Raw genomic sequence first — 72,089 nt, 5'->3', positions numbered from 1 at the left:
TTGAATATCCATCCAGAAGTCTTCGATTCTAAAGAAAACCCATCCAGTAGTCTTCAATTCTAAAGAAGACCCATACAGAGATATTGTATTTTCTAGTAGACCCATGTAGAGGTCTTCTATATTCTAAAATAGCCACCCAGAAATCTGCTATTCTCTAAAAGACCCATCCAAAGCTCTTTAATGTTCTCTAGAATATCCACCAGAGGTCTCTTATTCTATAGAGAACACTTCCAGTGATCTGCTAATCTAATGAAGACACATCACGATATGTTCTATTCACTAGAAAACCCATCCAAAGGCTCTCTATTGTCTAGAAGAGCTTCTCAAGAAGATCCATTTAAAGCTTTTCTATTATCTAGATGAGTCACCTAGAGATCTTTTATATACTAGAGGACTTATCCACAGGTCTGCCATTATATAGAGTACACATACCGAAGTCTTCTACTCTCTTGAAGATCCCTCTCATCTTTTTATCTTAAGGATCCATCCAGATGACCTCTGTTCTGTAGAAGGCCCATACAAAGGTCATCTTTTCTAAAAAAACATATCCACTGGATTTCTATTCACTACAAGACACATCCATTGGTCTTCCGTTTTCTAGAAGATCCACCCAGAGGTCTAAATAATACCCATCCAGAAGTCTACATTTCTATTCTCAAGAAGATCCATTTAAAGCTTTTCTATTATCTAGATGAGTCACGTAGAGGTCTATTATATACCAGAGGACTTATCCAGAGGTTTACCATTCTCCAGAGTACGCATCTCGAGGTCTTCTACACTCTTGAAGATCTCTCTAGAAGTCTTCTATTCTGAAGGACTATCCAAGGGTCAATCTTAGAAAATCTATCCAGAGGTACTATATTCTAGGTAAGAACTTATTCCATGAAAGACCATCCAAAGGTCTGTAGTTCTGTAGAACACCCATTTAGAGTTTTTTTCGCACAGAAGACCCTTTAGCTGCTCTTCTATTTTATCAAAAATCCGGATTTCTACAACCATTCCGAGGGTCAATAGAAGACCCTTCTTCGTAAACAGTAATCAGTCATCGCTGATTTAAATCAGTGTATATTCTTCCAGTTCGACCCACTCACTTGCCTAACCTTCTCGGTCCCAGAGGACGTCAGATTAAATTTGACGCCACCACTGATCATCTCACATTTCGACCCTTTCCTTTGATGCATGATTTTCTCAGTTCATTCCGATGATGCTGATATCATCAATGTGTACATTCAGCTCGCCAATGCTGTTGGGGAAAGTTATCTCCCATTGCCTCAAGAGCATAATACAATTGTCCTTGGCAATTTCAATGTTCATCACGGGATGTCGTACTTCCAGCCACCGCACGATCCACGCGATGTTCAGTTTTGCAAAAATGATAGAAGAATCTGAATTCGCTTTCGTCAGAGAGGAATTTTCCACTAGATTTACAGCGAGATCGAGCTCTCTGGACACTTTCATCGTCAGTCACGAAACTTATTGACTATTCTTTACGTCACTTGCCGTCACAGTCGTTTGCCACAAAGAGTGAGAATATACTCAGTGAAATAATCCTCAAGGCGGCAAAGTGCTACATTCCAGAGGGATAAATTCCTATCATGAGACTTTATTATCTATCCAGGACATCACGTTTGGCACAACAGCTCGACCAAATACATGCCTAGACCCAGCTGACGAATGAATTGAGCAATTGAGCGCAGCAATAGAGACTCGTTCGTCAATAAGCTCTGTCAGTCAGCTGTCATTTCATTCTACCGTTCACCGGCTCTGCATCGTACGCTTGTAAGTTCGTTCATTTGTATACAAACAAATGCGCCCAGCAAACCAAATGTAGGATGTCCGACACATCTGAACAATTTCGGAAGCAAAATAGTTCAGATTTCGTTCCGATTTCTATACGACTTTTCTTAGAGGAATTCGTTCAGATTTCCTTCCGATTTCGAAGATAATGTCGATAGTAAATTTCCATTCGAATATTCCAATGTTTTTCTTCCGTACGAAATCAGTACGAATTCGTCGGAAACAAATTTCTCTTCGCACAACAACCACCTTTTGTATGTATCTTACAACAAGGGGTTGGTTCCATGTTAGTTTGTTGTGGAAAAACAAAGTGGTTAGTTATAAAATTCGTATAAACAATTTTTAAATATTTCAAATATAAATGCGACATATAATAATTCAACATAGTGCTGATGGACTCAACATATTCATACACAAAGTTTACGTTGTTCTACTATAACTACAGAATTATAACAACAGTGAAAATCATTAGAAACGTTTAAACCCAGCAAACCAAATGTCGGATGTCCGACACATCTGAACAATTTCGGAAGCAAAATCATTCAGATTTCGCTCCGATTACTATACGATTTTTCTTAGGGGAATTCGTTCAGATATCGTTCCGATTTCGGAGAGAATGTCAGAAATAAATTTCCCTTCGAATATGGCTGGTTATAAAATGACTGGTTATTAAATTCGCATATAAAATGTTTAAATATTTTAAATATAAATGCAACATATAATAATTCAAGCCAGTGCTGATAGACTCAACATATTCGTACAAAAAGTTTACATTGTTCTACTAAAACTACGAAATAATAACAGCAGTAAAAATCATTAGAACGTTTGAATATACACCTATTTCAAATAGATTCTTCAAGAACCACGGATGTGCCTCCACATTCTATTTTGCATAAAAGACCCATATTACTCGTGTATCTCTGTAGTTTATGGCACGCGTTTTTGCAAATATTATAATCGCGAGTAAAGGATTCCATATTTGTAAAAATGTTCAAAGAAAATCGCGGCATAGTACGCGGATTTGTCAAAATATATTTTTGCAGATTTTCCTATTTTCAAGGTATCTATATCCGCGGTTTTAGTGGATGGATTCAAACGCGGAAGGGCTCATTAGATCCGTCGCGTATAAAAACTAAATTCACGCGGGGTTCAAAATTGAATGACACTTGTAAGTTTTACACTCAAAAAATAGGTTTTTTAAAAAAAATCACGCATCAAATTTTGACCTTTCGACTCCAGTTAATAGGATGCTTTATGGAGCAAACTCATGAGGTATACATTAAACGATGTAAAATCACGAGTTCTCGTTGCTCGTCCGGATTATTAATGAAATTCAAAAAACCCTGAAATTCCGGCTTCAAAATGTCAGCATAAATTTTAGGTGGTGGTGGATGGTCGACATTTTGGGATCTCTCCTAAAACACTTCATTTTAAACAATTTCAGTCATACTACATAGAATATTTTAACAGTTCGCGAATTCTGAATGGGTGAAACTCGGATTCATCGATTGTAGAACATTTTTGATTTTTACCATATAATTTATATGGTGGCAAATAATTATTTCAATGCGTTACATACGGAAAAAAAAACTTAATATACCCTCCATACTGTGGTGGAGGGTATAAAAACGAGGCGTCAGAGAAAATTTTTTTCTTCGATATTCATACGACATTATTCCAAAATTGTTCAGAAATCTTTACGAAGATTCGGAAGGTACCTCCGATTTTCATACGACCTTATTCCGAAATCGTTCAGAAATCTGTACGAAAATCCGAAAGAAAAAATTCTTCTTCCGAATTTCCCAAGGATTTTCTTCCGATTTCGTTCCGAACTCTGACCGAAATCGATCCGACATGTCGTTCCGAAATTATGTCAACCACTTCATACAACTTTCGTTAAGATATCGTTACGATTGCGGATCCGACATCGGACGTAGCGTTTGTTCCGATTTCGTTACGATGTCGGTACGATTGGTTTGCTGGGAAATTACAATCTTCCAATAAGAAACATAAAAAAGAAAAACTAATCAATAAAAGAGAGGAGTCAAATTTTCCCTCTTTATTGATACGACATTATTCCGAAATTGTTCAAAAATCTGTACGAAAATTCGGAAGAAGAAATTCGCATTCCGAATTTTCCAAGGATTTTCTTCCGATTTCGTTCCGAATTCGTTAAGATATTGCCACGATTTCGGATCCGACATCGGAGTCCGAATTTTGTTCCGGTTTCGTTACGATGTCGGTACGATTGGTTTGCTGCATATTCTCTGTTCCTTTACGAGCAAAAATATTCAAGTTTTAACACTCTTAATCGAAAAGCATTCCCTTACTTCAGATACCATACGATTCATATGAGAAAAGTTCACAACTTTTCATATACCGAAGGGAAGAAATAATAGAAGAATATTTTAAAGAACTCCAGGACGAAAATAGGTGTAGTGTGATTAAGTAGCGAGTGTGTTTGAATTTTTAAAACTTTAAATGTTTAAAGTAAAAGTAAGGAAAGTAAAAATAAATGACAATATGAAAAAACAAAATGTAAACAGAACTCATTAACTATACAAAGGCAGTTAACTCAGACGACGGCGTCAACTACACATCTCTGCACAGGTGTTCCAAGTGGCTACAACATCTCGGCCTCTGCAGAATTAATTCTAAGCAATATTGAATCACCTTAAAAAGCTTATCTGCTTCCAATAACAATAAAAATATCCCTGCTAAGGCCTTCAATGACGTTCTCCATTCGAACTCAAAAATTGGGCAGCACGGTTGTCTAGATTTAATTAATTAGTTTAAATTACTGGAAATGTATATTTAATGAACCGTACTATAATTTAAAACCACCATTTTGCAACTCCCAACTATCCTTGCGAGCTGTACACATAAACAATCCGATTAACCTTTTGTTTTTAACAGAAAAGAAAAAATAACAAATTGTTTTCAATTTTCAAATAACTTAGATGGTAATGCCCTTGTCGAACAGGCATTTGTAATGTGTTTCACATATTTGCTTTGTTTTGTTTTTCTTCTTCGGTATTGCCTTCACAATTGATTTTCCCGCCGCTAGCTAGCTCACTGCTGCCTGGTAAAACACTTATAAATATACACAGTAAATTTTTTCTTGTATTTCTCCCACATATGTATCTATTTGCCTTTCAAAAGAAAACTAACTTTGGTTTTAGTTTTCATTTTTTTCTCCATCTTCTCCTAAAAAGAGGTGGTACCTCCCTCTTCGTGCCTACAAAACCAAAAATAGGTAAATTTGTAAGCATGTTTGGCCCTGATTGCGATGAAAAACTTGAAAACCCAGAAAATTCTTTAGAATAACTTCTACAGTTGTTACCAACAAATACCCCTAGAATGTTGTTTGGTTCTGTTTCTATTCTACTCCCCGTCATACTCCCCAACCACTTCGTTCTTATTGGCAAAAATTGCATTTGCAGCAAAGCTAAGCAAAGTTCGCACATGAGCCAAAAGCGAAGCGGCGCCAAAACAAATTTTAAATAAACTTGAATTGAGGCAAAACAAAACACGAACACACAACCGGCAACAACAAAACAACGATACAAATATAATTTTAAAAGAGAGATAGGAAGAGACCAACAAAAAATTCAGACTTGTTTGGCGACCTTTTTACTTTTAAGTTTATTTGGGCCACTTAATCAAAAACAAGTCACAAAAAAACAAAATGAACAAAAAAATTACAAAAGAGAGGCCCACAATGTTGTCACAACACAAAGAAGAAGAAGAAGAGAAAAATCATACCACTAAAATCGGACTATGAGTACTCAGTGTTGAAGAATCCCATGCGAATGTGACCGTATTGTCTGACTACACTCAAAAGATATCTTATTTACGCCCTCCCTGCCTTGAGTCTCATGAATCAACGACCCATTTTTTCGAGAGCATACAGACATTTGCACTAGGCCAAACGGAAACAAGTGTGGGAAATAGGATGGTGTTGTAAAATATTTGTAAATCCAAATTTAATTCGGTAACAATTAAGAATAGCGCCAGACACAAGTCAACGTCTAAAACACTAGCCTGCGTTTCAGACTCTAGCCAGCGTCTCAAACAATAGTCATAGCTTCAGATACTAATCAACGTCTCAAACACTAGACAGAATTTTAGAAACAACTAGTCAGCGACTCAGACACTAGTCAGCGTTTAAACTCTGGCCAACATCTCAGACTCTAGCCTGCCAGAGACACTTGAAAGCGTTTCAGGCACTAGACAAAGTCTCAGACTCTAGCCAGCATCTCAGACACTAGCCAGCTTCTGAGATAGTAGAAAGCGTTCAAAACACTAGCCAGGGTCTCAGACACAAGCCCTTAGGTGACTAGCTTTTAAGACGCACACTGCAGTCTGAGACTCTGACTAATATCCGAGACGTTGACTGTTTTCTGAGAGATTGGCTGGCATCCGAAATCCAAACCTACTGGTGCATAAGACTTTCACTGGTGTCTGAGACTCTGAATAATGTTTGAGACGCTGAATGATGTCCGAGACATTGTATGATGTTTGAGATACTGAATGATGTCTGAGGCACTTAATGGTGTCTGAGATTTTGACTGGTGTCTGAGACTTTGACTAGACTCTTCATAATGTTCCAAACCATGGACGATGTCTGCGACGTTGAATTGCTAGTATTTCAGACACTGACCAATGAATGACTTTGAATAATATCCGAGACCCTGACTGATGTCTACTACTACTGTCTGAGGCTCTGACTCCAGACTGATGTCTGAAACGGTGTTTGAGACATTGACTGGTGTCTGAGACTCTGACTAATGTCCGAATCTCAGAATGATGTCTGAGACTCTGACTGGTGCCTGAGACTCTGAATAATGTCCGAGACTTGACTGATGTCAGAGCGCTGAATAGGATCTGAGACTCTGATTAGTGTCTGAGACTGTGGCCAAGTGTCTCAGATACTAGCCACAGTCTCAGGCATTAGTTTGCGGCTCTGACACCCATCACAGTCCCAGACATTAGCCAGCGTCTCAGACACTATCAAACGTCTCATACTTTAATCAGAGTCTCGGAACCTACTCAGAATGTCAGACATTAACCAGCGTCTCTACTAAGCGTCTTGGACTACAGCCTGCGTTTCTAACATTTGTCAGCGTCTCAGACATTAGCCAGCTTCTGAGATAGTAAAAAGCGTGCAATGCACTAGCCAGCGTCCCAGACATTAGCCAGCGTCTCAGACACTATCAAACGTCTCATACTTTAATCAGAGTCTCGGAACATACTCAGAATGTCAGACATTAACCAGCGTCTCTACTAAGCGCCTTGGACTACAGCCTGCGTTTCTAAAATTTGTCAGCGTCTCAAACATTAGCCAGCTTCTGAGATAGTAAAAAGCGTGCAATGCACTAGCCAGCGTCTCAGAGAAGTATCTAGCTTTTAAGACGCACACTGCTGAGATTGTGACTAATATCCGAGACGCTGTCTTGTGTTTGCGACTCTGACTAATATCCTAGCCGCTGCCTGGTCTCTGAGAGATTGACTGGTTTCTGAGAGATTGACTGGTATCTGAGACTGTGACTAATGTCCGAAATCCTAACCTACTGGTGCCTAAGACTCTTGCTGGTATCTGGGACTCTGAACAATGTCCCAGACGCTGCATGGTGTCTGAGATACTGAATGATGTTTGAGGCATTTACTGGTGTCTGAGACTCTGACTGAATTCTGCATAATGTCCGAGACCATGGCAGATTTTTGCGACGCTTAATTGCTAGTATATCAGACGCTAACTAATGTACGAAATTGAATAATGTCGGAGACCTTGTCTGATGTCTGAGACGCTGAATGGTGGCTTTAAATGCTGTCTAAGGCTCTGACTAACCTTTAAAATCTAGACTGACGTCTGAAACGGTGTTTGAGACATTGGCTGGTGTCTGAGACTCTGACTAGATTTTTAATAATATCCCAGACCCTGACTGATTCCTGAGACGCTGAATGGCGTGTGAAACATTGGCTACTGTCTGAGACTCTGAATAATGTCCGAATCTCAAAGTGATGTCTGAGATTCTGACTGGTGTCTGAGACTCTGAATAATGTCCGAGACTTGACTGCTGTCTGAGCGCTGAATAAGCTCAGACTATTGCCTGAAACTGGGGCCAATGTCTGAGACTCTGACTAATGTCCGAAACCCAGATTGACATCTGACACGCCGAATGGTGTCCGAGACATTGACTGACACTGTAATTTGTGTCTGAGACTGTAACTGATGTCTGAGACTATGACAAATGTCCGAAACTCAGACTGGAAGGTGTCTGAGACACTGACTGATGTCTGAGGCACTGACTGGTGTCTAAGACTCTGAATAATGTCAGAGACCCTGAATGGTGTCTGAGACATTGTATGATGTCTGAGATACTGAATGATGCCTGAGGCACTTACTGGTGTCTGAGATTCTGACTGGTTTCTGAGACTCTGACTGGACTCTGCCTAATGTCCGAGACCATGACCGATGTCTGCGACTCTAAATTGCTAGTACTTCATACGCTGACTAATGAATGACTCTGAATAATATCCAAGACCATGACTAATGGCTACTACTACTGTCTGAGGCTCTGACTAACGTTTGAAATTCAGACTGATGTCTGAAACGGTGTTTGAGACATTGACTGGTGTCTGAGACTCTGACTAATGTCCGAGACTTGACTGATGTCTGGGAGCTGAATATGGTCTGATTGACACTGTAATTTGTGTCTGAGACGGTAACTGATGTCTGAGAATATGACAAATGTCCGAAACCCCGACTGGATTGTGTCTAAGTGGTGTCCAAGACTCTAAATAATGTCCGAAACTCTAATTGATGTCTGATACGTTGAATGGTGTCTGTGACACTGACTAGTGCCTGAGGCACTAAATAATATCCGAGACTATGACTGATGTCTGAGACGCTGACCGGTATATGAAACGCTGACTCGGGTTTTTCAAGATGCTTACTATTCAGCAATTCCGTTTGTACCCTTAACTCAATCATGTATGACAAAATTACCCTCCCACAACTGTCGAAGACTTTGGCAACAAGTGTTCGTTTACAAATAACATTACATAACATTGTTGTTGGTGTATTTGTAGTACTTAAAAATGAATAAAATTTATGCAAATTTAAAGCATAAATAATTTAATTGCTGTATAAATAAATATGGAGTTCAACACCAACAGTTACAACTACAACTAGCAGCAATTTGCATAAATAAATGTAAAACTTAAACAAGGGTATAAATCACAAGTAAGGGGACCTTCTACTGCGGATATTAGGGTGAGAATAAACAATTAAATAGTTTGTCCTCTACATGAACAATGGCGAAACACGGCAACAACTAGACAGGATATAGACAGCTTTTGGTGTTTATGGCGGCTAACCTGGTAAAGAATAAGTTTTGTATTTGAAGTTATGCCACCCTAATTTTTTGTAAAATATATTTCCATTATAATAAGCCTACTAAATGTTTGTATATTATTGAATCATATACTGATTACAATGTAAATTGTAAAACTTTTCTTTTTCAATTAAATTTAAAAGATCTTTTACAAAACATTATGTTTTTTTGCCAGTCCAGTGAACAAGTATTGTTGTTGATACCCAATCCGGCATTAGACATTTTTACCATGTCTTGTTAGCCCTTTTCAATTCACATTTCCCCTGGCCCTGGCTGTTTACTTGAAATAATTGAGTGATTTGTTTGTTGTTGATGTTTAGAGAAGAGTTCATTAACATCAACAACATGTAACCTGAACTTTTGCTTACCACAAATTCGAATTAGAAATTTGCTAATGATTTCGGTTTAGCTACATACCTACACCAAACTAAACCTACATGTCTGTGGGTTTTGTTTATGCCGCAGGATTTTAATTCAATTGTGTGTTTATGCATATGTATATATTTTCATATTTAAATAAATTTAAGCTACTAGTTTATATTTAAATTAGTATATAGGAAGTTTTTCCTTTGGAGCTTTTTTGTTCATAATTGCGAACTGTTTTCGGGGGAGGGGTGAATCTTCTGATAATTGTTTTCGATTATGAAGTTGATTAAGAATAAAGGTTAGTAATTACTTATGTTAAATTTTATTCGCACTATAAATGAAATAGTTTAATGTTTAGTGGGATTAAGATTAATTTTTTTACAGTGAAATGTAATTGGTTTTGGGAAGATACCAAGCAACGGTCCTGACCGGTTTCAACATGACAAAGCCCAGGATTTATCTTGGTCCCTCTTTCATCTCAAGTGGACACTGACCTCCCCGTGGTGTCACCTGGGGAACTGCCTTTAACACCCGTCAAAGGTAGTGAGTTAACATGTGCCGCGCGTTCTCCCATAAGAACGTTAAAAACTTGGGTTTGGGCATCGGGTTAGTAACCCTCCCCTAGAAAAAAACAGCATACTATGAAAAAACGAAAGAAAAGAAAAACAACCCCCCCTAAAGTTGACGAACCCCGCAAATGTTTTAAGGACCATGATCTGCGAGTCCGCATCTGGAATGTTCGCACTCTTTATAGAGAAGGTGCAGTCTTCGCATTGGCAGACGTACTTGAAAAGTACAAGGCCGATATTACTGCCATACAGGAAATACGATGGATTGGGAAAGGCGTCACAACAACACCTAAAGGTGACGCACTGTATTATAGCTGCCATGACGTAAAGCATGAGTTTGGTTGCGGATTTGTAGTTAATCGGAGACTAAAACATCTGGTATCCAGCTTCACTCCAGTGAATGAAAGACTTGCTGCAATTCGAATAAAAGCTAAATTCTTCAACATCAGCTTTATTTGCGCTCATGCTCCCACTGAAGAAAAGGACGAACAGACCAAATATATATTTTACGAGCGCTTAGAAGAAACATATGACAGTTGCCCTGCCCATGACATTAAAATCATTCTAGGCGATGTTAATGCCAAAATTGGAAAGGAGAATATCTTTGGCCCAACAGTCGGGAAATTTAGCCTCCACAGTGAAACATCTGACAATGGTATGAGGCTGATAGACTTTGCAGCTGCGAAAAACATGGTAGTTAGCAGTACCAGATTTAATCATCTCGATATTCATAATTGATCATGTTGTGATAGATGGAAGACATTCATCGAGCGTGTTGAATGTACGATCGTTCCGAGGCGCAAACATTGATTCGGACCACTACCTTGTTGCAGCAAAGGTACGCACCCGCTTAAACGTAGCAAACAAAGTACAAACAGACACAACACGAAAGTTAGACATCGGTAAGCTGCAAACACAACAGATAGCCACAGCATATTCCACTCAACTAGCCCAATTGCTTAATCAAAACACTCCTCATCCCGATAACATATCAGCGCAATGGCAAAGCATTGCCCACTCTATGCAAACAGCCGCAAAATCCATACTTGGATACCAGAGGCCTCCACCAAGGAATCCATGGTATGATCAGGAGTGTCGTGCTGCCACCGAAAAGAAAAATGCGGCATATACGGCTACTTTACAATCCGTAGCAACGCGTAGCGCACGAGAGAGCTATAGGGAGAAAAGGAGAGAGGAGAAACGTCTTTTCCGCAGGAAAAAGAGAGAGATGGAAAAGCGCTAGTGTGAAAAAATCGACATGTACAGGAGCCAGAATGAAGTCCGAAAATTCTACCAAAGAGTCAAGCATCAAACTGATGGCTTTAATACAGGCACATCCTCCTGTAGAGACCAGCAAGGTAATTTGGTAACTGATACAGATAGTGTACTCAGGATATGGAAAGAACATTTTTCAAAACTGTTGGTATCCAATAGCAGCGAAGACGACGAAGATACCACAGTCCCAATCCCAGAAGATGATATGGAAGGTATACCGCCCAGCAAAAATGAGGTAAAGACAGCAATAAATCGGCTGAATATAAGGCAGCAGGAGCCGATGGCTTACCAGCCGAGCTGTTCAAAACCGGAGGCGACACGCTGATAAGATGTATTCTGCTAAAGTGGGTCTGGCGGTAAACGGTGAGAAGACCAAGTTGATGGTGTCGACGCGCAATGCGCCCATTGAGCTCGGGCCGATTGTGGAAGTTGGTTCCTATAATATTGAGGTAGTAAAAGACTTCGTCTACCTCGGCACCTCCGTAAACACAACAAACGACATCAGTTGTGAAATAAAAAGAAGAATTGTATTGGCCAACAGATGCTACTTTGGTTTAAGTAAGCAGTTTAAAAACAAAGCCACATCTCGTCAAACAAAAATAACGCTCTACAAAACACTGATACTACCCATGCTGATGTATAGCTCCGAAGCCTGGGTACTTGCGCAAGCAGACATGGCAGTGCTTGGTGTGTTTGAGAGAAAAATTCTTCGAAAGATCTACTGACCATGAACCACGAGCTGTATCTGCTGTACAACGACATCAATATTGTTAAACGTATCGAGATGCAGCGATTGCGTTGGCTAGGCCATATCATAAGAATGAGCGATGATGACCCCAATAAAAAGTTGTATAAACATGGACAGCTTGGCGTTGCACGCAGAATTGGCAGGCCAAGGAATAGACGGCGCAAACAAGTGGATGATGAGATGAAAAGGCGCGGTATTCCAGAAAGCAAAGCAACAAATAGAGAGAATTGGAGATCTTTTCTTAGTTCGGCCTATAGAACAAATGTTCTGTAATGGGCCAGCTAAGTAAGAAAGTAAGTATATATAATTCGATAACACCTTTCATGAACAACTTTAGAACTAGTTAACAGTTCGCTTTGATGAAATGAAATAATATGTTTTATAATTTTAAAACAAAAAAAAAATAGAAAATTATGATAATTGTAGGATATTTTTGATGAGCTTACTTAAGTAGTTGGATTTGAGCGTAAATTGCGCTTTTTGGCTGTCAGCAGGTTAGCTCGCTTCCTTTTGGTGGTCTGTAGTTTCAAGTAAAATCCTTGATTCTTCACGACATCTGCCGCTCGAATTAACAATGGTACACAGTATTTACTATTTATTCATAGGTAGTTTCGATCCCGGAAATCAACTCAATATTTACCACACATGGTAAATATCTCAACCATCCTCTTCCAGCCTATTGAATGTTTACAGTATTCTGGCTTCTGCGACTAACCTTCACAATACAAATTTCTATTAAACAAATTAACTAAGTTGGTGTGTTTACATACACACCACATTTTAAGAATGTACCCTGCAGGCAAAAACGATCGCGGAAGTGGCTTAGGCGTGTCGCCCAGAGCGATGAAAACGGTCGCGGCGATAGTGTCATGGAAGTCACCCTGAAGTGACCTCCGTTATGAAGAAATGAACTACGCCGGCGTGACGTTTTGGAAGTCACTCCAAGGACACTTATTGGAGATCATTTCCGCTATAGTTCTTGGAATTAAAAAAAATCTTTATTTTTTCTATTTATATTTTTATTTTTATTTTAATTTTTTATTTCAATTTTTTAAGTGCGCTCTTTTAGAGAATTTATTCTTTTTAATTTCCGCCGACATTAATTTTGTCATTTTAAAAGTGTTATGTTGTTTTGTTGTCTGACTTGGGATTCGAACCCGGACCTTCAGAGTGCAAAGCGAGTATGCTTAACACTGCACCAGCGTCTCATATAATCATCACATAGAAAAATGTTCCATATTTGTTCAAATGTGTTGAATTGGAAGTCACTCCGAAGTGTCGGCATACGCGATAAAAGGTAATCATAATAAAGCTATAGAAATTGTTTGTGTAATTCACCAACGATCTTCCTTGGCGTGTCTCCGGAGTGGCGTCTTAGGCGAGGGAGTGAGAAACTCACTTCCAAATGCTGGCAGTGTAAATTAACATCATAGCAAAAAACAACAATTAGCAATGAAGGCAACAACAGCGCAAAAAACAACAAAGAACATCCGAACATACCTCATACGCCCGTTGCATTTTTAATTAAATAATCATTTTAATTTATACCTGAGTTATTGTTGCAAATAAATCAAATAAATTTACCTATACCAATACAAACACAAACATTTATACAAACAAACACACACAACGAGGAAAACAAACAGATTACTTAAAAGGCCTTGTAGGCGAAGGGCCATTCCTAATACCAATCAATGGTTGTCTCTATGAAAACCCTCATCAACCTTATGAAGACCTATGCTCTTCTCAATGCAACACCAATGACTTTCAGTGTCTCAGACTGTAGGCAGCCTTTAAGAATCTAGTCAAAGTCGCAATCAGCGTCTCAGACACTAGTCAGCGTGGCAGATACCTGTCAAACAGCGTCGCAAACATGTATCTTTGTATGACATTACTTTCAGTGTCTCGAACACTAGTCGGTGTCTTAGGCACAGTGTTCGAAAAAAACATTATGGTACCGTACCATAGTGTTCTGTACCTTATCACTGATGAATAGGTACACTTCGATAACGTACCGCTCCGGAATACAAACACTAACAAATATTTTAGTGCTACTGTATCGGAGCACAATGATAATCGTTGTGTACCGCATGCCGGAGCACTAAAAATCGTAGTGTTCCGACTGCGGAGCACTAAAAAACGTAGTGTTCCGAATACTCCACAGTTGAACACTACGAGTTTTAGTGCTCCATTGTATTATGATTAAAAAACATAATACAGTATAGGCTCGATAATCCGGACACCACATGTTTCGGCGGTGTCCGGATTATCGAATTGTCCGGATTACCGAGTAAAAACAAAAACATATAATTTTTACGTTTAAATCATTAATAATGGACTTATTCTAGGTAATAACCTGGTAAAAAAATCATATTAAGAAAATATTATGGGTTGAAACCACTTTAAGACCGGAAACAGATTCCCTGACTACCAAATTTAGGTCTTATATTCCTCCAGCGTAATTTAGGTGAATTTTGCTGATAATCTAAAGCTTCTTCGTGCACGTTGAGGGATACGTCTTGGGCATTTCAGGTGACTATATATTGATTTCCCTTGTCCATGGGACATGGGCCGCTTATGAATCGCGATAGAACTTTCAGAATTAAAATGCATTCATCTCATTATGGGGAATATTTAGCGATTTCTATGAATATTACCAAATGACTTCATCTCGTTGAAGAAATTAAAACAGAAACATTGTTTTATATACATATTATAGCTTACGAATAAGACAAAATGTAATTAAAATCTATTAGTTGCATAACTGCGAGAATGCAGTACAACACTCCTTAGTTACCGTTGATTTTGTATGTCAAGAAAAGAAAATAAAAGGGCCATACTTTTTACATACTTTGTTTTAAATTTATTGAAATTCCTATATAAGCACTCTACTCGTTTCCTCGTTTAGCTATAAATCCCAATGAAAACTAACCAATTAATCACAACGCTTAAATGATTTAAACATTTCTAGGTAAAATATCCTTGGAATGAATACTTTATATGCCTCAAGGGACTTTCTCACTAATAGGCGGGCTTGAACTAATTCCTTTAGAGGAAAGGAAAACTCAACATCGATTTTTCAGGGAAGCAGGCTACCCAACCCTAGATTTTAAATACTGTTGCTTATCATGGCCAGTCATCAATGGTTGAACGATAGAAAAATTATTTGACAAATTCTGATAGCTAACTCCATATTGACTGCCTGAGTTGACAGTTGATTTCTAGTAAGTCGAGATTTGGACTGAAAACTTTGAAAAACATATATTTTCTTACTTATAGACCAATTGCTATTATTAAGAACGAAAACATCAATGAAATAAATAAGAATATAATGCTCAAGATAGGAAAAAATATTAATGTCCGGATTATCGAGGTAAGTCAAATATGTGATGTCCGGATTACCGAGTCTACAATGTAAAAAATTTTAGTGTCCGGATTACCGCGTTGTCCGGATTAACGAGTGTCCGGATTATCGAGACTATACTGTTTATTTAATTTTCCTCACAAACAAATGATAAAAATAAACTCGTTGGTGGTACATTACCTTAGAGCTGCGAAAGTTGGTACCCTACAGTTTTCATTGATCCGCAGTCAGAATACTAAAATTTTTGAGTGCTCCATTGTACAACAACCTTATCAACGTTTTTTTCATATTTTCAACTTAAATTCCCAACGTTATTAATATAAATACATACATGAATTTAAGAGGTTTATTTCTGGTTTTATACCCTACACCACAATGTGGAAAGGGTATTATAAGTTTGTTTTTCCGAAAATTCATGTAACACCGTGAAATAACCGTCGTAGACCCCCCATGTGGTATACCAAAATTCATACCTCGACGAGATAAAGCGATTTTGAGATGTTTGTCCGTCCGTCTATTAAATGTTGTACGCACGCTACAGGCCGCAATTATGGACCAATCTTAACAAAATTTTGTATGGAGGTCGTGTTCAGACCATAGTTTTTGGCGATGATCGTGAAATATTTAGGGGAAAATGGACAAAAAACAAAATTTTTGTCCAATTTTGTAGCGTCTCTGTAGGTCGCAATGGTAGTATGATCGACGGGAAATTTTTAATGAAGTTTGAATTTATGACATAGACGAAGCATGCTATTCAACATGATAATCATATAGTATTTAGCGAGTTAAATGGACCAAGACCTTTATGTGAAAATTGGTAAACATTTTAGTATAATGACTGTATCGTTATTCCCGAAAGTCACATTTCGCCCACGTGAGCTATTTGTGGAAGACGGTCTCTCGCCCTTTCAATAGATGCCAGATATGTTGATGTACGTGGTCAGATACAGCCTAGTATATACAGGGATCCCACAGTTTTAATTGTGTTCAGTGTAACCATAACAACGCTAGTGTTTTGTTTCAAACCGTTTTGGGTAAAATCCCAACAACAACAAAAAAGAAAATCACCGGCGGAGCACAACTGGAGCCAACGAAAGCTAAAATCAGGCAATTTTTAAAGAAATAAAAAACACTTTTATTTCCGCACTTGCGATTTCAAAGCAAACACTTTTTTATTTAAATTAAAACAAACGAAAAATTTCGATTTCGATTTAATTTACAAATGTTACAATTTTATTTCGATTTAGATACTCGGACGTATGTTCCGTTCAACAACAAGACAACGAGTGATTATTTAATCCAAAAAATGCTTAAATTCGCTAAATCTAAACTAGCGAGTGCGCCATTTCAGCAACCATATGAAAAAATGTCCCAAGCTTCGCACAGAGTGGCCAGATCCATCCATGATGTGATGGTTTCACATAACTAACAGGGAGTCCCAAACTTTGACCCTTCACGAACGTGAACATCCCGGCCACCTTTCAGTCTTTCGGAGTCAGAAAGTCCCGAAAAGAACTTGAAAACCATGGAAAGATAAAGAGAAAGAAAAAAAACGAAATAAAAAACATTAGTGTGTTGCTAAAACACAGTGCATAGTATGCACATTGATTTCAATTTTAATTCAGTTTTGAAACCATAAATTCAATTCAAAAAAATAATGATAAATTCAATCATCAACATATATAAAATAAATCCATTCCAATAATTCAATATTCAATTCAAAAAAATCCAAGTAAGGAGAGGCTACAAAAAAGAATTATATAAAAACGTGTCATGGTTAAAGCAAAAATCCATGCTGCCTTACGAAAATTCAGGGAATGTAAGTCCCGGAGATAACGTATCCGAATATCGTAAACTGGGCCAGGGGTTTTCCAAAAGTACCTCCGCTAACCCCATTTCGGATAATTTTAGCATACAAATCTCCACCCAACGTTATATGTACTGGTGCCGATATATGGAAGTATTCGTCAGCCAGCTGTAGACCTGGGAACTCCTCTACAATCCGAATATCTACAGATTTCTTCGGAGTTACCACTGTATGGTTACGACGAACTTCTGCATATGTCTCCACTGTTGTCGACATCCCATGATTGCCTCTGAGCTGAAGTAAGCATCTGGTCTTGTCTCCAACTCGAACCACCTTCTGGCCCATTCGTTTGACCAAAGACTCAGCGACAATTGAGCTCTCGCTACTGGGATCAATTAGGGCTCGTTCGTGAATATATCGATCGCCACAGATAATTTTCACCACGGCTGTCGCTTTCAATAATACAGTCTCCTGAAGGCTATATGTTGGGATCACTTCCGTAGATGTTTCCTTCTTCCAGTGAGATTTCCCTTTTCGACCCTTGTACGGCACCATTTCATTAGAAGACTCCTTTGAGGATGCATGTTGGGACGAACGAGGTCCCTTATGCTTAGAAGCGTGGGACGAACTGGGTCCCTTTTGCTTTGAAGTTTGGGACGAACTGGGTCCCTTTTTAAATGCATTTTTGGACGAACTAGGTCCGTTATGCGATGATTCTGGCTTATCTGAAGAATTAGACGAACGAGGTCCTTTCTTCGGTTGAGATTTGGACGAACTAGGTCCTTTCTCATCAGAGCCTTTCCTCACTAACTCTTTAGACGAACGAGGTCCAGGTTTGTGAAGTAATGTGTGGTGCGTATCTCCGCATTTTTTGCACTCCCCTTTACTCGTGCATGTGCGCCAGGTGTGGTCGTGTCCCAGACAACCCGCACAATGTTGGTAAATGGACACCATCTTCATCCTCTCAGCGTATTCCATGCTCAAAAATTTTTTACAAAACCGAAGCGGATGATCGTTGAGACAAACGCGACAAACAATACGTTTCTTGCTCACACGATTTTCGGCATTGTACCTTTTAGTTTTAACCATGATTCTAAAACAAACAAAATATCTTTAGTTAGAGGGTAGCACGACCAATTTAACCACTGGTCTGACAATTAGACCGCGTTCGGTCTTGACCTCTGCAACCCGCACCAGCTGATCGGCGCCTGGCAATACGCTAGTGACACGACCTAATCTCCATTCATTAGGTGGAATGTTATCTTCTTTGATAACCACCATGTCATTAACTTTAACATTTTCGTCTGGATTTTTCCATTTGTTCCGTTTTGTGAGCTCCTTTAAATATTCATTCTTCCAACGTATACATAAGCGTTGATTCAAAGCTTTAACCCTTTGCCAACGATTTATAATTGACTCCGGTGCCTCGTAGATTTCGGGTTCCGGCGGCGACAAAATAGGCCCACCCACCAAGAAATGTCCCGGAGTTAGGACGTCAAGGGAAGAAATGTCATCTGATAAAGGACAAAGAGGTCTTGAATTCAAACATGCCTCTACCCGAGCCAAAAGCGTGGAAAACTCTTCGAAAGTATACTTCAGATTTGCTGCTATTCTTCTGAAGTGGTGCTTAAACGATTTCACACCAGCCTCCCATAAGCCACCCATATGTGGTGCGCCGGCTGGATTAAAATTCCAATTTAGTCCTCTGGTGGAATAAGTCTTCAGAAGTTCAGGACCAACTGAATGAATAAATGTTAAAAATTCCGTTCTCAAAGCCTTTGATGCACCAGTGAAATTCGTTCCGTTGTCCGAATACATTTCCTTTGGACAACCACGACGAGAAACAAAGCGGGAAAAAGCAGCCAAAAAAGTAGTTGACGATAAGTCACTTACCGCTTCCAAATGTATGGCACGTGTGGCAAAACACACAAAAAGGCATACATACCCTTTGGTAATCAAACACGCTCGACCTGTATAATTCTTGATATCATAGGGGCCCGCAAAATCAACCCCAGTTCGAGTAAAAGGTCTGTCCAATATAGTTCTAGAAAGCGGCAATGAGGCCATCAATTGACTTCGAGTCTGTTTGGCCATTATGGTACAAATTCGGCACCGACCGGCACCATCGAATTAAATTCTTTGCTCTGGGTATCCAAAATTCTGTTCTTAGAACCCGCAGCATCAGTTGATTACTGCCATGCAAAGTCACATGATGAATGAAATTAATAAGCAGCCGTGACATTTTACAATTATAGGGCAAAATGAGTGGATGCCTTTCGCTAAGAGCTAACTCTGTAGCATTTGACAGCCGGCCACCAACGCGCATTAAACCCTTCGAGTCAATAAATGGATGTAGACTAAGCAAATTACTTTTCGAAGAAAGTTCTTTGCCATTCAATAAGCAATGATACTCATCAATGTAGTAAACCTTTTGAGCAATAATTACTAAACGTTCCTTTGTCCTTTGAAGCTCTTCGGAACCAATCAATTTATTGGAAAAACTTTTTTGTCCCTTGAGACGGTCAACGAAGCGGAACACATATGACATAAGACGCAAAGCTTTCGCATACGATGAAAATTCGCCCAAGACATCATCATAATCTTTGATAAAAGTGGAGAATACTTTAACTTTTCTCCCTTCTTCCTGCGTATCAAAATCAACAATGTCCCTTTCCCACTGACTACTCGAATCTTTAAGCCATGAGGGTCCAGACCACCAGAGCGGCTCATCAACAAGATTTTGAGGTCGAATACCTCTACTGATCAGGTCTGCAGGATTAAATTCTGATCTAACATGCCTCCAATTGTGTTTTCCAACCTTATCAACACTTTCGACACTCTATTAGCAACAAAGGTGTTCCACGAACTTGGTGGTTTTTGTAGCCACGCGAGGACGATCATGGAATCAGACCAACAATAAAATTTTGTTAATTCTCTTTCGAGTTGAGCTGTTAGGCCTTTAGAGATACATTGAAAAATTAGGAGTCTACCGAAGTCCCACGCATCCAACCATTACACTACGTTTCACGGGTGGTAAATCCGATCTTCAGGTGTATTAGGATGTTGTTTTTGTGGCAGACGAAGGTAAAGCTTGGTAACTGGTATATATATCGAACTTCATTAGATAAATGTATATGCGAAATTATGTCAGTTAATTGAAACTCCAAACTTTTCCTATAGTCCTGCTTTGGTAATCCCATTTTTCAATGTTCACAAATACTATGGTAAGTTTTATTCCTACATCATTAGTAATTGCTCTTCTATATCAGAAGATTTTATTTTTTGATCATCAATTATTGTCTACTAAAGTTTTGACAAGTTGATGGTGGCTTAGAACGCCAAGACGCCGGCAACCTTGACACTCAGTTGTCGGAGACCCAGGTTCGAATCACAGCCTGGCTCATGCTGAAATTATTTTTTTTTTTTTTTTATTTTTTTTATTTTTGCCTTATTAAGGCGAAGGCCATTTATAGTGATATTTAATTAATTCTTCTCATCAATACACAAATCGGTTCTTATAGATCCCATTAAATCTGACAGTAGAAGAGTTCCGCATAACTCCAATCTGGGCAACGAAACAACTTTCAAAGGAGCCACTCTTGACTTTGCCAACAACAAATGAGTTTGCACTGAACCATCATCAGATGCTACCCGTACATAAACGCAAGCCCCATAAGCTTTCTCAGAAGCATCTGAGAACCCATGAATTTCAACTTGGGCGCTCGGCCGAAAACCAACCCATCTAGGGATTTTAATATTATTTAGTGAAACATAGTCGGCAACGAATTGTTCCCACTTATGACATATTTTCTCGGGCACTATGTCATCCCATCCAATCCCTTCACTCCAAATCTCTTGCATTAACATTTTAGCAACGACGATCACAGGGCCTAACCAACCTGCGGGATCAAACAAACTGGCAATGATGGACAAAACTTCCCTTTTCGTAAAATTCGACTGCATTTGGATGGGCTTGACCGAAAAATAGAAAAAAATCATTCTTGGCATTCCATCTAATGCCTAAGGTTTTGGCGTTACTTTCATCCTCAATCTCAAGAAACTTTTCCGACAGAAGATGATCTGGTGGTAACCCTTGCAAAATTTTTTCTTCGTTAGAGGTCCACTTCCTCATAGAAAAACCAGCCGAAGACAGAGCGCAAACCAATTGATCCCTAGCTTCTATTGCTAATGCTAATTCATGAGCGCCTGCTAGGGCATCATCCACGTACATCATTCTGCGCAAAATTTTGGCCGCTAAAGGCAAGTCCTTTTCAACATCTGACGCCAACTGGAGCAAAGTCCTAATGGCCAAAAAAGGTGCACAATTTACACCAAACGTGACTGTCTTCAATTCAAAACTTTTTAAGGAAGCTTTAGGGTCCTTACGAAACACCAATCTTTGGAACCTTGTGTGATCCTCATTCAACCAAATCTGGCGATACATTTTTTCAACATCACCATTGAAAACATAACGCCAATGAATTATCAACAACATCAAGTCGTTTTGCAAAATCGGACCAGGATATAGAGTATCATTCAAACTCAAACCTGTAGTGGACTTACTGGAGGCATTAAAAACCACTCTAACCTTGGTTGAAGAACTTTCAGGTTTAATGACAGCGTGATGGGGCAGATAAAAACAACTGAAGTCTTCCTCATCTTGTACCACTTCTGTCATATGACCCAATGTCTCATATTCCTCCAATACTGAATCATATACCGACTTAAATTCAGGTTTCTTAGACAAGGATGCTTCATTTCGCAAAAATTGTCTACAAGCTCTAGTTCTTGACAGGCCTAGACCCTTTCCATCCTCATACTGAGGCTTAAAAGGCAACGAAACCACATAACGACCATCAGATAATCTTTTCTTGGTCTTTTGATAAACTTCCTCACAATATACTTCTTCATGACTGTATTCTGAAATTTTCGGTGGCTCCTCTAACTTGTGGATAAATATCTCCACCTAGCAAAATGTCAACTTGGTCACTCTTAGCAAATTTGGGATCAGCTAAAGGCGCAATGCCCAACGAATAAATATCTGGAATGTCCAAAGTGTAACTAGGCAACTTTCCAGTTAATCTTGGCAAAACCAAACTAGAAACTTGGACTTCAAAACTATCGCTATGAGGCGATTTCAACCAAAACGTACATTGTTTCTCAGTAGATCCCGCTAAAGCATCATTGAGGCCTGATATTCGTGCGTTAACTTTCTTAATTGGAAGGTTAAGTCGTCGCTGAAGCTTCTCAGAAATAAATGTTGCCTGAGATCCCGAATCAATCAAAGCTCTGGCAGCAAAAATTACACCATTGACGTCAATTTGAACAATGGCTGTTCCCAATAAAACCTGTTTTCGAGTAGCAACAAAACAATTTTGAAATCTGGACTCAGTATTAGGTCCTGTCTGTGCGGCCTGTCGGCTAGTACTAGGCTGATCACCAGAATCGATAATCACATCAGAACCACTCTTTTTAGAGTCTCTATGCAAAAGAGTGTGGTGCTTTAAACTACATTTTGAACAACTCATCCTTTTTGTGCATTGGTTCAACTTATGGTTGCTACTGAAACAGTTTATGCAGAGATTATTCCTCTTTACAGCAACAAATCTTTGCTCTTGCGTCATTTTCAAAAACTTCGGACACGATTTCAACCAATGATCTTGTGAACAAACAAAACAGACATTTTTGTTTATATTTGCCTGGTATGACTTTACTTTCTTGCTTGAACGAGAAGCATCATGATCCCTTTTTCCTCCAGTAGACTTAAAATCCTGGGAATGCGTTAAGTCATACACTGTCTCTAATGATTGAAATCTGGCTGTCAAAAACTCATCAAGATCAGACCACTTAGAAACTTCTGTTTTCTTACTCACCGTCTGCTCCCAAAGCGATAAAGTATTTGTGGGTAGTTTGGTCGAACATAAAAACACAAAAATTGGATCCCAACTATCTATGTTAATTTGATGCAACTTCAGGGCCGTGATACAATTGTTAACATCCCTTTGGAGTCGCTTAATCTCTCCAGCGGATTCATTTTTGACAGACCCTAGATTAAAAAGAATCTTCAATTGGCTGTTCACTAAGATTCGCTTGTTCTCATATCTATCTTTTAGATTGGACCATGCGTTTGCAAACCCATCGTTTGTCAGAGGTGATTTTTTAACAATCTCCAAAGCCTCACCTTGAGTACTTTGGCGTAAATAAAATAATTTTTCCACCGGCGTAATAGATTTACACTCAATATATACCGCGGTGAACATGTCTCTAAAAGACGGCCACGACAAATAATCACCATGAAAAATTTCCGTCGTGCACGGAGGCAAACGCAAACGATGATCGGCAACATTATTCTCTGAGAACCGCTTTCTTTGGCTTGGGCTAGTCATTGTGGACGACAAAGTCGAATTGTCCATAAAGGTTTGGGATAATTCACCCATTTGCGCAGAACAACTCATATAAGCTTCTCTACACTGCCTATAGAGAATGGCTACTTCGTCCTTGGACCCACTACACTCAATACATACATGTTCATATGTAGAATTAATTCTAGCCCATAGCCTTTTCAATTCAGCCTTACGAGGCTCAACATCAAACAACGTGACACTACTCTTTGTAGCATTAAAATCTGTCTCAAATTCTAACAGCAACCCCGCAAGTGCTTTAAATTTCAATAAAACTTTCGACTCTGCCATAATTTCCAAAAAAAATCACAAACTTTCAATATAAATTTAAGAAACTGCCTTTGAATTTTATAAAAACCACAACAACTTCACTTAATTTTGTGCAGAAAATAAATCACTCGCCGCAAAATATCTTAACGGTGTCAACAAACCGCTTAAAACAGGAAATAACCACAAAAAATATCCTTTTTTTAAATAATCTAACACCAATAATCTGTTATTGTTAAGTGAAGGACGACTCACCTTGTTATTACAAGTCTCCTTGTACCATAAACTGCACCTGTCACTGGCAATAAGCGATGAGCAACAACAAACAACCCATAAAATTTTTAAGAGAAACACAAAAAATATCGCTATTGCAATTAAAAGAAAATAAAGGACGAACGAAATTGTCCTTTATAGTTAGGTAGCAGTCACGCACTTTTTATAATGTCGATAAAATATTTGGCCACAATTTATTAGAAACAGATATTGACAAATGTCCGTCCGTCTGTTTCGATTCCAAATATTCGTTTATTTCTTAACAACAACACTGGCGATCACTGGCACAATTATTTATATATGTATGTATTCATAAATTATTTTTATATTTTTTCCTTAATTTAGCCTTTTCACTTTTTAAGAAATATTTTAATTTATTAAAATAATAAAAATGATCTTGCAAATAAAAAAGGAAAATGAAAAAACCAAAACAAACAACTAAATAACTAACAAGAACACTGTTAGTTGTTAGTGTTTTCTGCCAATACGGCGATCAGCTGTGACGGCGTTGCCAGATCAACACCTTTTGGTCAAAAACTGGGGTAATTAAATATTTTTTGGGAATTTTCCAAATAATTTTTATTTGCAAAAAATGTTAATTTTATGCACAAATTAGATAAATTATATCCAAAAATTAACAGTATTACCTGATTTTCGCCAATATCCACAAAAGGAAAAAAAATGATCCTCGTACTCACGATCCGGCTCGAAGGACTATGTTTTGTTTCAAACCGTTTTGGGTAAAATCCCAACAACAACAAAAAAGAAAATCACCGGCGGAGCACAACTGGAGCCAACGAAAGCTAAAATCAGGCAATTTTTAAAGAAATAAAAAACACTTTTATTTCCGCACTTGCGATTTCAAAGCAAACACTTTTTTATTTAAATTAAAACAAGCGAAAAATTTCGATTTCGATTTAATTCACAAATGTTACAATTTTATTTCGATTTAGATACTCGGACGTATGTTCCGTTCAACAACAAGACAACGAGTGATTATTTAATCCAAAAAATGCTTAAATTCGCTAAATCTAAACTAGCGAGTGCGCCATTTCAGCAACCATATGAAAAAATGTCCCAAGCTTCGCACAGAGTGACCAGATCCATCCATGACGTGATGGCTTCACATAACTAACAGGGAGTCCCAAACTTTGACCCTTCACGAACGTGAACAGCTAGAGTTCGCAGTTATAGTTCAATACTTACAAAACGTTCCACAACGTAAGAATATAGTCAAGGAAGACGTCAATTATATTGGAAAATGATCATATAGTTTTAAGCTGGTGAAATTGGCCATAATTTTTATGGGAAAATTTTTCAAATTACATTTTTATACCCTCAGCATTTATGCTAACGAGGGTATATACACTTTCATACGGGCAAAATGTGCCTCATCGAAATAATGGTTTTAGACCCCAAGTACACGCAGTGAAAAAATATTTTTCGCTTTTGTTGGAACAAAAATATCTGTTTTGGTTCCAAAAATGTATTTGTTTTGTTCAAACATTGTAATCCAAATCCAAAAATACCATCTTTTGTTCCAAACATAGAAAACAAAAACAACTTTGGAATTTCCGCAATATTGTAAAAATCGTTAACAATACCGATTGTAGGAACTATCATAATCTAATTTTGTTTAAAAAAAGTATTGTCAACCCAGAAAACCAGCCCAGAAATTTTTTAATTTGAGTGTATATACTTCTCATATACACTTTTCACATAACTTGGATATAAATGTCGCGTATAATATTGCAATCACTGATGAACACAATACATGGTTTGCTGCATTGGCTGACAACAAAGACAAACAAAAAGCCACAAGCACCCACCACAACATAAGGAATAATGAAATACCATTACAAACTCCGGTATAACACCAAACCTCAAAGCACAATGAAGATAGAAGAATGAAACAAAACAGAAACAAATAAAAACAAGAGTCTCATTGTTGGTATACATACACACAAAACCAAAGATAAAGGCATCATGTCATACAAACACAACTCACCATAATTGTTTTTTCAACACGGCATCGAATAGCGAGAGAAGAGAAAAAATTGTCGAAGAAAAGAGAGAACTATTGTCCAGTTGACAAAAACTATTTTTGGATTTAACAAAACCCAATTGTTGGAATCACAATACTACATTTGGAATTTAACAATATCTTTACAATACATATTTTGCTCTTCGAATATTGTTGGATCAATCATATTTTTTTCTCTGCGTGTATGTTTGGACGAAATGCGTTTCAGACAAATTGGAGTCGATTGAGCAATGTCCGTCCGTCTGTCTGTCTGTTTGGAGCGCACGATAACTCTCGAACGGATGAACCGATTCGGTTCAAATTTTGGCTTTCGTAATATTTTGCTCAAACTTAGTCTAAGTTCGAAGATGGGCTATATCGGTCCACTTCTTCCGGTACCTCCCCCACAAAAGTTCGAAACTGTTCGGAAAATTTGTACGTACGATAACTCTTGAAGGGAGTAACCGATTTGGTCCATACTTTGCAAATCATGAAATGTCTACCAGGCTTAGATGAGGTTCTAATATGGACTCAATCGGTCCACTCCTTCGGTTACCTCCCACAAAAAATTTGGGATAAGTTCAGTTTAGGACCTGCTCTCAAATCGCTTTGATTTTTGTTTCAGCAACTTGTATTCACTGCCGCCATACGACGGTACAAGTTTCATCTGGAGCAAGTCCACACTTCCTGAGAAAATAGCCTGAAAAGTGTAAAAACCCGTGTGTAGTGGTTGGAGCCAAGATAAGTCTAGAACGGATCTGCCGATTCGGTTCAAAATTTGACCTTCGTAATATTTTGTTCAAACTTAGTTTAAGTTCGAATATAGGCCATATCGGCCCACTCCTTCAGGTACCTCCCCCACAAAAGTTCCAAAATGTTCGGAAAAATTGTGCCCACGATAACTCTAGAAGGGAGTAACCGAATTCGTCCATACTTTACACTTACAAATATATCAACCAGATATAGATCAGGTTCGAATATAGAATATATTTGTCTGCTCCTTCGGGTACCTCCCACACAAAGTTTCGGATATGTTGACTTTAAGACCAGCTCTCGAATCAATTTGATTTTTGTTGAAGAAACTTGCATTCGCTGCCTCAGTAACGCCTGTAAACGTTTTTTATGGGCAAGTCCATACTTCTTGAGAAAGCAGCCCGAAAGGTGTAAAAAACTCCTATAGCACCATATGTAATGGCTGGAGAGCACGATAACTCTCGATTTAGCCAAAAATTTGGCCTTCGTCATATTTTGTCCAAACTTAGTTTCAGTTCGAAGATGGGTAATGCCGGTCCACAACCTCCGGTACTTCCCTTCAATATTAACAAAATTTCAATCTCCAAGTCCTTGCCTCCTCGTATACTGGTCCAAAAGTTATACAATGACCAACTGAAATGACTAGTGGGCGCGATATCTTTCGAAAGTATATGACTCCCAAAATAACAAAGAAAGTTTAAGTTCACATAGGCTGAGGGTATATCTCTGTCGGCAAAGCCGACTGATACTTTTTTACTCGTTGGTCCGTATTATAATTTTTGAGAGATATGTTCCGGCAAATTACGAACCAAACATGAAACCCAATTATTGGCCTCTACTTTGATTACAAAGTAAGCAGGGCCTTGAAATTTTTGTGCTACCTTTGGTCAAAAGTAATGTAATATCTGAAAATAATGGTCGGTTTTTTATTGGTCCATTTGGGCTATTTTTAAGGGTATTTTGATATGTTTTTTAATGCGAATTTAAATTTTTTGAAAATACATGTTAGAGTAGCCAGAACGGATCGCCTGTCCATTATAAAATAAAGAAACTAACACCTAAACTTCCAGTAATGACGATGTATGTATGTGCTCTATCTCCGTTATTAATATACCATGTATATAAACTTATATATGTATGAAAGGACGTCTAAAATGTGTTATAACTATATAAAAGAAATTTTTTGGAAACCTGGTGTCCAGGGGTAGTGGTGTAGGGTATCACATTGTCGGCCCCGTCCGACTATAGCCCTATCTTACTTGTTATTTCTTAATTTGTACTTATCAACAATTAAAAAAGTATCAGTCGGCTTTGCCGACAGAGATATACCCTCAGCCTGTGTGGATTGAAATACTTTTTTCCAAAAAAAACTTATGTATGTATGTTAAGCTCAAAAAATTGCGGGGATATCGATAGATAGGGCCTTTTTATCACAGTTGCCTACGAAAAACATAATATCGCTGTAAACAAGGCCACAGGGAAACCCTTCGGTAAAAATGTCCAATGGATCCTCGAACCACACAAAAAAGTTGAACATTTGTGTGGGTGGTACCACAAGGATTGGGACAAAATGGCCCACATTTGAACATAAACTAAGTTTCGACAATATTTAGAGATCCAAAGTTTGGACCAAATCGGTTGCTACGCCTATGAGAAATCGCGCGTGCCGGAAGGAGTGCCCTATAAGCACCACCTTCGCATTTCATCTAATATTCGAAGAAATATTACAATATCCAAAGTGAGGACGAACGCAGTATTCTGTCCGAGCCCTCCAGCCACTACATATTAGAGTTGTGCCAAAGGAACTATATGGAACTATCTAGTTCACTTCGCAGTTCCAATAGCCCATATTTTTTCTTTGAACAGACTGCGTATACTTAATATCACACGTTACATTTTATGATGTTACTCATACGTTTTGGAACTAGTACAAGGAACTAGGAACTAGCTTACCCAACTCTACTACATATGGTGTCATAGGGTTTTTTTACAACTTTCGGGCTGTTTTTTCAGGAATTATGGACTTGCCCCTGATGAAACTTATACCGTTATATGGGGGACAGTGAATGCAAGTTGGTACAACAAAAATCAAAGCGATTCATGAACAGGTCCTAAACTAAACTTTTCCGAAATTTTGTGCGGGAGGTACCCAAAGGAGTGGGTACCATATTGGAACCTCATCTAAGTCTGGTAGAAATTTCACGAAGTGCTAAGTATGGACCAAATCGGTTGCTTCCTTCAAGAGTTATCGTGCCCACAAATTTTTCGAACTTCTGTGGGGGAGGTACCTGAAGGAGTGGACCGATATAACCCATCTACGAACTTAAACTAAGTTTGGACAAAATATTACGAAAGTAAAATTTTGAACCGAATCTATTGATCCGTTCGAGAGTTATCGAGCGATCCAGCCAGACAGACGGACGGACGGACATGGCTAAATCAACTCCAAATTGTCTGAAACACATTTCGTCAAAACATACTTGGGGTCTAAAACCATTATTTCGACGAGACACATTTTGCCCGTATGAAAGTGTATATACCCTCGTTAGCATAAATGCTGATGGTATAAAAAATGGTAGAACTGATTTTTCGACATTTGTTTAACGATTATTTGACAATGAAGAAAAAATGGACAAAAACAGAAGAAAAAAGCGAACGATGACTAATCAAAGTTAAAAACTGTGAAATAAAAGAAGAAAAGCGAATTTTTATGATCCTTTTTGACATTGCTACCAGATTTACCATTTTTTCGTTCCTTCACATTTCTGATAACACTGGACATGAGAGAGCAATTTTGACAGTTTTCTCTTTTACCACTTTTATTATTAAAAAAGTGAAGGAACAAAGCTATAATTAGAAGATCTGTCCATATATATCCATTTTTGTATGAATACAGCCTTCCCACTCATATAATAATTTTTACAGGCCTTCCCTCCGTAGAAACCCTCCTATCCCGTCTATACTAAGACCAGTTTCTATATAAATTTTCTATTCTTGGTTTCTGTAGGGTTTCTTTCTATATAGGGTTTATTTCTATAGGACTACCATCCATTGAGGACTTTCTATAGATCTTTCATCAATATAAATTCCTCTATAGAACTTTTCCTATGTCCTTTCACCTTTCATATGTCAACTATTCAAAGAAGAGATTTTCCTAACGTCTTCTTTACATACAAGATGCTCAATGTAGAATAACTTCTATGGATGGAAGCCTAAAGAGGATCTTCTATTGATGGAAAACCTATAGAAGGTCTTATATGGATGAAATAATTATAGAAGGTCTTCTATGGATGGAAGACGTATAGAAGGTATAAAAGGTCTTGTATGCATAGAAGACGCATATAGGGTCTTCTATGGATATCAGACCAATACAAAGTCTTCTAAGGATAAAGTACATACAATACCTTTTATGTAGAAGATCTTTAATAGTTCTTCTATCGTTAGAAGACTTTATATTGGTCTTATTTGCGCCTTCTATGTAAGACTTTTTATACCTTCTATAGTTCTTCCATCCTCAGGCGACCTTCAATAGGTTGTTCATCCCCAGAAGACCATCTATACGTCTTCTAACCACAGAAGCCCTTCAATAGGTTTTCTATCCTTAGTAGTCCCTCCATAGGTAGTATAAACTTTAGGAGACTCTATAAGTCTTCTATCTTTAGACGATCTATCTTTAGAAGACCTTCAGTAGGTCTTCTATTTCTAGAAAACATTAAATGTGTCTTCTATCCATGGAAGACTTCTATAGGTCTTCTATTCTTAGACGATCTTCTATACGTTTTCTCTCCATCGAAGATTTTCAATAGGTTTCCATAAATCTTCAAGGTCTTCTGTACATCAGAGACCCTATATAGCCGTTACATTTATATTAAAACTTCTGTAACTCTTCTATCCGTATTCATTCGTTATTCACTAAAGGACCATCTATAGGTCTTTTATCCTGAAAATATGTATATCCCATTGCCATTTTATACGTAACCTCTAGAGTTTTAACCTCCAAAAATGCTACTTTTGGTCTTCTAACTAAAATACAGCTTATACAGCCCTTTCCGTCCGACTGTCTGTCGATCTTCATGTCTGCCTGTAGTGCGATTCTCTAACATATTTTTTTTAATACCGACAAAAATAGGCAAAATAAAAATTGTCTATAATTTCGGCAATTAATGTACATAGTTGGAGCGCAAGAAAATTCTAGAACGAATCTGCTGATTCGGTCCAAAATTTGGCCTTCGTAATATTTTGTCCAAACTTAGTTTATGTTCGAAGATAAGCAATATCGCTGCACTCCTTCAGGTACCTCCCCCACAAACGTTCAAAATCGTTCGGAAAAATTGTGCGCACTATAACTCTAGAAGGGTGTGACCGATTTGCTCCATACTTTAAACATCCTAATATATCTGCCAGATATAGATCTGGTTCGAATATGGACTTAATCAGTTTACTCCTTCAGGTACCTCCCACACTAAATTTTGGATAAATTCACTTTAAGACCTGCTCTCGAATCACTTTGATATTTGTCCATACTTCTAGAGAAAACAGCCAGAACGGTAAAAAAACCCCTATGGCACCATATGTAGTGGCTGCAGAACATGATAACTCTCGAACTGATCAACCGATTTGGTCCAAAACTTGGCCTTCGTCATATTTTGTCCAAATTTGGTTTCAGTTCGAAGATGGCCAATACCGGTCCATAACTTCCTTTACTTCCCCCCATATTAAAAATGTTACTATAATAGTATGTACGATATCTCTTGAACGGTGCAACCAATTTCGACCAAACTTTGGATCTCCTAATATTTTGTCCAAATATAGTTTAACTTCTAAAATGGCCCATATCGGTCCTCTCCTTGGGGTACCTTCCCCATAAAAGTTCAACATTTGTGTCAAAATGCACTTGGAAATTTACAACATCGGTGTTCGTTGTGGTCCATTTTTACAGCGATATTAAGTTTTCCATGGATAAGTCCATGTTTCCTGGTATACTGGTCCAAAAGTTATATGATGACCCACTGAAATGACTAGTGGGCGCGATATCTATCGAAAAGATATGACTTCCGAAAAAAGTTTAATTTCCATAACGGAGATATGCCATAGATATCTCTGCCGGCGACTGATACTTTTTTACTTGTTCACTATTCATTTCACTAAAAGACAATCTGCGAAAGTGGGTCTGGCGGTAAACGGCGAAAAGACCAAATTGATGGTGTCGACGCGCAAAGCGTCCATAGAGCTCGGACCAACCGTAGAAGTTGGTACCTATAATTTTGAGGTAGTTAAAGACTTCGTCTACCTCGGCACTGCCATAAACACAACAAACAACATCAGTTGTGAAATAAGAAGAAGAATTGTATTGGCCAACAGATGCTACTATGGATTAAGTAAGCAATTTAAAAACAAAGCCACATCTCGTCAAACAAAAATAACACTATACAAAACGCTGATACTACCCGTGCTAATGTATGGCTCCGAAGCATGGGTACTTGCGCAAGCAGATAAGGCAGTGCTTGGTGTGTTTGAGAGGAAAATTCTCGGAAAAAGATCTACGAGCCGATTTGCGTTGACGGTGAATATCGACGTCGTATGAACCACGAGCTATATAAGCTATACAAAGACATGCATATAGTTAAACGTATCGAGATGCAACGATTGCGTTGGCTAGGCCATATCATGAGAATGAGCGATGATGAACCCGCTAAAAGGGCGTATGAATACATGCCACATGGCGGTGCACGCAGAATCGGCAGGCCTAAGCTTCGATGGAGCACACAAGTGGATGAAGAAATGGAAAGGCGCGGTATTCCAAAAAGTCAAGCGAAAAACAGAGAGGAATGGAGATCTTTTCTTAGTTCGGTCTATGGAACAAATGTTCTGTAATGGGCCAACTAAGTAAGTAAAAGACAATCTATAGGTCTTTTATTTTGAGAATATTTCTCATAAGATAAGGCGATACCGAAAGTTTTTTTTTTAATATCTTAATGTATTGGAATAGACCCCAATTTCATGTTATATAAATTTTTTACCACGGTTTTCAACCGATTTACCTGTACTTGGTAATATCGAGTCCACCATGGGCAGGAAATATCCTGATATAATCGATTGGTGAAGCTTCTAATTTATTCGTCCTGAAAAAAGCATCAAAATTGTAAAAAAAAACTCTAAATAAATGGTATTTGTTGGGAAATTTGACTGCGACAGGCCATAGATGCAAGTGCCAATTTTAGCCGACAGTCTGTCTCACACGGAAACTGTGATTGTAGGGTTAAGTAGTGGTGAATAACTGATGAATATCCGATCTCCGATACTTTTTTCCTGTTTAAATATAAAATTTCATTTTTGTGCCCGAGTAATATATTAAGTGATTTGTTTTTCTCTGCTTTTCAGGTAATTCACGTAAATTATATTGCATCTCTTACTTATATTTGATATGCGGATTATTTTATTGAATTTGTGTAATTCCCTCACGGTTTGACAAATACTTTAACTTTCTTTTGAACGGTTATTGGCCTTGGGCTTATTAATTCTTGGTGGGAACACCGTTTATGATGGTATGGAGAACTTATCGGGACGAAATCTAACGCTTACATTTGCCATGCCTTTATACACTTCTATCCTTCTTCTATCCATAAAAGTCTTTCTACAGGTAATAAACGGCTTGCGTTTCACAGGTTCTTATTTTTCAGATTACAGTTCAAAAAGATAGAGAACTATTAAATACAAAAATAAAATACCTGCTAATCGCCTTTGAATAAAAAAAAAATTAAAAAAAAATATCCACACTGCATACCTTTAATAATCTGTACGAGTATAAAAATAAAACACCAATTCCTCGAAATAAAAAACCGAAAATAAAGTACATAAATGAAATGTCAAATAACGGTTTGGCAAAAAAGAAAATCCAAACCATTTTAATGGAATTGGATAAATGGTTATTTTGTTCTCAACGAAGCAGAAAAACACACACAACAACAACGTCGGTTAAAGGGGGAACATAATTAAAATGTCTGGTCAATAATAGGTGTGTCTGGTTACCCTAAAATTTGTAAAAATTTTTACCAATTGTTGCTGGAAGTCGTCTCTTAACACAAAAGTCCAGCAAAAGAGAGCGAATCGAGAGAGACATTTTGACAGTTCTTTGACCGAGAGTTTACAAATTCTTGGTGGACAAAATTTTTCTAGCAAGCACTTGTAACTCTTCTTCTTCCTGCAAACAATAAATCAGTTGTTTTAATTATTCGATGATTTATGTTTGTGCACATTGAAAACAATTTTTTTGTGGAAATAGCAAGCCTAATTGTATTGTATTGTTTTTTTTTTTTTTTTTTTTGGAGAACAAAGTTGCAAAGTGCAAAAAATCCTTTTTTGGGTCATTTTTTTATTTTTAATAAAATACAAGATTTTTGCTTCCTTTGGTTTCTTCATTGGCGGGCAAATTGTTTTCGTTTTGGCAAGTCAGCTGATTGCTTTTCTAGTTTCTGCTGGGAATGTGTCTGTTTACTTTTTACAATTTTCTTGCAAAAGAGAATAAAAACTCCTTACACTGAAAGAAAAAGCTACGTAATATAAATGAAATCCTACGTTGTATCAATGAAATTTGTCATTGATTTTGAGTCAACGTAGAGCTTCATTGAATAAATGAAAAAAGTTTTATTGAAGTAAAATTAACGAAATTGTTCATTAATGCAATGAAACTCCTTCATTTATGCAATGAAACTTTTTCGTTAATGCAATGAAACTTTTTCATTAATGCAATGAAACTCCTTCATTGATGCAATCAAACTTCTTCATTGAAGCAATGAAACTCTCCCGTTAATGTAATGAAACTTTTTCATTAATGCAATGAAACTCCTTCATTGATGTAATGAAACTTTTTCATTAATGCAATGAAATACTTTCATTGTTGTTATGACTCTTCTTCATTTATGCAATGAAGCCTTACGTTGGTTCAAAATCAATGACAAATTCCATTGATACAACGTAAGAGTTCATTCATGTTATGAAGTCATTTCATACTCACGTAATGAACAAAAATGAAGTCAATGCCAAATATGTTTATTTCATTTTATTGCAATTAGTTTTGACTATTAATACAAGTCATATTTAATACCTCAGGTATTAAGCACATTAATGATAGTATCGGGCGTTGTTATCTGTAAGTAAAATTGAAACAATAAACAAGTTGCTAACAAATTGACTGGTTTTCTAAACAATAACTTACCTCCAACTTTTGCCGCTGAGTCATCCCCTGTGTACGTCTATAATGTTAGGATACAGCTTTTTTTCTTAAGGTAGTAGTGCTTCGTTGGCCACGGACAGTCTCCGTAATTCCACTGATCATTGGATTTTCTATTTTTTATCTCCATTGCAACTATAAATAAAAATAAAAAAGAAAATAAACGAACACACAAAAATTACAAAAATTAATTTAATCAATATTTGAATTTTCATTTCACATTATTAAACACTTCATACTTACTTTCGGCGAAGTTAATTATCCTTTTGAATGTTGTCATCTGTAAGCAAAATTGAAAACCTTAAAACAATTTTTAGTCATTTATCTGGTTTTCTTTCTAAACATTAACTTACCTTCAACTTTCGCCGTTAGACAGAAAACATTTTCTTTTTCTAAGTGAGAGATTACACCACATACCAGTTGTTGTAGACAGACGTGTTTTTAATCCGCTCCGAAGCTTTGTGCCGGCATTGTTTATTTATCACCTCCAGCTACTTGATTTTGGCCCCTCTGGTTTTGGTTTCATCACGCCTACAACATACCGAGAGGACAACAAGATTTCCATTGCGGGTGACTATCAATTTTTTGATATTTTTACAAAAATTTTGCACAAAATAAAAGAATAACACTGGAATTGCATATTGGCACTAACACTTTTAAGCACAAAAAATAAACAACAGCTGTTGTACTCTTCTATCGAACCTGATAACTCCATTGCAACGATAATTTATCGAACAGCTGACGATAGAAGAGTTATCAGTATTCATTGTTACACTTTCCAACACTGCCAACGTATTTGTAAAAAGCCTAAAAGTATGCTAAGCAAATGAGTGTGAAGAGAACGTTATTATCCACTTCACCTGAAAATACAGATAACACTCCGAAAAAACGTAATACTGTTATGAAAATGACCTCCAATGCACAAGACGCATTTTCGTGGAACAAACTGGCCGAGTTATTAGACGAAAAGCTTAAAGATGTTGCTAAAAAAGAGGACTTAATAGAAATGAGACATGAAATTAAGGAACTGCAACAAGAAAACTTAAAATTAAAGGAGGAAATGATGAAGCTAACCTCGAGATTGGAAATTATAGACCGGAGATCAAGGTCATCGAATGTCGTCGTGAGTGGGCTATCCTGTCGTACACCTGCCACTGCGAAAACCGAGTTTGTTAAATTATGTAAGGAGGTGATTAAAGTTGATGTTGATGTTATTAACACCAGGATGGTTGCATCAGGAAGGCTGTTTGTTTTTAGTCTGGGAACTTGTGTGCAAGCACAAAATGTTTTATCAGCCAGAAGAAATGTGAGCGAAAAGAAGATTTTTATTCAAAGAGACTACACAGAAAATGAGCAGAGCATACGATTTAATATGCGCAAATTAAGAAATGAAATACTACAGAGAGCAAACAACGTTAATGTTAAATTGGCAGAATTTTCTCTATTTATTAATGAAAAACGATACTTTTGGTCTCAGGGAAAAGTAATTGCTGCTTCAGAAAACGATGTATCTTATTTAAAAAGTATAATTGGAGATAGTTTATTTGATATTATATCCAAAGACAGCTACAATAAGAATAATGTTTATACTCCTAACACTCAATAGCAATCAGAATCGTGCCATTTGTTGTCATATAATGTCGCTAATCTTCAGAGGGCTATTAATTTTGGTAATTTTTTAAACTACATCAATGAATTTAATATTTTCTTTCTTTTCGAAACCCACGTTCAATCAAATAAAACACAGTATTTTTCATCTTACTTTAAAGACTTCTGTATCTGTTGGGTTGAAGCTACAAAAATAAATAGAGCAGGACGTGCAATGGGTGGATGTTTGTATGGGTTCAAAAGGAACATTCAAAATAAATGGAAACTAGATTTCACAACAATTAATAATTTCACCGTCATAAAAGCAAACTTCAGTGGTGATAATGTGTTTTTTATCCCTTCATACTTAAGTTGCACAAAATGGAAGTCAGATGCAGATTGTTTTGAACATTTTTTAAAAGAATTTAGTCCAGAAAATTTTTGTATCATGGGTGACCTAAATGCAAGAATTGGGGAAGAACAGCTTCTAGATGATAATTGTATTGAGGACTTTGCTTCTACCATAAATGGCTGTCGTCGGTCAAAAGACAATACTGTCAATACCAACGGCAGAAAATTATTACAAATTGTTGAAGACATTGGAGGTGTTGTTTTGAATGGTAGAACATCCGGAGATATAGAAGGAAATTTTACTTTTTGCGGTGTAATGGGGAGTTCTGTGATAGATTACTATATCTGTTCGCTTAACTTCTTGAAATTTGTATCAAACCTTAAAGTGGATTTGCAAGTATTTTCTGACCATATGCCTTTACATTTGGTTATCAAAGTTGCGAAAAACAATCAGTTACTTCAACATCAACAGTTATCTTTTTATAAAATGCACTGGAAGGAAAAATATAAAACCCAATACAATCAAAACTTATCAGCATTATCAAATACTCCTTGGTGTCCTATTAACTTACAACTTATCATTCAATGCTCATCTACAAAACAAACTGATTTCATCTAAAATGGCCATAAATTCCACATGGTCAAAATATATATTACACCCTAAAATTTCAAAAAAGAACAAATATAAAGTCTTCACAGCATGTTCAAGATCAATTATGTCCTATGCAGCCCAAATCTGGGGGTTTCAGAAATATGATTGTGTAGAAAAATTATTACGCTTTTTCATTAAAAAAATGCAACATCTACCGAACAATACATCCAATTACATGATTCACCTAGAAACTGGTCTTCCCACTCTATATATTTCAACTCTAAAACTACATTTCTCTTATATAAACAGAGTACTGCAATTACCCCCTCAGAGACTACCACGTATACTTGCGGAAAAGGTACTCGATCAGAATATTTACTGGGCAAAAGAGTGGTGTAACATACGCGAAAAGATTCAATATTCTCCTGCCAATAACAATGCACCACTTTGTATTTATTGGAAGGATATTATTGAAGCTGTTAATAATCAGGAACATAACGACATGTGTGCTAACGCAATGAATTCAGAATTTCATGATCTATATTCTTCGTTGCAATACAATCTGATAGCAACCCGTACGAAACATCTGTCCACATACGCAACAGGATTGATTATCAAAGCTAGGGGTGGTTTACTTAACTTAAACGCCAAAAACTTTACTGGAAACAATAATACAAGCATTCTCTGTTCAATTTGTAATAAAGATGAACCAGAAAACACATATCATTTTATTGGAGCATGCCCAATTTACGCTCATTTTAGAAATAGATTTTTTGGTAAAAATTTTCTTGAGGATTATGAAGTGATTGATACATTAAATGGCACGAATTGTTTATCATTGTCTAATTATATAAATGCGTGTCTTAAATACAGAAATCTCATTTTAAATGAATATTATGATTAACACTATAAAATACACTGTTGTTATATTATGTATGCACATATATCAATTGATTTCATATAAAATGGCTAACAGCTATACTGCTATGCCAAATTTAGATGTAAATTACAATGTTAACATATGTATCTTATGAAGTTAAACAAGCAATTTGTAATACTTAACATCTATTATCTAAATAAAAATAATAAAAAAAGTGAGAGATGCTTCGTTGGCCAATGGTAACAGTTTCTCCGTCATTCCACTCATCTTTAGATTTTCTATTGAATGCTTCCATTACAAGAAAAATATAAATGAAAATTCACTGAATTGAAACTGAACACAAAAAAAATAATATTTACATTTTCTTTTCATGTTAAACACATCACAGTTTTTAATGTTGAAAACACCAGACGTAAAGTAACTTTTTTTCATCCACACGTGACTGTGGTTTAGCGCAAAATAAAACAATGTTGTTGTTGTCGTTTGATGTAGCTAAGAAAGCGGTGGTTGTTTTGCCAACACGGGCTTTTTCTGCTTGTTAAATACTCACACAAAACCACAAATGGAATTCAATGAATGACAATACAAACAATAACAAAGAACTGAGAAGAGCATTCTTTTTAATGTGGATGAATATTTATCTAATGGAACTCCTTCATTTATTTAATAAAACTGTTTCATTAATTTTTAAAGCAAACCAAACACATCGAATATATGAATTTTTCGCCATTTTTAAAAAATAAGTTTGCGTACTAGAGTTTTTTGCCCATTCTATTTAGTTTGAATTCAAAACATACATATTTTTCTTAAATTTATAGAAATTAAAAGTTTCATTGCATCAATGAAATCCGTTTCGTTTATACAATGAAACCAAAAATCATTGAATTTTAAATAACGTAAAGTTTCATTGCGTGAATGAAACATTTCATTATAGCATCAATGAAAAATAATGAATGAAACCGGTTCATTGATACAACGAAGCATTTTTCTCTCAGTGTATTACCACAGCTTCCGCTTAAATTATTATTTTAAGAAATCCATCGGTGAATCGTGCTAAAGCAGTTTATTTCACCTAAATGCGTTCAAAAGTTATGGTATATTACAACAATTCGCGAGTTACAATACCCCATACCTCAGTTTCAACATAAGTAAATTTTCTACAAAAAGGCCGATATTCACTTTGATACGACCAAAAATGCTTGTCTATCTGGCTGGTGCGCACGATAACTCTCGAACGGATCAAGCGATTCGAACCAAATTTTGGATATCGTAATTTTTTGTCCAAACTTAGTTTAAGTTCGAAGATGGGCTATATCGGTCCGCTCCTTCGGGCACCTCCCTTACAAAAGTTCAAAATCAATAGTGTGAACGATAACTCTCGAAGGGAGGAAATGATTTGGTCCAGACTTTGCACATCGTATTATTCCTTCGAGGTCCAGGATCAGGTTCACACAAAATTCGGATAAAGTGATGTTTAAGAGCTCTTCTCGGATCATTTTTAATTTTTGTTTCACTAAGTTGTTCTTGCGACTCCCTTTACGACGGTACAATTTTTTTTTCTTGCGCAAGTCTATACTTCCCTGGCGGCACCAACCAAAATGGGAGATCAGCAAGATATTTCTCGCAGGGAGTTTCTGATTGGTGCAGTCTTTGCACATCGTATTATTTCACACAGTCATGTATCCGGTTGGAATATGGACTATATCGGTCCATTTCTTCGGGTACCTCCCACACAAAATTCGGATAAAGTGAAGTTTAAGAGCTCCTCTCGCATTGTTTTGATTCTTTTTTCAGTAGGTGGTTCGAGTGGCCCCATTTACAACGGTACAATTTTTTCGGGAGTAAGTCAATTATTCCTAATATAATGGCCTAAAAGCTCCAAAACCCTGCCGGCACATACTAAAATGGCTATTGTGCAAGATAACTCTAGGACTTTTTCAAAAATTTCTTACAAACTTAATATAAAGTAATTTAATTCTTCGAGTCCTTCGTGAAGAAGTTTGGGTACTAAAATGTTTGGTATATGTCAATTATTTGGTATAGCCCACATTACGGTACATACATATGTATGTATATATTGTAAAGCAAACTCGTGATACAAAATCAATATATTTTATATGCGGCAAATTTATTGTGTTTGGTTTTTCTTTTTTGTTTTTGTCAGTGGCTGAGGGTAGTATATCTCTGTCAGCACAGCTGACTGATACTTTCTTATTCGTTTTTTTTTTTTGGTTTTTCTGACGGCCTATGCCATTGATTTGACATTTATTATTTTTTTTTTAGTTTTAAATTTTACATTGATAATGGTGATGCTGATGAGAGATATCTTAATTATGGAAATGTAATTAATAAATAGTATTACGTAGATGTCATACATATTATATGCATACTAATGTATGTATTATTTTGTCCATAGATATGGTTGCGGGAATATGCATTTTTTTCCATAACTCTTATTTATGTACAGTCGAAATCGCTTATAACGTCGGTCAAGGGACCGGCCAAAATCGGACGCTATAAGCGATAGTCGTTATAAACGATATTTATAAAAGAGGAAATATAATATTATGTATAGTGACATTTGGGTATAAATACGTTGTTTTATTAAGTAAATAAATAAAATCAATTCATTTTTTTACTTTTTCATTCTATAAATGACAAAATAATAAAAAATAACGATATTAAATTCATTCTTCAGCAGATCGCCTTCAAAATATCACCTTTAAATAGAATATGGTTCTATTTCAAAGAGTCTGTTATTTTAGTTTGTGCTTTTGAATTCCGACATAAGTTTTAAATTTAACTCAGATCTGAGTTTTGAACGGGTTTCCAAAACACATTTTTGTTTGTAACATGTTCTGAGTAAATAAATTTTTGAACAGTTTCTACACGCAGAAAAATTTATGTTAGAAATATGTTTGGATCCAAACAAATATATGTTTGGGACCGGTTGCAAACAAATATATGTTTGGATCCAAACATAATATGTTTGGGTCCAAACAAATATATGTTTGCAATATTTTGTAACATATATCAAATTGATATGTTTGGGTAAAACATATTTTTTTATGTTAGAACATTTTTTTCATGGGTGGAGAGAGGATGTTTGTCAACGAGAGAATAACAGTGCTCTCGCAGTTCTTATAGAAATTGTGCTTCTTAGTAAATTAAATGCCCAATACATTTTATAATTGAATCGGAAAGTTAAATGGAATTATTTTATTGGACAAGGAAGAAATCGCATTTAATATTGGTAATTACATACATACGTATGTTTATTTGAAATATGGCATATCCATATTTATTTATTACATTTGATTCTAGATGCCGATTCCCCGCTGATGATTTCAACTATGAGGACAATTTGTTTTATTTCACAACTAAGGAACTAAGGAGAAGCATTCAACAACGTTTCTATATACTTTTCCTTTTTAAAAGTTTGACTATTAACAAATTATTTCAATCAGTTTTTCTTTTACTAAAGTGTGTTATGTATTTCTTTGGAATTTTGTATGTACCTATGTGTTTGTTGTTCTTTTGCCTTTCAATCAAAATCCACAACATTTGTGTGTATACTATAGAGATAGCCAGTGAGTTCTTACTGAGAGCAAGTGAGCACACATTTTAAAGTGTTTTACATTGAATTTTACGCTCCCTTGCTCTCAGTAAGCACCCACTGGTGCATGTGTTTGTTTTTTTTTTGTGCCCTTTTGGGTTTGTATTTTTTTGCACCCAAACATATAAAATGTTTGCACCCAAACATAAAATTGTTTCCACCCAAACATAACTTTGTTTGCACCTAAACATATATATCTTTGCACCCAAACATAAATATCTTTGCACCCAAACATATATTTGTTTCCACCCAAACATATATTTGTTTGCAGACCCAAACATATATTATGTTTGGGACTGATGCAAACATATATATGTTTGCTGCAAAATATGTTTGGGACATATGTTAGAGAGGCCGTTTTTTTTTGCGTGTACAGCTAGACACGCCTCTGACACTTACAGCATTTGAAACTCTGTTCATTAGAATTGTCTCCATCTAAAACTTCCAATTATGTCGTCGTCATTACATAAGGCAGATGTGAAAACTTTGTCATCGATGGCAAATAATTCATGAATATCTTCTACGTGTTGGAAGAAATTAGAACGAAGATAAATGTCTTCAGAAACTTTTAAAGGTCCATTAACAATCCCGCAAGATGAAGAAAATTATCAATGACAGAAGACGTTACAATTTTCCATGATTCATCTAACACCAACACATTTAATTTCGTTCTTTGATCCTTTTCTATTCTTGACAGGATAGTGGATATTTGCTTATCCGGCAATGCTATTTTAATGATTATATTCCACCTTGGTCCATGGGTTGTAAAACAGATGTGACATTGGGTGACAAACATTCAAGCTTAATTGACTTGAGACCGCCATCTTCGAACATGTTGTGCATAAGTTTGGTATTTTGTTGTTGTTTGAGTTTGAAAAAATATACATACAACAAATTATTAAGAGACAATTTCCTTCTTCGTATGATTCGACGTTATAACCGATAGCAAAATTCAAATATTTCACAAAAATCCGACGTTACAACCGATATGACGCTATAAGCGATGACGTTATAAGCGATATTTATTTGTGTGGAATATAAAGGGCAGAAATTTGGGACTTTTGGATTTCGTCGCTATAAGCGATATGACGTTATAAACGACGACGTTATAAGCGATTTCGACTGTAATCGTATATCAAATTTATATACATACTAGCAAAATGCCCGCTACTTCGTATGCGGAAAGGATATAAAAAAACAAATAAACAATATATAATATGGAAATGACAAACACTGAAAATTTGGTCGCACTAATACCAATTTTAATCAATATTTATTTTTATATTAGTACTGTACGTACCCCTTAAGTTCGATTTTCAAAAAGATCAGCCGTATCTCACCCTTACACATTAACAGCGAGATCAACGTTGCACACCAATACACACCCTAACTCCAAAAAATAAAAATTTTAGCACTGTCCCTACACCCAAAAACAAATTGAGTACCATTAAGTAATTTTCGTATACTTATGGTACGTATTTCGACGACATATCTCAGCCATACACGGACATTAATACAAAATAATTACAGTAAATTCCATAATAATTACAGTAATTCCAAATCTCAAGATTCCAGCTGTATCCGTTCGTCCAATTCCAAATTGTACCAAACTTAGTATCAAGTCGAACTCTTCGTACCCATAAGTAAGATTTTCCAAAACTACCTCAATCCTTCACTTTAGTAGTAATCTTACTTCCAAATTTCAGGATTCAAACTCTATCCCTTAAACCAAATTAAAATTGTACTAAATTTAGAACAATTTAGAATTTTCGAACCAATTTTCAAAACTTCCTCATCGCAACAGGGCTACAATAATCATACTTTCAAATTGCAGGATTCCACCGCTATCCGTTCACCTACATACAAATTGTACTAAATTTAGTACCATTTAGTGTTTTTCGTAACCATAAGTTTACTTTTTCAAAACAACCTGAATCCTACTCTTCGACTGTAATCGTAATTCCAAATTTCAGGATTCCAGCTCTATTAATTCACCCGAATCCAAATTGTATCAAATTTAGTACCATTTCTTTCCCAAACAAAAATTTCAGGATTCCAGCTCTACCCGTTCACCCAAATCCATATTGTACCATATTTAGTACCATTTAGTACTTCTCGTACCCATACGTACGACTTTTCAAAATTTCCTCAATACTACACTCCTACAGTAATCTTAATTCCCAATTCCAACACTATCCGTTTACTAAAATTCAAATTGTACCAAATTTAGTGCTTTCTGTACATATAAGTACGAATTTCCAAAACTACCTCAATTCTTCTGTCCGGCAGTAATCTTAGTTCCAAATTTCAGAATTCCAACTCTATCCGTTCATCCAAATCCAAATTATACCAAATTTAGTACCATTTAGTACTTTTCGTACCCAAAGGTACGAATTTCCAAAACTATCTCAATCCTACACCCCTACAGTAATCTTAATTCAAAACTTTAGGATTCCAGCTCCATCCGTTCACCCAAATCCAAATTTATTACTGCTCGTAATCATAAATACGAACTTCCAAAACCATTTCCTTATTTCAACGCCATTTCCCAACCTTGATTCCCATACCAAATTTGAAGATTCTAGCTTTATCCATTAAAAATATGCAATTGGTACCAAATTTAGAAACTTTTAGTACTTTTCGTACACTTATAGGTCGAGTTTATAAATACCCTTTGGTACATCTTCCTAACTCTCCATCAATGACCACTCGTTCAAAATTTCAGAATTCTAGCTCTTCGCGTTTGCCTAATACAATGGATTCCATATTTAGTACACAAAAATCCCTTTACACAAAAACAAATTTTACCAAATTCTGTACAATTCGATTTTCCAAAACAACCTTAATCCTTCACTTCAACAGTAACCATAATTCCAAACAACAGGATTCCAGCGCTATCCGTGCACTCAAATCCAAGTTGTACCATTTGGTACATTTCGTACCCATAAGTACGAATTTCAAAATCTACTTCCATCTCAATCCTATACTCCACCAGCAGTCTGACCAAATTCCAGGATTCCAGCTCTATCCATTCCCCCAAATCCATTGTACCACAGGTAGTACCACTTAGTAATTTTCGTACCCTTACTACCTCAGTCCTACACTCCAATAGTAATCCTAATTTCAAATTTCAGGACTCAAACACTACCCGTCACCCAAATCCAAATTCTACCTCTATAGCCTACCGCGAACGGGTTGCAAATTCTAACTCTTTCCGTTTATTAAAATTCATACTTTAAATTAAAATAAATAAAATTAAAATACTTAAAATTCAGGATTCCAGTTCTATCCGTTCACCCAAATCCAAATTGTAATAAATTTAGTGCCATTTAGTACTTTTCGTACACATAAATACGAATTTCCAAAATTTCCCCAATCCTATGCTCCAACAATAATCTCAATTTCAAATTTCAGGATTCCAGCTCTGTCCGTTCACTCGAATCCCTATTGTACCAAATTTAGTACTTTTCGAACACATAAGTACGAATTTCCAAAACCACCCTCATATCTCAGTCCTCACAGTAATCTTAATTACAAATTTCAGGTTTCCAGCTACATACATACGTTCACCCAAATCTAAATTGTACTAAATTTAGTACCATTTAGTACTTTTCGTACCCATAAGTACGAATTTTCAAAACTACCTCAATTCTACACCCCCCAGTAATCTCAATTCCAAATTTCGAGATTCCAACTATATCCGTTCACCCAAATCCCCATTGTCCCAAATTTAGTACCATTTAGTACTTTTCATTCACATAAGTAAGAATTTCCAAAACTTCCCCAGTCCTACACTCCAACAGTAATATCAATTCCAAATTTCAGGAATCCAGCTCTATCCGTTCACCCAAATCCAAATTGTACTAAATTTAGTACCATTTAGAACTTTTCGTACACTCAAGTTTCCAAAAACCCTTTGGTGCATCTTTCTTACTCTTCATCAGTGATCCTCAGTCCAAATTTGAGGAATCAAGCTCTATCCGTTCACCCAAATCCCCATTATACAAAATTTAGTTCCATTTAGTACTTTCCGTACACATAAGTACTAATTTCCAAAACCACCCTCATATCTCAATCCTACACTTCAATAGTAATCTTAATTCCAAATTTTAGGTTTCCAGCTCTATCCGTGCACTCAAATCCAAATTGTACTAAATTTAGTACCATTTAGTACTTCGTACCCATAAGTACGAATTTTCAAAACTACCTCAATCCTACACCCCACCAGTAATCTCAATTCCAAATTTCGAGATTCCAGCTATTATCCGTTCACCCAAATCCCAATTGTATCAAATTTAGTACCATTTAGTACTTTTCATATACAAAGTACGAATTTCCAAAAGTTCTTCAATCCTACACTCCAACAGTAATCTCAATTCCAAATATCAGGATTCCAGCTCTATCCGTTCACCCAAATCCTTATTGTACCAAATTTAGTACTATTTAGTACTTTTCGTACACATAAGTACGAATTTCCAAAACTACCCTCATATCTCAATCCTACACTACAACAGTAACCTTAATTCCAAATTTCAGGTTTCCAGCTCTTTACGTTCACCCAAATCTAAATTGTACTAAATTTAGTACCATTTAGTACTTTTCGTACACATGATTGGTAATTTTCCAAACCATTTCCTTTTAGAAGCACCACTTCCCAACCTTGATTTCCATACCAAATTCCTATATTCCTATATTCCTGGGGCCTATTATTGATTTCATTAATTATTTAGCGATTTCTTCAAATTACAGATTTTGAAATTGAATAGTTATGACTGTACATCTCCATCTATACTTATAAAAGAGTTCAGTAATGATGACTCACTGACTCACTGACTGACTGATAATCAACGCCCAGACTAAACGGCTAAAGCTAGAATCTTGAAATTTTGGGTGAGGGTCACTCTTGGTTCGAAGGTGTCAGATAAGGCTGGATTTTTGGAAATTCGAACTAGAACTGTACTAAAAGTACTAAAAGGTACTAAATATGGTACCCTTTGTATTAGGCAAACGCGAAGAGCTAGAATTCTGAAATTTGGAATGAGGTTCACTGATAAAGAGTTAGAAAGGTGTACCAAATGGTTTTTGGAAATTCGAACTATAAGTGTACGAAAAGTACTAAAAGTTACTAAATTTAGTACTATTTGGTATTACGTGAACGGATAGAGCTAAAATCTTGAAATTTGGAATGAAAATCAAGGTTTAGAAGATGAGTTGATATAAGGAGGTGGTTTTGAAAACGTGTACTCATGTGTACGAATAGTACTAAATGGTACTAAATTTGGTACAATTTGAATTTGGGCGAACCGATAAAGTTGGAATTCTGAAATTTGGAATTACTATTACTGTTGGAGCATAGGTTTGAGATATGGAGGTAGTTTTTCGAAAGGTACTAAATAGTACCAAATAAGGTACAATTTGGATTTGGGGGAACGGATGCAGCTGGAATCCTGAAATTTAGAATTAGGATAACAGTCGGGGTGTAGGATAGAGGTATTTTGGAAATTCGTACTTTTGGGTACGAAAAGTACTAAATGGTACCAAATTTGGTACAATATGAATTTAAGTGATCGGATAGAGCTGGAATAGTGAAATTTGGAATTAAGATTACTATTGGAGTGTGGGATTGGGATACTTTTGGAAATTCGTACTTATGGCAACGAAAAGTACTAAATGGTACCAAATTTGGTACAATTTGGATTTGGGTGATCAGATACATTTGGAATCCTGAAATTCGAAATTAAGATTACTTTTGGAGTGCTGGATAGAGGTAGGTTTGGAAATTCGGACCTATGGGAACAAAAGGTACTAAATTGTACTAAATTTGGTACAATTTTGATTACGGTAATCTGATGCAGCTGTAATTCTGAAATTTGGAATTAAGATTACTGTTGGCGTGTAGGATTGAGGTAGTTGTGGTTATTCGTACTCTTGGGTACGAATAGTACTAAATAGTACCAAATTTGGTACAATTTGGATTTGGGTGAACGGATATAGCTGAAATTCCGAGATTTGGAATAAGGAGTACTATTGGAGTGTAGGATTGATAAAGTTTTGGAAATTTTTAGTTATGGGTAGGAAAAGTACTATATTTGGTACAATTTAGATTTCAATGATTGGATACATTTGGAATCGTGAAATTCGGAATTAAAATTGCTGTTGGAGTGTTGAAAGAGGGAGGTTTGCAAATTCGTACTTTGGATACGAAAAGTACTAAATGGTATCAAATTTGGTACAATTTGGACTACTGTGATCGGATGCAGCTGTAATCCCGAAATTTGGAATTAAGATTACTGTTGGCGTGTAGGATTGAGGTAGTTGTAGAAATTCTTACTCATGGGTACGAGAGTACTAAATGGTACCAAATTTGGTACAGTTTGCATTTTGGTGAACGGATATAGGTGGAAACCCGAGATTTGGAATAAGGAGTACTGTTGGAGTGTAGGATTGATAAAGTTTTGGAAATTTGTAGTTATGGGTAGGAAAAGTACTAAATAGTACTAAATTTGGTACAATTTGGATTTCAGTGATAGGATACATTTGGAATCGTGAAATTCGGAATTAAAATTGATGTTGGAGTGTTGATAGAGGTAGGTTTAGAAATTCGTACTATGGATACGAATAGTACTAAATGGTACCAAATTTGGATTTGAGTTATCGGATATATCTGGAATCCTGAAATTCGGAATTAAGCTTATTGTTTGAACATAGCACTGTGGTAGTTTTGAAAATTTGTACTTATGGGTACGAAAAGTACTTAATGGTACTAAATTTGGTACAATTTGGATTTCGGTGATCTGATGTAGCTGCCATCCTCAAGTTTGGAATTAAAATACCTGTTGAATTGTAGGATTGATAAAATTTTGGAAATTTTTAGTTATGGGTAGGAAAAGTACTAAATTGTACTAAATTTGGTACAATTTGGATTTGAGCGAATGGATAGAGTTGGAATCAAGAAATTTGGAATTAAGATTACTGTAGGAGTGTAGGATTGAGATATGAAAGAAGTTTTGGAAATTCGTACTTATGAGTACGAAAAGTACTAAATTTGGTTCAATTTGGATTTGAGCGAACGGCTAGAGCTGGAATCTTGAAGTTTGGAATTAAGATTACTGTTGGGATGTAGGATTGAGGAAGTTTTTGAAATTCGTACTTATATGTACGAAAAGTACTAAACGGTAGTATATTTGGCACAACTTGGATTTGAGCGAACGGTTAGAGCTGGAATCTTGAATTTTGGAGTTAATATTACTGTTGGGGTTAGTTTTGGAAATGAGTACTTAGTTTTGGAATTGCGTACTTATGCTTACAAAAAGTACTACATTTTGTACAATTAGGATTTGGGTGAAATTATAGCTCTAGAATCCTAAAATGTGGAATTAGGTACACTTAGGGGTACGAAATGGTTCCATGTATGGTTCCAATTTTGTATTGTATGAACGGATAGATCTGGATTCGTGAGATTTGGAATTAAGATTACTGTTATCATTGCTTATAACGTCCGATTTAAGAAATATGTGCCATTAATATACGAAAAGTTGTCAATGGCACAGAATTTGGTACAATTTGTTATTGTGTAAAGGGAATTTTGAAATAATAGGAGAAGGTTCGTATTTATGTATTTACATGTAAAGTACTTAATAGTTCTATAATTGGTTTTAGGGGAACAGATAGAGCTGGAAATGAGGATGGCGGTTGTTGGGTTAGGCCGTATTTGCGCTGAGAACCTCAATTAAAATATCTCAAAAAATGCTGATTGCTCTTTATGTGTAGGCGTGACGAAAATCGAACTAAAGTGGTACGTATAGTACACAAAATGTTTCCACCATTCTATATTATATATTGTTTATTTGTTTTGTATATTTAACGCATACGAAGTAGCGGGCACTTTGATACGATAAAATTCTTAATTGCAAATAAATCGTGGTAATATGCACAATGTTATTGCACTTTCATTGATTTGCAAACATTTAGTTATTACCAAAAAATTAAGTTCCATACAGTTTTTAGTTGTTGTTATTTCTGTCCGATTTCTGAATTTATTCCCCTAATGTTGTCTTCAACAGCAACTTATTTGTTCAACAAACCCAACATCATTTATTGAAAGAATTTTTTTTAATGAAATTGAAAATCAAAATTTTTACAAATGCATCGTTTGTAATCATCTTTTCTAACTGGATTTTAACGAATGAAAATCTTTTGTGCGACACCTGTTATGTGAAAACTAAATCAGGATCGGTTTGTATGTTTCGCGTAATTGATGTTTATACCATTATCACCAACTGCGACATCTGTTGCAATGGAAGATAACAAATGTCTTGTCTTTCTATTATTTAGTGGTTTACGATAAAATATGTGCGCCTAGAAGTAAACTACAAAATTTGAAATTATGTATGATCTCTTACGATATCAAGAAGTTATAGCATTGTTAATTTGACACATGTCTTGCAGAGGGCCAACTAAGTGAATAAGTACGTAATAGTAATGAAAAATAAGGATTTTTGTTGTTGTTATTTTTTGTGGTTCCAGGACGAATTTTCTAAAACCCGGCCTTATCTCGCACATTTGGCTGGGCGTTGATGATGAGTCAGTCAGTCAGTCAATCACTTATCACCAAGCTCATTTACATATATAGATAATTAAATGAAGCAAAACAAGTAAGAAAAGAGTTAAGTTCGGCCGGGCCGAACTTTTTATACCCTCCACCACAAATTTCAGCCATTTCGGTGGATTAATGTGACCACAACCTTCAAAATACCGAAATTCGGAAGGTACCGTTCTATGGGGGCTATATGACGGCGTGGACCTATACCTAAAAATTACTGGGGGAAAGTTTTATAAGCCTAAAGAAGACTAAATACCAAATTTCAGCCATCTCGGTGTGATAATGAGGCTAAACCCTTCAAAATATCGAAAATCGGGAGATATCGTATTATGGGGGCTATATCAACACGTGGACCTATATAAAAATTTTATAGTAGAAATGTTTCTTAGTCTCTGGAAACACAAATACAAAGTTACAACCGACACTTTGGTCAAATGGGTCGGATACATTCAAAATATATTAAAATGACGCGTACTATAAAGGGGGCCTTATGTGGGGGCTATACCAAAACGTGGACCTATATAACCCATCTTTGGTAGGAATGTTTTCTGTCCTCTGAAGACACAAAGTACCAAATTACAACCAATTCCGCGGTCAAATGGGTCTAATACGTTCAAAATATACTAAAATGACGCGTACTTTATATGGTGCCTTATATGGGGGCTATACCAAAACGTGGACCTATATAACCCAACTTTGGTAGGAATATTTTTTGGCCTCTGGAGACACAAAGTACCAAATTACAACCAATTCGGTGGTAAAATGGGCCAAATATCTTAAAAATTCCTCAAAACGACGACGCGTCACGCGTCATTTTGTATGGGGGCTATACGAAAGCGTGGACCTACATAGCCCGCTTTCAATACCAAAAGTCCTACGTAAATATAACATATTTTCCCAAAATTTCATCAACCTACGTCAATCCGTTCGGACGCTGGAGTGATTTCCACAGACGGACAGACGGACGGACATGGCTATATCGATGTAGAATTGCACGCTGATCAAGAATATATATACTTTTTGGGGTCTACAATGATTATTTCGAGTAGTTACAAACGTAGTGACAAACTTAATATACCCCCATCCTATGGTGGAGGGTATAAAAACAAAAGTATATCGTATGACATATCGTTATGTTTGTATATGTTCATATGTGCATTCTCGCAAATGCATCTGGATAAACAGTTAAAGATAGATATTTAAACATACAAATGTTCATGAACATAATGAAAGTTTACACATGACACTCTATACGCTGTACTCAAGCGCTAGCAATTTATTAAACATATTGAACTGAAACGATTACGTTCATTAGGTTACATAGAAGGAGAATCCCAAAACTCTGTCCAAAGAACCAGGGTTTTGTCTCAGTCTACCTAAGTATGTAATATTTGCGACCATTAAGTTCTGCTTCTAGAATTGATTGTGGTAAAGCTGTTTCAAGAAAATAGTTGAGCGTTTGAATTTCAGTTGAAATCAAATGTGAGCTCTTCGACACTGAGCCAATTGGTACAAGAACAATGTGAGCTGCAAGATGTAGCTGCAGATGTAGCGTATGGTGACTGTGTGATTCACAAATAAGTGTACATCTTTGTCTCCACAAAAATACATTGCAAGTGTTACACGAATTTTTACCAAAAAAATAAATATCTACAAAAATAACAACCAAAGGGATAGGAAAGAATAACATTTATCTAGTCAAAAAATCCAGTGAACTATTCCCAGCAAAATTTGAAGGAAGGGGTTCCATGCGATGACTTGATTTCATGGCATTTTTTGCATTGGTTCAAACGAAGTTGTGAAAGATCCGATCTTTTCATCTGAATTTGCACCAATGCAAAGGCAGTCATGAAAGATAAAGATGAATTTTGTGTTTTTATTTATACACATTTTTCTAAATATATAAGACTAGCAAAGGCCCGCTACTTCGTATGCGGAAAAGGAATAAAATATATATGAACAATACTTAATATGGAAGTGGTGAACACTGGCAATTCTGTTGTAGTAAACCCTATTTTTAATACCAACATTTAATCGATTTAGTCGCTTAATTTAATACCTTTAATTCAAAAAAAAAAAAAAAAAAAAACAAGTGAAAAGTCGTTAAGTTCGGCCGGGCCGAACTTTTTATACCCTCCACCATAAAATAGTCTTAATTAAAATGGAATAATTAGGGTCCTTTCACAATTTTGGGTGGAACAACTTTTCGACAATGGATAAATTCCTACTGCCTCCCACTATTGCTTAATTTACACTGTGAACACAAATGTTGGGGCAGGGATAATTCCTTTTGGAAATGAAAGCCCTTGGTGTGTTTGTTGTTTTTGTAGAGCACTTAAGCAACAGTTAACAAAGATATAACGCTAATTCCTGATGGCCCACAGGGTCTCTATCAAAAATTTTATCACGCCATAACGCGGAAGTTCGACTCACGGCGGATCTGTCCTTCGGGGTTCATAATATACTCACCAAGGCCTTTCTTCCCCAAGAGGAATTTTCCGTGCCCCAGACTTTCACCTACATTTTGTTGCACAGTGTTATCTAATCTAATCTAAACAAGTAAAAAAGCATTAAGTTCGGCCGGGCCGAACTTTTCATACCCTCCACCATAAAATATTCATTCCTGTCCCCAACTTTAAGTGAGTACGTTAAAATGTCAGATAATGTATATAGGGGTTATAATAAAACATGGGCCTATGTTGACAGTTTTTGATGGGAGCCTTTAATGTCAAATAACTCCTAATTCGGATAAAAAATTTAGCTAGAATCATCAAAATATCGAAAATCGGTACATAACGTGGGAACTTCAAATGTCATTAACAGCTAGTTCGGAGGTATCTGGGCTATACGAAAATATGAACTTAAATGAACAATTTTTGTTGCAGAATTTTTGTTGACTTTTAAATTTCAAATTACAGAAAGTTCGTCCAAAAAATAAAGCTAAGGTACGGAAAATCGGGAGGTTTGTTTTGGGGCTATACAAAAACATGGACCTACGTTCGGTTAAACATTTTAAATAAAATCCTCAAAGTACCGAAAATAGGGAAGTATCGTTATATTGGGGCTATGTTGAAAATTGTTGATGCAGATGTGTGGTGACCACTACAACCTTCAAATGTCAAATTACAGTTAGTTCTGTTAAAAATTGTAGCTAAAATTGCCAAATTACTGAAAATTGGGAGGTACCGTTACATGGGAGCTATATCCGAACATGGACCTATGTTGACAATTTTTGATGGAGAGGTGTTGTGACCACTAAGAACTTCAAATGTCAAATTACTGCTTGTTCGGTATAATATTGTAGCTAAAATCATCAAATTACTGAAAATCGGGAGGTACCGTTATATGGGGGCTTTCTTGACAATTTTTGGTGGAGAGGTGTGGTGACCACTAAGAATTTCAAGTGTCAAATGTTCAAATTACAGATAATTCGGTTAAAACTTGTTGGTAAAATTCTCAAAATACCTGAAATCGGGCGGTAACGTTATATGGGGGCTATTCCAAAACATGGACCTATGTCCACTAGTTATATAAGTTTATTGACATTTAAGAACCCTAAATGTCAATTGATAGCTAAATCGGTCTGAAAATGTAGATAAAAACGTCAAAATGCCATAAATCGGGGGTACCGTTATATGGAGGCTATACCAAAACTTGGACCTAGGTCCACAACTTTTGTTATATAAGTTTAGTTACACTTTAGAACCCTAAATGTCAAATTATAGCTATATCAGTCTGAAAATGTAGCTAAAAACGTCAAAATACCGTAAATCGGGGGGTACCGTTATATGGGGGCTATACCAATACGTGGACCTATGTCCACAACTTTTGTTATATAAGTTTATTGACTTTTAAAAACCCTAAATGTTAAATTATAGCTAAATCGGTCTGAAAATGTAGCAAAACCCGTCAAAATACCGTAAATCGGGGGGTACCGTTATATGGGGGCTATACCAATACGTGGACCTATGTCCACAACTTTTGTTATATAAGTTTTTTGACTTTTAAGAACTTCAAATGTCAAATTATAGCTCAATCGGTCTGAAAATGTAGCTAAACCCGTCAAAATACCGTTAATTGGGGGTTACCGTTATATGGGGGCTATACCAATACGTGGACCTATGTCCACAACTTTTTTTATATAAGTTTATTGACTTTTAAAAACCCTAAATGTTAAATTATAGCTAAATCGGTCTGAAAATGTAGCAAAACCCGTCAAAATACCGCAAATCGGGGGGTACCGTTATATGGGGGCTATACCAAAACGTGGACCTATGTCCACAAATTCTAATTTATAAGTTTATTAACACTTAAGAACCCCAAATGTCAAATTATAGCTACATCGGTCTGATAATGTAGCTAAAAACGTCAAAATACCGTATATCGGGGGGTACCGTTATATGGGGGCTATACCAAAACGTGGACCTATGTCCACAACTTTTGTTATATAAGTTTATTGATACTTAAGAACCCTAAATTTCAAATTATAGCTAAATCGGTCTAAAAATGTAGCTAAAAACGTCAAAATACCGCAAATCGGGGGGTACCGTTATATGGGGGCTATACCAAAACGTGGACCTATGTCCACAAGTTTTGTTATATATGTTTGTTGACACTTAAGAACCCTAAATGTCAAATTATAGCTACATCGGTCTGAAAATGTAGCTAAAAACGTCAAAATACCGTAAATCGGGGGGTACCCTTATATGGGGGCTATACCAAAACGTGGACCGATATAGCCCATCATCGAACTTCACCTGCCTGCAAGCAAAAGACGCATTTTCCCAAAATTTCAGCGTCCTATCTCTATTTTTGTGGATGCTAGAGTGATTACCACAGACGGACGGACGGACGTGCTCAGATCGACTTAGAATTTTACCCTGATCAAGAATATATATACTTTATAGGGTCGCAAATGAGTATTTTAATGCGTTACAAACGGAAAAACAAACTTAATATACCCTCCATACTATGGTGGAGGGTATAAAAAAAAAACAAACAAAACATCTGTCGTATCGCACCCCTACACAGCTACCATATTTTTTTATTTCGAATTTCCAAAACTACGACCTCATATCACAGACATACACCAACAGCGACTCATATTGGAAATTTCAGACTTGACTTCTGGTTTTACCCCTTCACTAACACAGGATTCCCTCCAAATACGAATTTCCAAACACTAAACTTTATCTCACCCCTTCACAACAACAATAACGCACATTCACAATTCAAGGTTCTAGCCGCAGCGGTTTCGCCAAGAACCCGAATAGGTTCTTCAAATTTTCGGAATATATCCCCATATATCGACTTATCTATATTGTCCAATTTTCTTTAAATTTGGACCTTGAATACTCAGAGGAAATAAAAGTTTAATTTAGAAAATGTCTACTTCAATCCACTTTTATTAGAAGAGATATTTTGAAGACTTAGAGTATTTTGAAGATTTTATGCACATTTTCCAACCGAAATTCGGAACTTGTGGTATGAAAGGTTAGAAAAAAAACTATTTTACAAAAAATGTATTTAATGTGCACGTGTGTGTCAACCGTTTATAACGGTAAATTTTTAATGCATTTCAATTTAGGCCTTTTTTATCAGGGGGTGAAAACCTTCGAGTTAACAAAATTGTCGCGTTGGACCACGTTTCCAAATGATCATACAAAAACAAAAAACATTTTTTGAAAAGATGCTTCACATGGTACCAACATTTACCAAATTTTTCGTGCACATAATTAAACTTTTCGTGCACATAATCCCAACCGCAATTCACTTTTCCAGCTTTATATGTTCCCCTGAAACCAATTATAGCACTATTTAGTATTTTTTGTATAAATAAGTAGGAATTTTCAAAACCTCCTCCCTACCTCCACTCTAAACAAAAATTGCTAATCTACAAAAAAATCCAACACCGAATTTCAAATTTAAAAATTCCAGTTTCACCCCTTTACAAATTCACAAATTGTACAAATTGCCAATGTAGTTTCATTTAGCATTTAAATACGAATCTCCAAAGTAACCGCAATCCTACACTCAACCAGTAATCTGTTCACGCAAATACAAATTGCATCGAATTCAGTACTGCTTCGTGCTCATTAGTATGATTTCCCAAAGTTACCACCATAACTCAATTCTACATTCTAACAGTAGTCTTAATTCCAAGTTTCAGGATTCCAGCTCACCCAAATCCAAATCATACTAAACTCACTACCATTTAGGACTTTTGGTACATCTTTCTTACTCTGTATCAGTAACCCTCATTCCAAATTTCAGGATTCCAACTCTATTCGTTAATTCAAATCCAAATTGTACTATATTTAGTACTTTTCGTACACTTTTAGTTTGAATTTCCAAAAACCTTTCTTCGTTACTCTCCATCAGTGACTCTTATTCCAAATTCCAGGCATCCTGCTCTATCCGTTCACCCAAATCCAAATTGTACTAAATTTAGTACCATATAGTACTTTTCGTACAGTTATGGTTCGAATTTCCAAAAACCTTTCTTTGTTAATCTCCATCAGTGACCCTCATTCCAATTTCAGGATTCCACCTTTATCCGTTTACCCGAATCCAAATTGTACTAAATTTAGTACCATTTAGTACTTTTGCTACTCTCCATCAGTAACCCTCATTCCAAATTTCAGGATTCCAGCTCAATCCGTTCACCCAAATCCAAATTGTACTAAATTTAGTACCATTTAGTACTTTTCCGTACACTAATAGGTCGACTTTCCAAAAACCTTTCATTGTTACTCTTCATCAGTGACCTTCATTCCAAATGTCAGTATTCCAGCTCTATCCGTTCACCCAAATCCAAATTGTACTAAATTTAGTACTTTTCGTGCACTTACTGTTCGAATTTCAAAAAACTTTTCTTTGTTACTCTCCATCAGTGACCCTCATTCCAAATTTCAGGATTCCAGCTCTATCTGTTCACCCAAATCGCAATTGTACTAAATTTAGTACCCTTTAGTACTTTTCGTATGGTATTCGATGATAACACTGTGACACAAAATGGAACTCAAAGTCTGGGGGTGGAAAATTTCTTTTGAATATGAAAGTACTTGATGAGTATACTAAGAACCCAAAAGGAAATTTTCGCCATAGGTCAAGTTTCTGAGATATCGCGCGATGAAGTTTTTGATTTTTTTCCCTATAATACTTCGTAAAATAGCTCCATATCTCTATTTGGCGTTGTTGTAGCTTCACTTTGAGGTGACATGTCTTCAGTCAAATCGATTGGCGAATCTTTTTGTAGAACATTTCATTCTTCTAACTCAATGCCTTTCATGTCCTTTTCGTCCTTTATTTCTTGAACCGTAGTGAAAGTACCACAAGATGAGATTTTTCAGCATCCGAATATTCTACAAAAATGTTGATCAGAAGATTTTAGCTACGGTTCTCTTTGACAGCTAATCGATTCTGTCACATTTTCATTGTCCTTTTTGACATTTAATCGGTTTTGGTTCAGAATAAACTATGTTTTGTTTTTCTGTATATTCGGCATTGGTTATTTATTGGTATGTAGACATAACAGTTGGTTATTGCTTATGTAGACATCTGGGGTGCTTCTGAAATATTTACCACAAATAGCTCTTGTAATGGTGAACACGTTAATAACAAATTTTCTTGGCGGATAGATCCGGTTATCTCAATTTTTGATCCGGATATTCAGACATTAAAACGGATTTTTGAACTGGTTTTAAGTACCGAATAAACTTATATGTATACCGTTAAAAAGCTTATAAAGCTGTCAATCAAATTAAATTAATTCGTTTCTGAAAACTTTGTTAATTGCAGTTCTAGAACAAAAAAACCGATTTCTTAAACCGTTTTTAAGGAAAAATATCAAAACGCGCAAATATGGAGATCAAAGGCTGGGGGGCGAACAATTCTTTTTGGCGATGAAAGTCGATGAAGATAATAATACGAACGCGGAAGGACAGTTACGCCGTAGGTTAAACTTCTGAGTTATGGCGCGATCAAATTTCGCTTGTTTTTTGTCATGTAGGTATGTATAGTTTGTCAAGAAAGAATTCATTTCGCTATAACTCAGAAGTTTAACCTACGGCGTAACTGTCCTTCCGCGTTCGTATTATTATCTTCATCGACTTTCATCGCCAAAAAGAATTGTTCGCCCCCCAGCCTTTGATCTCCATATTTGCGCGTTTTGATATTTTTCCTTAAAAACGGTTTAAGAAATCGGTTTTTTTGTTCTAGAACTGCAATTAACAAAGTTTTCAGAAACGAATTAATTTAATTTGATTGACAACTTTATAAGCTTTTTAACGGTATACATATAAGTTTATTCGGTTACTTAAAACCAGTTCAAAAATCCGTTTTAATGTCTGAATATCCGGATCAAAAATTGAGATAACCGGATCTATCCGCCAAGAAAATTTGTTATTAACGTTTTCACCATTACAAGAGCTATTTGTGGTAAATATTTCAGAAGCACCCCAGATGTCTACATAAGCAATAACCAACTGTTATGTCTACATACCAATAAATAACCAATGCCGAATATACAGAAAAACAAAACATAGTTTATTTCTGAACCAAAACCGATTAAATGTCAAAAAGGACAATGAAAATGTGACAGAATCGATTAGCTGTCAAAGAGAACCGTAGCTAAAATCTTCTGATCAACATTTTTGTAGAATATTCAGATGCTGAAAAATCTCATCTTGTGGTACTTTCACTACGGTTCAAGAAATAAAGGACGAAAAGGACATGAAAGGCATTGAGTTAGAAGAATGAAATGTTCTACAAAAAGATTCGCCAATCGATTTGACTGAAGACATGTCACCTCAAAGTGAAGCTACAACAACGCCAAATAGAGATATGGAGCTATTTTACGAAGTATTATAGGGAAAAAATCAAAAACTTCATCGCGCGATATCTCAGAAACTTGACCTATGGCGAAAATTTCCTTTTGGGTTCTTAGTATACTCATCAAGTACTTTCATATTCAAAAGAAATTTTCCACCCCCCAAAAATGCTGCTGCACAGTGTAATCAGCATATACGCATTTGTACATTACCCGACATGTGGGAACGTACGATTACCATTGGTTCGGCGGGTAAAACATTTTCAGTGACAGGTTGGAAAACTGGCTGGGCATATGGTCCAGCTAATTTAATTCGAAACCTGCAAATGGTGCATCAAAATCTGAAAAACACCAACAGTACTTACGACATTATAAATAAAATTATATACTTGTTGAAAATTAACATTATTTATTCATTAATTATTCATGGGGATACATTTGTAAAAAATTCATTAAATAATTATTATACATTTGTAAAAAATTCATTAAATAATTATTATACATTTGTAAAAAATTCATTAAATAATCGGGATACATTTGTTAAAAATTGCATATTTTATAAAAATTACATGGAGTCTTCATGGTGCCGCTCTTCATCCGGCAAGTCAAGGGGCATATGTTTGTTCGAGTGGATTGTAGAATCGGTCGATGGGCGTTGTGGTGGACACTCGTTTTCAAATCGTTTCTTCCATCGTCTATAGGTTGTATATTTTATTTCTAATATCGAGGCCGTTCTTCTCTCTGTCACGCCGGAATTTTCGATAACCCTATCTCGCTTCATTAAATTTACATCATACTTCGGCCTTTTATTTTTTTCATTAAATCCAAAAAATTCCGATGATGAATTTGGGGAGTGGAATGATGGTGAGGTAGGTGAATTTGGATGCGTTTCTCGGGTGGGGGTGGGTGAGCGGGTTGCTCGGGTAGGAGTGGGAGAGCGGGTTGCTCGGGTAGGAGTGGGTGAGTGGGTTGCTCGGGTGGGGGTGGGAGAGTGGGTTCCTCGGGTAGGAGTGAGAGAGCGGGTTGCTCGGGTGGGGGTGGGAGAGTGGGTTGTTCGGGTGGGGGTGGGAGAGTGGGTTGCTCGGGTAGGAGTGGGAGAGCGGGTTGCTCGGGTGGGTGAGCGGGTTGGTAATATGAATTCCACTGTTGTTGAGGAATCATGTGCGATTTCAGCATTATGTGTTGAGACTTCTGCATTTGCTATAGGGGGTTTGAATGGTTTTAGAGTTGGAAAAAATTAATGCGTAAAACGGAAAAAATATTTAATATGGAAATGACTAACATTGCCAAATTCAAATTGTACTAAATGTAGTACATTTCGTACCCATAAAAATTTCCAAAACTACCTCAATCGTACACTCCAAAAATTATCGTTTTTCCAAAAAACAGGATTCCCAAATTCAAATTGTACTAAATTCAGTACCATTTAGTACGTTTCGTAGACAGGAGTATGCATTTTCCAAACCATTTCCTTTTTTAAAGATCACTTCCCAACCTTCATTTCCATACCAAATTCGAAGTTTCTAGCTAAATTCATTAAAAATATACAATTAGTACTAAATTTGGTCATTTTTAGTACTTTTCGTACCCTTAGAGGTCGACCTACAGTTAAAATTTCAGGTTTCTAGGATCAGCGGTTTCGTCTGGGCGATGATATGTCAGTCAGTCACGCTATATATTTAGATATGTCAATTCCCTCAGACATTTCTGCAATAATTCAAAATAATTGAGCATAATTTTTATGTAAATGATATGTTTTTATTGGTGAAATTCAAATTCGCATAGAAATAATTTTTCAGCATGTGAGAGTTTGAAGGTGTTTTCAATGCAAGCGTCATACCTTTCCTTGGCATATTGCATTGTGACGGTTGTAGGTGTACGATATACACGTCTTCGTATGTCGGCGAATAGTTTTTCAGGGCCGCAATGAGATGTAGCATTTTCCAAATCGAAATCATTTTCCTTTAGTAATTCTTCCCATGCTGTCAACAATGAGTAGAGATTATTGCTGTTTGGGTACTGCATTTTTGCCAATAATTGTTTAAAATCCCTTATAACATTCTCTTTGGTTGCTAGAGGTGTTTGTGGTGTTACGAAAATTTGTATCAATTTTGTCGTCATTGACACGAACTTTAAAACTAGTTTCAAAATGACATCGTTGGGGTTTTTATTTGATTCAGCATAAAGTTTTACTATTATTGTATTGTTAAATAATTCTTGGTAGCGATTAATGCTGAAGTGCTCATAGAAATATTTGTCGTGGAAGTCATCTAGTGACTGCTCTGGGTTCTCCATCTGTCTCTTCGCGTATACTACATCAAGTTTATATCCATTCAAATGTATTTTTCCTAGACAATTGGTATTATATAACAAAAGGTTGAAAATCATACTTGAACAAGCCTTACCTCCTATAAATTGTGAGACTAAAGTCGTCAGTAAATGGGGAAAGTCATACATCCAAAGAATTCCGTTATACTTAAGGTTGTTTTCGTAGTACAAGGGTACCAGGCGTCTATGCGGCGTAGCCGAGTCGCAGACGATGCCTACTACTTTTACACCGATGCTATCTGCGACACGGAGCATTGGAGATAGCATACTTTCTACGTCTACATGAGAATATTTTTTCCGGGCTTCGGTGCCAATTAAAAGTTGCCACTTTTTGCATAGCCCTCTTAGCATAAATGCATACTGGGTTTTAATTGGGCTGCTATTAACATTTATTGCATCGAAACTTAGTATGGCTTTTTTATTTTCAGGAGATTTATTGGCGAAATATTCCACAAGTTTCGTTTGTGTTGTCCCTGCAGATCCCATTTGTTGTCTTGGGAACAAACTTTCTATTGTTGCGCTGTCGGGTAGTGGCCTAGTACGCAAAAAGTCCGTATACACTCTTCTCGATTGGAGAAATTTGATCATTATTATATGATTTTGTTCCGGAGTGTACGGAATGGATGATGATGCCAATTCATGAAATAGCCTTTCAATTTCTAAGAAGTCCATAACGTTTTCTTCGAATTTCTGCAACCTTGAAAAAAACCGCGTATTGCTTGGGCTTGTTTGTGAAAACTTTTGTTATGATTTCAAAATAGAGCTGGAAAAATATCGATAGCATTATCGATATTATTAATATTTCTTTTGTTTGACTGATATCGATAGTTATTTTGGATTATTATCGATATTATTAATATTTCTTTTGTTTGACTGATATCGATAGTTATTTTTGATATCGATATTATCGACAGAATTGTGCCATTAGTAAAATTGAAAACGTCAAAAGAACAACGTCAAATGAGGATTCCCCAAGAATTCATACGATTTTATTTGACTTATGCGCTACGCAATAGACACTTAATTTTGATTTCAAATACAGGCAATCGAAAACTAACGATAGTATATACACTGTCATACGGGTAAAATCATAGAACAAGTATTTTTGAACGAAATCCATTTCAGACAAATAGAACAATTTGAATTACAAATGGAATAATTCGAATTACTATTGAAATGTTTCGAATTACAAATGGAATTCTCGAATTACAATTAAAATGTTTCGAATTACATCTGAAAAAGGTGTAGAAGACAAAATTTGCTACGATTTGAATGTATACTTTCATGTTTTGCAGTTTTCAAAAATCCCCCACCCCCCCACATTTGTAGCCATTTCCATATTAAGTAAAAGAGTTGAGTAATGATGACTGACTGACTGACTGATAATCAACGCCCAGGCTAAACGGCTGGAGCTAGAAACTTCAAATTTTGGGTGAGGGCCACACTTGGTCCGAAGGTGTCAGATAAGCCTGGGTTTTTGGAAATTCGACCTAGAACGGTACGAAAAGTACTAAAATGTACTAAATATGGTACCATTTGTATTTCGCAAACGCGAAGAGCTAGAATTCTGAAATTTGGAATGAGGTTCACTAATCGAGAGCTAGAAAGGTGTGCCAAAGGGTTTTTGGAAATTCGAACTATAAGTGTACGAATAGTACTAAATGGTACTAAATTTAATGCCATTAGGTATTACGTGAACGGATAGAGCTAAAATCTTGAAATTTGGAATGAAAATTAATTTTTAGAAGATGAGTTGATATAAGAAGTTGATTTTAAAAATGTGTACTCATGTGTACGAATAGTACTAAATGGTACTAAATTTAATGCCATTAGGTATTACGTGAACGGATAGAGCTAAAATCTTGAAATTTGGAATGAAAATTAATTTTTAGAAGATGAGTTGATATAAGAAGTTGATTTTAAAAATGTGTACTCATGTGTACGAATAGTACTAAATGGTACTAAATTTAATGCCATTAGGTATTACGTGAACGGATAGAGCTAAAATCTTGAAATTTGGAATGAAAATTAATTTTTAGAAGATGAGTTGATATAAGAAGTTGATTTTAAAAATGTGTACTCATGTGTACGAATAGTACTAAATGGTACTAAATTTAATGCCATTAGGTATTACGTGAACGGATAGAGCTAAAATCTTGAAATTTGGAATGAAAATTAATTTTTAGAAGATGAGTTGATATAAGAAGTTGATTTTAAAAATGTGTACTCATGTGTACGAATAGTACTAAATGGTACTAAATTTAATGCCATTAGGTATTACGTGAACGGATAGAGCTAAAATCTTGAAATTTGGAATGAAAATTAATTTTTAGAAGATGAGTTGATATAAGAAGTTGATTTTAAAAATGTGTACTCATGTGTACGAATAGTACTAAATGGTACTAAATTTAATGCCATTAGGTATTACGTGAACGGATAGAGCTAAAATCTTGAAATTTGGAATGAAAATTAATTTTTAGAAGATGAGTTGATATAAGAAGTTGATTTTAAAAATGTGTACTCATGTGTACGAATAGTACTAAATGGTACTAAATTTAATGCCATTAGGTATTACGTGAACGGATAGAGCTAAAATCTTGAAATTTGGAATGAAAATTAATTTTTAGAAGATGAGTTGATATAAGAAGTTGATTTTAAAAATGTGTGCACTAATTTGTACTAAATGTGGTACAATTTGAATTTGGGTGAACCAATAAAGTTGGAATTCTGAAAATAGGAATAACTATTACTGTTGGAGTGTAGGTTTGAGATATGGAGGTAGTTTTCGAAATTTGTACATATTGTGGGATTGGGATACTTTTGAAAATTTGTACTTATGGCTACGAAAAGTACTAAATGGTACCAAATTTCGTTCAATTTGGATTTGGGTGATTGTATACATTTGGAATCCTGAAATTCGAAATTATGATTACTTTTGCAGTGTGGGAGAGAGGTAGGTTTGGAAATTCGGACCTATGGGAACAAAAAGTAGTAAATGGTACTACATTTGGTACAATTTGAGGTAGTTGTGGAAATTCGTACTGATGGGTACGAATAGCACTAAATTGTACTAAATTTGGTACAATACGGATTTGGGAGAATGGATACAGCTGGAATACTGAAATCTGGTATTGAGACTACTGTACTTATGTGTACGAACTGTACTAAATGGTACTAAATTTAGCACTGATAGAGTGTGATTCCTCAAATTTGGATTGAGGGTCACTTAGGAAGACTAAAAAAGATGTACCAAAGGGTTTTAGGAAACTATGAGTGTACGAAAAATACTAAATGGTACACATTGTATTACTATATTACTGTTGGAGTGTAGGACTGAGGTAGTTTTGGAAGTTCGTACTTAGAGTACGAAAAGTACTAAATTATACTAAATTTGGTACAATGGTGATTTGGGCTAACGAATAGAATTGGAATCCTGAAATTTGAAAGTAGGATAAATGTAGGAACGTAGGATTTAGATACGAAGCTCGTTTTGGATATTCGTGTAGCAAATGGTACTAAATTTGATACATAAGGGATTTGGGAGTACGGATAGAGCGAAAATCCTAAAATTAGGAGTGTAGGTTGTGATATATAGGTACGGAAAGCACTAAGAAAAATGTGATTGTACGCGAATTTGAAACGATGGACAAAAAATGCAAAAAATGCAGTAAAATAGAAAACAAAATTTGCTACGATATTGTTCATTTCTATTATAACTTACCATTTTCTGATAATGAGCTTGTGGACCGCCTTCTTTGCTTATACTCCCATTCAGCATTTAATGCCTTCCGCTTCCTAGATCTGTTCTCCTGTTGTAAAATGGTTTTTATTTGGAAAACCGTTCCATCGATCAGCATCGATATACTCATTCGAAGGTTTTCCAACGCACTTAAAATTGAATTGCTTGTCATTGTCAATAAGTTCAAATTCACTGTTGAACATTCAGGAAAAATTACACGAAACCAGCGTTGCCAGTATTGAGGATTTAGAAAACAAAAGCTCTGTTCATCATCTTTGGCGGTTTTATCATTTTCAAAAGTAATGCTTGGTTTACATTATGAAATCGAGTTTGCAGTTTGAAATCGACTCGATTTCGTAATGTGAACCAAGCATACTTTTGAAAATGATAAAACCGCCAAAGATGATGAACAGAGCACTGGTTTTTCCTGAATGTTCAACAGTGAATTTGAACGTATTTGTGACAATGACAAGCAATTCAATTTTAAGTGCGTTGGAAGACCTTCGTGATCGATGGTACGGTCTTCCAGACCGTTAGAGCAGAAGGATAGATCCCAAGAAATTTAAGATCTGAAGAAGGAGTTGGAGCTAGCCAAAATTCAAGATGGAAGTCCACAAGTTCATTATCGGAAAATGGTAAGTTATAACAATATCGTAGCAAATTTTGTCTTCTATTTTACTGCAGTTGCATTTTTTGTCCATCGTTTCAAATTCGCGTACAATCACATTTTCCTTACGAAATTTACGGAACAGGCCGTTATGTTGTCGGAACAGAAAGCCGCCGCCGACGCCGAAAAATGGATTGCTTCGTTGTCTGAAAAAAACAAAACAAATAAACAAAACAAATAAAAGGTGGTGGTTCAAATTGGACCCCCAGTGGTTCAAATTGGACCAAGTGGTTCAAATTGGACCAAGTGGTTCAAAGTGGACCAAGTGGTTCAAATTGGACCCCCAGTGGTTCAAATTGGACCAAGTGGTTCAAATTGGACCAAGTGGTTCAAATTGGACCATGTGACCAGCTATAGTTGTAATGTGCTGTTGTTGTTATTGTTTCGGTTAAGGCCAACATTAAATCTAATTCCAATTTGCTGGCTGTTGCTGTTGCCGACTCCATTGCAAGAAGCTGTGGCTCGGGGTTTTGAATTGGAAATGACACGTTTAGATAGTCCCGAATGCTTTTTTCAATAGCCTGCCAAGAGAATTGCAAGTGAAAAGAGATTTTATGGCAAAATTCTTGCAAGATGCTGGCATGAAACCAACCATACCAGAGGGTGGTTACTTTATGTTGGCTGATTGGACAAATTTGGGTAGTATACAATTTTTGTATGTCTTGTTGGAAATTTATATTCTAATTATTTTAATTACAGAAAAGAAAATCAACATCAATTCAGAACCGGACAAATATCGTGATTATAAATTCACCAAATGGATGACCAAGAATATGGGTTTACAGGTTGGTTTCATATTTGTTTTATTCGTTTTGTAATGTTATTAATTTGAGAATCCTTTTTTCTTTTTTTAAGGGTATTCCTCCCAGTGCTTTTTACAGCGATGAACACAAACATTTGGGTGAAGATTTTGTTCGTTATTGTTTCATTAAGAAACAAGCCAACCTGGAAAAGGCCTCTGAATTATTGGAAAAATTAAAAAATAATTAGATACCATTTGGCATATGGTATTAGATATGAAAGCTGAAGATCTGGAATTTTCACACATGGATTTTTTATGCCAATGTACACTAATAGGTCGAATTATCAAAAACCTTTCTTTGTTACTCTCCATTAGTGACTCCCATTCCAAATTTCAGGATCCCGGCGCTATCTGTTCACCGAAATCCAAATTGTACTAAATTTAGTACCCTTTAGTACTTTTCGTACACTAATAGGTCGAATTATCAAAAACCTTTCTTTGTTACTCTCCATTAGTGACTCCCATTCCAAATTTCAGGATCCCGGCGCTATCTGTTCACCGAAATGCAATTAGTACTAAATTTCGAATTTCCAAAAACCTTTTATCGTTACTCTTCATCAGAGACTCTCATTTCAAATTTCAGGATTCCATCTCTATCTGTTCACCCAAATCCAAATTGTACTTAATATAGTACCATTTAGTACTTTTCGTACAATTATAGTTTGAATTTCCAAAAACATTTCATCGTTACTCTTCATCAGTGGCCCTCATTCAAAATTTCAGGATTCCAGCTCTATCCGTTCACCCAAATACAAATTGTACTAAATTTAGTACCATTTAGTACTTTTCGTACCCTTATAGTTCGAATTTCCAAAAACCTTTCACCGTTGCTCTTCATCAGTGACCCTAATTCTAAATTTCTGGATTCCAGCTCTATCTGTTCACCCAAATCCAAATTGTACTAAATTTAGTACCATTTAGTACTTTTCGTACCCTTATAGTTCGAGTTTCCAAAAACATTTCATCGTTACTCTTCATCAGTGACCCTCATTCCAAATTTCAGGATTCCAGCTCTATCCGTTCACCCAAATACAAATTGTACTAAATTTAGTACCATTTAGTACTTTTCGTACACTAGTAGGTCGAATTTCCAAAAACCTTTCTTTGTTGCTCTCCATTAGTTACTCCCATTCCAAATTTCAGGATTTCAGCTCTATCCGTTCACCCAAATCCAAATTGTACTAAATTTAGTACCATTTAGTACTTTTCGTACTCTTATAGTTCGAGTTTCCAAAAACCTTTCATCGTTGCTCTTCATCAGTGACCCTAATTCTAAATTTCAGGATTCCAGGACTATCTGTTCAGCCAAATCCAAATTGTACTAAATTTAGTACTTTTCGTACCCTTATAGTTCGAATGTCCAAAAACCTTTCACCGTTGCTCTTCATCAGTGACCCTAATTCTAAATTTCAGGATTCCAGCTCTATCTGTTCACCCAAATCCAAATTGTACTAAATTTAGTACCATTTAGTACTTTTCGTACCCTTATAGTTCGAGTTTCCAAAAACCTTTCATCGTTGCTCTTCATCAGTGACCCTAATTCTAAATTTCAGGATTCCAGGTCTATCTGTTCACGCAATTCGCAATTGTACTAAATTTAGTACCCTTTAGTACTTTTCGTACACTTATAGTTCGAATTTTCAAAAACCCTTTGGTACATCTTTCTAGCTCTCCATCAGTTACCCTTATTTCAAATTTCACAATTCTAGCTCTTACCGTTTGCCTTATACAAAGGGTACCATATTTAGTACCTGTTAGGGCCACACACCACTAACCTCGGGCAGCAAAGATACCCAAACCAAAAGTGACACACAACTTACGGGCAAAGCAGCTTCCTCACAACACACTCTTCAGTTACACACGGAAACCCAGGAACGGGCTTATGAGACAGAGTGTAAACGCAGCGAATCACAATGTTGGAAATCACTTGTTTGTGGCAGATGAACAAAAAGCGTCCTTTATTTATTTAATGCAGATAGCTCACACAAATCTTTGATCAACACTCTTGTTGAGGCGCCTCTAACACTACACTTTTTATTTATTTCTTTTGTTGATAGCCTAGCTGGGGCATAAATAAATTAAACACAAGTGCTGATGTTCATATAGGTTTTTATTCACTTTTCTTTACGCTCTATCACGAATGACGAGATCGAATTATTGAAAATTTAAACTATGCACAAAGTTAGATTCAAAGATTATGGTTTGTTTTACAATTCAATTTGTGTCCACGACAATTAAAAAACAGAAGAACTTGTCCGCTCGTATTCAAGATAACTAATAACTAAAAATTCAATTTACGATCCAAGCATAAAAAAGGAATCAAAACAAAAAGAGAAAAAAATTGAGCACTGACAATTTCTGTCAACCAGTGATGACAAAAACGGAGTTCACGTACGCAGGGTTCGAGATTCCTTTCATCTAGGCCGTGTTTACATAGTTGTTAAAACTTAAAACTTTACTTCAACAATTAATTCAAATAACTACAAATGTATTTAAATATAATAACCCCTGCGTACGTGAACATACCGCCTCCCTTGGACGGTCAGTTCCAAAATAACAAACTTCAAGTACAATTCAATTCAGCCCACCTGGGGCAAGTAAATTAATATACATATGTTAATGATAAGTGTTTATGATAAAATATTAAATGAATTCATTAACTACAAGCCCACCTGGGGCAAATTTGGCATGAAAATAAACAAAATCCTGCAGGGACAATTTAAACGAAAAACTGATATAAAAATATAAATAACTTCTTCATTTGTCGTTCTCCATGAGCCAGATGACCTCTGCCCGGTTTCCCTCCAGATCAAATTCGATTCGACCGAAGAAGGTATAGCCGAAGATACTATTCTGCATATAGGGCAGACCCTTTTCTTCCCGGGGCAGTCCCAAATAAATCGATTTCGACACATCCCGGCCTAAAACCACCACACAGTCATGTTGTATGTAAAAGGAAGGATCTGCTAAATCTTCCAAGTCACACCTCTTTAAAACCTTCTCGGGGAGCCCACGGCCCCTAGGAGTCTGTTCTGGCGGTGCACCGGCTTTGATGTTTAGCTTCACTGTTAGCGTTCGGACTTCGCTGTGGCGGTCTGTAAGCTGCACCTCCACAAGACCTTCGTCTTCCTGGATCTCGAATGGAACATAAAGGCTACTCTTATAGAAAGTGCTTTCCGTGGCGTTAGGGTCCAAAAGAATCCGCACAACTCGTTTCTTCTCATCTATCTTTGGACGGTGGATAAGGGCTAGGGCGGTCATTTGAAGCCAGGTTTCTTTTGGACTGGTAACAGGATGGAGTAGTGTGTGGTGGTCATACCAACAGCGATGGCATGCCGAGTTACTACGGCAGTCTTTCAGTGCGTGAGACATCCCGAGACAATTTCTGCAGATTTTGTTCTGTCGTACATATTTCATTTTTTCTTCGGGATGCATTGCCAAGAATGCCCGGCACAGACGAAGAGAATGGCGCGTTTGGCAAATGGGACAACGGTATTCATCATCATACATCATGGCTGCAGGAAAAAGAAACAATTATTACAACAAGTTTAAGGAAAGATGTGATGCACTGGCTGGGACAATAGGGGTAATTTAGTTAGGTGGATCTGGGTAGCAAAACAAGTTTATGAACAGGGCGTCGTATGATGCCCGATGTTATTTTTAGGTCAACGACTCTTACATGTCCATCCGGACCAGGGTACAATTTCATCACACGCCCTAATCGCCATTCATTAGGGTTCCCCAATTCTTGGGGCAAAGCAACAAGGTCATTTAATACCAAATTTTCTGACGGGCGCTTCCACTTGTTTCTTTTATGAAGCTCCTTTAAATAATCGGACTTCCATCGGCGACAGAATTCTTGCGAAATCACTTTTAGCTTAAGCCATCGATTTAACAACGCTGTTTTGGTAGGAACCGCTTCAGGTTCCGCTGGGGACAAAAGAGATGACCCGATCAAGAAATGAGCAGGCGTAAGAGCAGTCAAATCGTCAATGTTATCCGACTGCGGAGTCAGTGGCCGTGAGTTTAAACAGGCTTCTATAGTTGCTAATATTGTGGTGAACTCTTCATAAGTATGGCGTATCTGCCCGGAAATCTTCTTAAGATGTGTTTTGCAACTCTTTACACCCGCCTCCCATAATCCACCCATATGTGGCGCTGAGGCAGGTATGAAGTGCCACTCTAATTTCTGTTGGCCGAAATGTGAAATGGCCTTTTCCTTAAGGTCCAAGATAACCTTTCGGAAGTTAGCTTTGATCTCCCGAGCAGCGCCAACAAAGTTGCGACCATTGTCGGAAAATATTTTATTGGGACAGCCACGACGAGAGACAAAACGTGTTAACGCAGCCATGAAAGCCGGGGTAGAAAGATCGCTCACTGCTTCTAGGTGAATAGCTTTTGTGGCGAGACAGACAAAGAGACAAATGTAACCCTTTACAATGCGGCAACCACGACCAGAGAAAGTTTTAATCTCGAAAGGGCCTGCATAATCGACTCCCGTGTTAGCAAAGGGCCTGCTTAAAGTCGTCCTTTCCGGTGGCAACGCTGCCATCAGTTGTCCTTGCAACTTCTTACGGGCCAGAACACATTTGACACAATTATTAATGTGGGCTTTGATTAAATTCTTTCCCCGGATAACCCAACATTCTAAACGAATCGTTGCCATCATTAATTGTGGTCCTCCGTGTAATGTTATTTCGTGTATAAACGATATGTAAAGTTTAGTAAACTTACTTTTCGGGGACAAAATAAATGGATGTCTTTCGTTTAAAGACAGTGACATTGTCGATCCTAGGCGTCCATTGGCTCTGATAATATTATC

General features: G+C 36.4%; 1 pseudogene; it reads left to right on the top strand.

Annotated features, from left to right (window-relative positions):
- The first annotated feature begins 36,180 nt into the window (after nt 1-36,180).
- Nucleotides 36,181-67,455, top strand: LOC141389694 (kynurenine aminotransferase-like; annotated as a pseudogene).
- The last annotated feature ends 4,634 nt before the right edge of the window (nt 67,456-72,089 follow it).

The sequence above is a fragment of the Musca autumnalis genome, unplaced genomic scaffold (assembly GCF_047663935.1).
Source record: "Musca autumnalis isolate F117 unplaced genomic scaffold, ASM4766393v1 scaffold_1, whole genome shotgun sequence".
Lineage (NCBI taxonomy): Eukaryota > Metazoa > Arthropoda > Insecta > Diptera > Muscidae > Musca > Musca autumnalis.
The sequence above is the reverse complement of the archived record's forward strand: the minus strand, read 5'-3'. Positions and strand labels throughout refer to the sequence as shown.